Here is a 72,089-nt window from a genome sequence, read left to right as displayed (position 1 = left end):
AAGACTGTGTGAACACAAAGGGAGAAAGCAACTATCTAAAGCAAGGGAAAGAGACCTTGTGAAAAATCAACTTGCCTACAACTACAAGGAAATAAATGTATATTGTTTAATTTACTCAGTCTGTGGTATTTTGTTATGAAACTCTAGTAAACTAATTTAGTGGCACAGGTGATTATAGTGAAATACATTTTCTAAAGTTCAATTGCTCCTCAGACATGGTCCACTCATTGTTTTTGTTTCATTTTGATTTTTACCTAAAGTCTTTCTAGATATCCAGGCTGCTTGAACATGCTATGTAGTAAACCAGGCCTAAAGTACATGTTCCCCCTGCTTCAGCCCCTAATCTTTATAAGGCACTCCTTTTCCCCTAAAAGTGATTGACTTAGGGTTTCAAGAGGCATGGCAGTTACAAGCTTTCTTTTATTATTTTGGAAATTTAGAAACATATACTTCATTAAGAACAGAATAATGAGTCAAATACACTTGACACTCAGCATTGATAATCATCAAAGGATGTGGATAATCTACCTCTTAACCAACCCCATTCCCTGCTGCTGGAATAATTTGAAGCAAACCAAAACAGAATGTTACTTCATCTCTTAGTATTGCAATGTGAATTCTCAATAACTAAGCTAAAATATGAACTTAAAAACAATTATCGATCCTAAAAAGATTATATTCATCATTGATTAGAAATGTCCAGTTTTCATAGTTATATAATGGATTTATACTTTTAAAAATATTTTCCTTTTTCTTTTTCTTTTTTTTTTTTTGGTTCTTCAAGACAGGATTTCTTGGTGTAGTTTTGGAACTCACTCAGTAGACCAGGCTGGTCGTGAACTCACAGATATCCGCCTGCCTCTGCCTCCCAAGTGCTGGGATTAAAGGCGTGCGCCACCACTGCCCAGCTAAAAATATTTTCTTTAAATTACTATTCAAATACATTCTATACACCGTAAGTATAGAATAAGCTTAAGCATACATAACTACTAGTAATAAATATGCTTATTCCATGAATATAAAAGAATCTATCACTAGAAATGAGTCAATATGATTAACTACATGGAAAAGTCAAATACTGTCTAAAAAATATATATAAACTGTGGTAAATATTTGACATGACAAAATTCAGTAAAGGAAATTAGCCATGCAAGTGATGGAGAAGCCAAATGGAGAGATTTGGGAGACTCAACACTTGTCAACCTAAGGGACTCACTCCCACCTCCAGACTAGAAACACAAAGAAAAGAAATCTTGTTACCGGAGCCTAGGTGTTACGTTGCACAAGATGAGAAGCCACAGAATATATTACTTATTTTTCTCCTGTAACAACAAAATACCTGACAACATCAACTTAAGATGATTTTGGCTTACAAATCCATCATGACAGGGAAGGTGTAGCAACAAACTCCCATAACAACTGGTCACACTGTATCCAGTGTCACAAAGGAAGAGTAATGAGTGCTTATGCACCCTTCTCCATGCTTCCACACACCTCCTGTGCTCTCCCTCTTAACATACTATTCATTTCTGAGCTGGGATGGGCATCGAAGACACTCCACATGGAGTTTATCTTCGCCTTGGCAAAAATAGACATTTGGGCAAGAAACTGTTCTTGCCTGGACTGCTTGATCGACTGGACATGCAGGACCCATAAGAAGGTGATCATTGAACTTTGCTTGGCAAAATGGTCCTTTAGGTTCCTGCTTCACAGAGAAAACTGCCAGATATTCTACAGGACACAGAGAAAAGTGATTGAGAGCCTCTAGCCCTGTGGGCTGAAGATAGATGCCCCAACTTTATAAAGGAACATGAGGTGACTGTCCAGGCTGTCAGCTGTCTGTCTACCCTGCAAGACTCCCAAAAGTTGCTTGCATCCTCCTGTTTCTCAGGTAATATTATATCCTTCTGAGGTCTTTGATGTAGTTGAAGCTAGATAGTTACAATTTTCCTTAGTTATGATAAAAGATAAGTTAGATATAAAACCTTAAATTCACAAATATAAGATAGATAGGATATCTTCTTTAATATTGTAACTGTAGTTCTTGCTCGATAATTGTTTTGTTATATGTAATTTTACTATGTTAAAGTTAAAGCCTTCGTTTTTGAAAAAGAAGAAAAGAGGAAGTGCTGTGGATATCGTTCTATATAAATAAAACACTGATTGGCCAGTCGTCAGACAGGAAATATAGGCGGGACTAACAGAGAGGAGAACTGAGGGAACAGGAAGGCAGAAGGAGAGACTGCCTGGAGCCACCGCCAGGACAAGGAAGATGTGAGGTACCAGTAAGCCACAAGCCACGTGGCAAAGTATAGATTAATAAAAATGGGCTAAATATAAGAGTAAGAGCTAGACAATGATAAGCCTGAGCTAATGGCCAAGCAGTTTAAATAATATAAGCATCTGTATGTTTATTTTATAAGTGGGCTAAGGAACTGCCAGGGCTTGGTGGGACCCAGAGAGAAAATTCCAGCTACAGTCTGCAAATAGTTGACATGTCATCCTCAACCCTTTTGTTTACTTCCATTAAAATTTACAAGAAAGTTAACTCCAAATACCAAAATGTTATGCCAATGCAACTATCAAAAGAAAACTCCACACTTTTGACTGGGGAGATAGTTCAGTGGGTAAGAATACTTGTGCCCAAGCAAGAGAAACTAAGTTCAACACCCAGCACTCATATAAAAAGCCAGACACAACCACACACATGTCTCTAACCCCAGAACTGGAGGAAAGGTTGGGAGCCAATACAAAAGGCTCACTGTGGCTTACTAGTTGCTGTACAGTTTAGCTCCAGTTTCAGAGAGAGATTCTTTCTCCTATCTCAAGTGATAACCCAGAGAGTGATAGACTATGATACCCAATTTCTTTCACTGGCCACTATGCACCATGCACACACAGGCATACAAATATACCATATACAAATATACATTTTTTTCAATAAAACACATTCAGAAAACCCACACATATTTTTGTTTGTCAGGCATTTCACTAGATAGTCAATACTGGATTGGAATGAATGATTCTCCTGCCTCCCACATGCTAGGATTACAGGCACATGTCAATATGCTCTGCTTTCTGAATATATTATATTATTTTTTCTGAACCCATAGGATCCAAGTAAATGAGAAAAAAATACATTTTAATATAATATATATTATATAATAATTTAGATATCTGTTTTTGGTCTTAGAGGTCTGTTTTGTGTATCAGAGAGCCTTCTCTTCTAGACTATATGCTCCAGAATTAAATGCACAGTCTCAAGGGTATAATATATAGTACTCAAGGGTAGAAATGAAGATGAGGGTGAAAGGGAAAAATCAGTAGCCCTCTTGAGAGATGCTCCCTCTCCTCCTCCTCTAAAGGTATTTGCTAATTAGCAGTTTTAGAACTGACCACAAGTTGAACTCATGGGAAGATAAGGCTGGAACAATAAATATATATATCCTGGACTTGGTAAAAACAGGATAAGGAAAGTAATGGACTCAGCTGACCAAAGTTGAACTCATGGGAAAATAAGACTGGAAAAATAAATCTGAATGTATATATCTTGGGTTCAGCAAAAGCAGGACATAGGGAGTAAAAAAATTTATGTCTCTGTAGATACCCTGCATCCTGTTAGCCATTAGTAACCTCATGCTTATAGTTCAGCCAGTAGCTTCAAAGAACTACCTCATCCCTAGCCCCCTCATCCAATCCCAAGATATGTAACCCTCTACACATAAGCCTTGCCTATATAAATCCCTTAAAGTGAGTGCTCAGGGCCGTCCTCCTCCACCCACTATGTTGAGTGTTGGAAACTGACAAAGCCCAGGCTTGTTATTAATAAACCCCTGTGTGCTTGCATCAGATATTGGCTCTATGGTGGTCTTGCTCAGGGGTCTTGCATTGCAGGCACAACAAGGGTATCCAAACTACTTTAGTATCAGAACACCACATTTTTCTCCTTAGCACACATATCATTGTGTGAGGGGATTGCATGGTAGTGACTGAAAGAAACCAACTAGAATGAGAGGAATTAGGACAAGACAACTAGGTTACAACCACGTTCCAGTTCCACTTGGGCATTAATTGGTTTATTTTTGAGAAACAGGTATATTATAAGTTGCAACGTTGGTTATTATAGTTTTTAAATACTTCATTTCCATCTGTACTAAAATGTGACATTTCATATTTCCCTTAAAGCATGTTATGTTTTTTCAAAAAAATCTCTTTTCTCTCCCAAGTTACACTTCTACACTATATTTAAATAATTATATTGAATATATTTCACTTGAATGTTCTTCCTTCTCTTCGTATTTATTTCTGATATTTTATGGAAAATTGCTTAAGTGATGAAACACTATTGCCAAGCATATCTGCAGGCAAAAGAGGAAAGGGTGGATTTACAGTGTATAAACACAACATTATGAATATCTCCCAAGAACTGATGTTTATAACAAGCAGGCAATTTTTGCCATCCTCAGAAGGAGTCATAAAATTCTCTATAATCTATAACATAACACATGGACAACAGAATGGAACTCCAGGCAGCTATTTCCTCATGGCAAAGGGACAAAACAACAAACCCAAACCATGCTGGGATAGGAAAGTATTTACAGCGGGACAGGATACTAATTTCAGTTATAGTTTCAATGTTCTAACTGTCAGAAGAGTAGAAAAACTCTCGAGGTAAAGAATTACCCTGTAGTCCAAACTACTTTTCCTCTTCCATGTTATATCAAATGTTGCTAAATAACCTTTTTAAATGTGTTGTTATAGAAAACATGAAAAATATGCAAAGAAAACTGCAATGAACCACTGGTGGGAGATACAGAAAAAAAAACAGAGCTAAAGTGCATTTTTTCCTACATTCACGTACTCCCTCAGCATATTAATCTGTTCATCAGAATGTGTGGGGCTCTCTCCCTACCAGCCTCATTTTTTTCAGTGGACACCAGCTAAGTGTCCTTTACTTCGATTCAGTCCTAACACTATTAAATTGGAGAGAGCCTCAGATCTCACAGGTTGAGGGCTCCACTCCCACAAGACAGCCGGATACTTCAGATGCCACTCACCAGCCCCTAGCTATGGCCTGTGCTTCTAACCAACAAGTTATAAACTCGAGTTCAGTCAAATGTCATCTTGCTTTATTTTGACCTAGGTAGAGAATAGTACAAAGGATAAAGATAATGAAATCAAAGAGCAAAGTTAACAGGAATGGGCATGAATGAGTAAAGAAAAGATGGTCAATGCCTCTTGGGTGCTTCATCCGGCAGGAACACCCAAGAATTCTGATATACACAAGCCAGCTAGCACCCAGTCATTTTGTGTTTAAAAAAACTCATTATACAGGAATAACTGATTTTATCTTCAGCCTGTTAGTGATTGGCTCAACCTTCAGCACCCTCTCTCCTAGGAGGCTGGACAGTGAAGGTGAGAACCCCAAACTTTTAATCATGCATGGATCTTTCTGATAACTGCCACCCCGCCCTGCCCTGTCGCATTTAAAACTATCTAGAGGCCCACATACACCAGTCATCTCATTGCCACACAGAAGTCACAAGACCAGCATAAAGTCAAGCCAATGAACATTTAGCACAGAGGAGAGTGAGGTTCAGAAGTCCTCAGCCCTAACTGAGGAGCTGCTGACAGGCAGTTGATAGCTTCTAGTGGAGAAAGAGTCAGGTTTTTTTTTAATAATGTGGCCCCTGATGAGTGAACCAAGCTCCTTTGGATGGCCCCATTGTTAGAATTCTGCCCTTACTCCAGCTACACATGTGCAGTTCAGGGTATTGCATCTTACGTCATCAGTTTGTGCTGGCGACTACATGCGCACAGCGTGGTCACCCAATCAGCATGTGTGGTGTAGCTCCATACCGGGAGCCCTTAAAAGCTAGACGCAGACCCCACCCCTTCTCTCTATTCTGCTCTGTTCCTTCTTCCCCCCACCCCTCATCTTTCCTTCTGCTCTCCACATGTGCTCCTTCCCAGGCCTGGTTCTCTTGTACCCCATCCCCTTCTTCCTCCTAATAAAGCTCTCTGTAACTAGGTAGTCATGGCCGTGGCTTGTGACCTTTCCACACACGGTAACCAGCACCGCCACCAGCGCTGCTTATCATTCATTTCACCCACACCCATGAGTAAATAGGCAGCACAAATTGGGTTATTAAATAAAAAGATGATATGATGTTAGGTGTATGGAAAGGTAGAGAGTGGATCTTGGAGAAGTTAGGAGAAGGAGTGGGGAGTGAATATTACCAGAATACATTGCATGAAATTTTCTTTTCTTTTTTTTCCCAGTTTAATTCATTTTTATTTAACCTTTTTCCATTTATTATAAAACAAGTCATTTCCACACTAGCAGCTCTCTCCCCCTATAGTGAGGGAGGGGTGGAGGAGGTTGGGCACCTCCAGAGAAAATGGGTGGGGGAGAAGTGCCCAGGGTTACCTCCTCAGGTTCTTCTGTTTCAACAATGTATCAAAGTCAAGAAAATCAAATTTGCTCTTCACAGGGGCAGGATCAAAGTCTTCCCGATTGGAGTCTACAGAGCAGAGAGGAACAAACATTATAGTGTCTGACCCCACTTCTCAATCACAGGGTTTTCAAATGGCCCAACTGGGTAGCAGACAGAGCAAAACTTGCAATTTTATTTTCAGAGAGAGAGAGAGAGAGAGAGAGAGAGAGACAGAGAGACAGAGAGACAGAGAGACAGAGAGAGAAATGACAGTCTGGTTACAAAGATTTTAAAAGCGTTTTGCCAGGAAGTGGAATGAGGATCAAATATGTGTTTCACATATTGCCACAATCCATGAATAAGAGTCTTTAAAATATTGGTATATTTCCTTTTAACCTTTTTTTCTATTGTTGATGCAAAATCCAGCTCTCATCTTAAAGGGAATAAGAGATAGTTTATTCTGGAACCATTTTAAGCAACCATGGCCCAGGAACACAGAGTTAGGTTTCAACATGGAAGCAGTTTTATAGTTCTATAGAAGAGAAAAAGTCATAAATCAAGGCAAATTTAAAATACATTGGTGGGTACATCAGAGAGGCAGGCACAGTGAAATGGGTGGAGCTAGTCTATAAGCTCAAGATGCTATCTGATGACATTCTCAGCTTTTGGATTGTTGAAAACTAGTTGCCTGCTAAATCAATAGATTCTAAAAGAGTTTTTTCATCTGTTGTACAATATGTTAGTGACATATGGAGGACAAGGAATAGCTATTCTGAGGGCCAGAACTTAGCCCAAGATAAATTAGCCTCTGGACCTACAACATTCCAATCTCTCTGCAGTACTGAAATTCTAACAGTCAATCAGTCTCTGCAGACACAGGTTCCTTTAAGAAGTTTTTGTTCACAGCCAGATGCAGATTCCTTTCAGAGGTTCATACAATGCAAATATAGAATATCGCTTACTTACTAGTCAATGCAAACCAGGCCTGCTCAAATCCCTTTAATCTCAGCACTCAGAAGCAGAGGCAGGTAGCTCTCTGCATATTCAAGGCTAGTGTGGTCTACATAGAGAGTTCCAGAGCAGCCACACAGGCAGCCAGGGGTACATAGAGAGACTCTGTTAAAAAAAGTACAAAAGTGAGTTAAAATGGGAATCAAAAATTATATTACATAATTTATTATTCCTAGAGCAAAATGTGTGGACATTTCTCCATACCAGCAACCAGGTATACAACAGATACCACTAAGTGTCTTGCAATTCAACTCAAGTCTAACACTATCAATGTGAAGATAGCCATATACTAGTTCTTCTACACCTAACTAGCCTTTGCCTTTATGAGCTGCACAGCTGAGAAGAACTACAAAAAACAAAAAGCATCCAACCCAAAACTATCTGAGAAAGACTTCAAAATCCTGAGTTAAAACTGCTTTGAGGGGCTGGAGAGATTGCTCAGTGGTTAAGAACACTAGCTGTTCTTCCAGAGGACCTGAGTTCAATTGGACCCATATGGCAGCTGATAAATGTCTGTAACTCCAGTTCCAAGGGATCTGACACCCTCATACAGACATGAATGCAGACATAACACCAATGCACATAAAATAAGAATTAAAAAAACTGCTTTGAGATTCCATCTCACTCCAGTCAGAATAGCAAATATCAAGTAAACAAAGGACAGTAAATGCTGGCAAGAATATGAGAGAAAGAGAAACCTTTTCATGCTGCTGTGGCTATATAAACTTATGCTACCACTATGGAAGTCAATGTGGAGGTTCCTCAAAAAAAATCAAAGTAGAGCTGTACTGTAGCCCAGATACACCTCTCTGGTGTATGTAGCCCATCATACACCTGGGCTGTGAAAGTCAAGTCAACATACTACAGAATTTTGTTGTTGTTGCACTGCTCACAATAGCTATGAAGACCAGCCTAGATGAATAGATAAAGTGTGCAACATATACAAATTAAATTTTGTTTAGCCATAAAGAATGAAATCACAAAATATGAAGTTCCAAATGGATAGATATGAAAAGTATAATATTAAGCAGGATGACATAAACTCAGATAGACAAATACAGTATATTTTCTTTCATACATAAACATTATACTTAAATATCTACATATTTAAATATCTACGAGTTATGAAATAGAAAGGGAACCATGAAATGGGAGGAAAAGGTATTAAGGGACGTGAGAATGTAATGGAATCCATGTGACATGAAAACAGAAGGGTGGGGCTATTTGGGGAGAGCAAGACCTAGCAAGAGAGGGCAGAGGGAACTGGGACATGAGGAAGAAAGGTGGATGAATAAGAACAATGAATATGGACAGATGTGTATAAAAATGCAATAATGAAACCCATTGGTTTATATACAAGCATAAACAATTTAAAAAGAAGTATTCAAAGACTCCTGAGTGGGCTGGGGAGATAGCTCAGCAGGTAAAAGTACTTAGGCAGCTTGCTATAATTCCAGAGCTTGGGAAACAGAGACAGAGGACCCCAGGGACAAGCAAACTCTGATCAAGTGAGAGAATCTGCCTCAATGTACAAACTAGAGTGTGACTGAGGACGATATCCAATGTCAGTCTCTGACCTCAACACATATGTACACATATGCATCATACACATGCAAACACACACACACACACACATGCACATACACACAAAGAATGTTTATTTATTGATTTAAAGAGTCCTTTGTATATTTGGCATAAAAAATTCCTCATTAGGTATGTATTTTACAAGTATTTTCTCTTAGTCTGTGGTTTGCTTTTTATATTCTTTTGATGGTATCTCTCGTAAAGCAAAAGATCTTTCCATTTTAATGGAAAGTTTAGCTAGCTTCTCAGATTTTTCAAGAATCATGCCTTTGGTGTCATAGCCAAAAGAACAATTACCAAATTCACAGTCATCTAGATTTTCTTATCTTCTTGGGCTCTTGAACACAAGTCTGTGATCTGTTTCATGTCACATAGATGCCCCTCTGTCCCATACCAGTTTTTGAAATAGCAAACTATTCCTATCACATTGGCCTTACTCCAGCAAAGAGTTGTTCACTGAATTTATGAGTCTTGTACTGGGCTTCCTACTCTCTTCTCCTAGTTTCTACTTGTCCACAATACCATATTGCCTTAATGTCAGTGGTTTCATAGCATTATGTTGGACAGCATTATTCCTTCAAATATGGTTCCTTCAATATTGTACTAGATACATGTAACTGGAGTTTTCTCCAGTCCCACTTGGGCCTGCAGCCACTCAGACCCAAGTAAACATACAGAGACTTATATTACTTATAAACTGTTTGGCCATGGCAGGCTCCTTGCTATCCAGTTTTTATATCTTAAATTAACCCGGTACTTTCACATCATGCTTCCTCTTGTTTCTGGCTGGCGACTCCTTCCTCTCCCCAGACTTCTCCTCTCTCTTTTGCTGCCTATACTATACTTCCTGCCTGGCTACTGGCCAATCAGCACTTTATTTATCAATCAATTAGAGCAACACATTCACAGCATACAGAACTGTATCCAGAGCACTTCCCCTTTTCTTTTTTTTTTTCAAAAAGGAAGATTTTAGCTTTAACATAGTAAAATTACATAAAACAATTATCAAGCAAGAATTACAATTACAATATCTAGTCTATTTATAATATCTAGTCTATTTGTATTTGGCAAAATTAAAGAAGATATCCCATCTATCCTATATTTGTGATGTGAAAGTACTGGTAAGCCACAAGCTACATGGCAACTTATAGATTTATAGAAATGGGTTAATTTAAGATATAAGAACTGGATAGCAAGGAGCCTGCCATGGCCAAACAGTTTATAAGTACTGTAAGTCTCTGTATGTTTACTTGGGTCTGAGCGGCTGCAGGCCTAGGTGGGACTGGAGAAAACTCCAGCTGCAGATACATCCTTTGCCTTCTAATATAACCTATAGGAGAATGTTGTCAGTACACACAAAGTGACACATGAGGATTTTGATTAGGATTGCATTAAATCTATAGATAATTTAGGAAGAGCTAAACTTTGACAGTAATGAGCCTTTCTATCCATATATTGATTTAAGTCTACTTTGATATTTTTCATCAGACTTTTGAAGTTCCTCTGTAGTTTTAACAAAATATATCAAAGGATACATTCATTTACTCTTTGATATAAATCTATAATCTTTTCTTCCAGACACGTCCAGTAATGAGAGTACTGCTGATCTTTCTTATGAAATACACTCATAGAAAATAAATATATTACCCCCCACCACCACGTCCAGTTTGCTCATGTAGATCTCATCCATTTCTCTGTTGTTGGGTGATTCCTGTGTCTTTCTTAGGGTCCTCTTCACTAGGTAGCCTCCCTGGAGTTGTGAGTAGCAGTCTAGTCATCCTGGTTAGAAAAAGCACAGGGACAAATAGCCAAACTAGTGGAAACACATGAACTATGAACCAATAGCTGAGAAGCCTCCAACTGGATAAGGCCCTCTGGATAGGTGAGACAGTGGATTAGCTTGAACTGTTTGGGAGGCCCCTAGGCAGTGGGACCGGAACCTGTCCTTGGTGCATGAGCTTGCTGTTTGGAGCCTGGGGCCTATGCAGGGACACTTTGCTCAGCCTGGGTGAAGGGAGGAGGGGACTGGACCTGCCTGGACTGAATCTACCAGGCTGGGCTGAATCCCCAAAGGAGTCCTTGCCCTGGAGGAGATAGGAATGGGGGGTGGGTTGGGGGGATGGTGGGGGGGTGGCGGGAGGAGGGAGGACAGGGGAATCTGTGGCTGATATGTAAAATTAGATTAAATTATAAAATAAAATAAATAAAATAAATATAATTTCAACTATCATCTTATCTGAATTACAATAACAACATTAAAAATTAAAAATCTTTTAAATTTTCATAATTGCTTTTCTATCCTTTAATTTTCTGGCTGTCACACAATTAATAGTATTTTTTCAAGTAAGTACTATTTGTCTTTTACTTGTCTTTTCAATGACTTTAATTCTTTTTATTAATTATTTTTACATTTATTTATTTATTCATGGGGACAAGACACTGTCATATTGCAGAGGTCAGAGTCCATCTTATAGGATGAATTCTCTTCTTCCACCATGTGAGTCTTGTGATTGAACTCAGGCCATCAGGTAGCAAGCACCATTACATACTGGGTATCTCACCAGCTCAGATTGTTTCTTTCTATAGTTATATTTCTATGATTCCATGTTTAATTAAATAAATTTTTTATCAAATTTAACATTCAATCCAACTAGAGAGGAAATTTGCACAGGCACACAGACATACTTAACTGCTACAGTTTAATATAAGTAGTGCCCTACAAAGCTCCATGTGCCAAAGACCTGGTCCTTACGGTGATATTCAGTCTTCTTAAAGGTCCCTAGCACCTTTAGGATCTAGATCCTTATGTGATATCCTCATATCTTTGGTGACATGCTCTTGAAGTGATTTAGGGGACCTGGCTCTCCTCTTATTTTGTGCTTCCTGGTTCATAATATAAGTGTTGTTGTTATTTTTTCCCTCCCATGAGTTTCCACCATAATGTGTAGTGGGTAGCCATTCCAGCTTTGATCTGGAAGTTCCAACCCCCATTGAGACTTCGGCAACTGTCACGCCTACAAGGCAGGGCCAAGGGAGGCGCCTGGAGACCTGAGATCTGGATCGGCTCGGTTCCGGGACCCTGGATGGTGGAGGTGGGCCAAGCAGAGCTCCAGAGAACACCACTGGACTGCAATACACCTTCCCCAGACCCCGCGACCTACCTATCCCTTAATTTGTAAGTTATGCCATTAAATAAATCTCCTTTTAACTACGTGGAGTGGCCTTAATAATTTCACCAATAATAATGCACCCTCATACTAGTATGAGTCAATTTTTGGGCATGAGCTTCAAAAATTATGAATCAAAATTATGAATCAATTGCCTCAGGTATTTGGTTGTGGTTATCAAAATATTATTGATACACCACTAGCCCCAAGCTTTATTGCATGTTTCACAGAAGACCAAAAGCCATCTCAATGCCAATCATCAGAATTGTTACTGAACATTGTAATTTTGAAATTGATTGAATCCAGTTTGTTTTAGTAAGCAATGTCATCAAATGACATTTTAAATAGAAAGAGTATGTTGACTCCTCAGCCATTTTGTCATTGTGGTTATTAGTCTCACTTGATAGTTCAGGCAGGCTTGGAACTTATAGCAGTCTTCCTGCCTCAGCTTCCTCAGTGCTGAGTTTGTAGGTGTGAGTTGATACAAGTGACTTGACTCCTACTAAATTCAGAATAATCACAAAACTAAAAGGAACAAAAATCAACTTTAATCACCATACAACTGTCATTACAGTAAAGTTCTTTTAAGTGTCATTTTAAAAGTTTGTGGGAAAGGGGAAACAAAGTGTGGCTTTGCATTTAATCTCTAATCATTAAGTATATTTTTTATGAATAGAGACTTTTTTAATTGTTTTTGTGCCCAGAACCCAGCACATGAATGAACTGTAAATGTAAATGAAAGCTGCTAATTATCATTATCCATTGACCTCCCAACAAAAAACAACAATGATATACTCAGGACAGAAGTGACATACTTAGCACAGGACCATTCAAGGAGAGTCTGTTAAAGAAAGGATGCTGTGGAATAATCTTTTTGTACACTGTAAAGATTTGTCACTCAAATTGGTTTAATAAAACGCTGATTGGCCAGTAGCCAGACAGGAAGTGTAGGTGAGGTGACCAAACTAAAGATGATGGGAAGAGTAAGGTGGAGTCAGGAGTCACCAGCCAGTCACAGAGGAAACAAGATGAGAATGTCATACTGAGAAAAGGTACCAAGCCACATAGCTAAACATAGATAAGAATAATGGGTTAATTTAAGTGTAAGAGCTGGTTAGTAATAAGCTTGAGCTACCAGCAGAGCAATTATAGATAACATAAGCTTCTATGTGGTAATTTGGGAAGCAGCTGCTGGGTATTTGGGAGTTGCTGGTAGGACAAAAACTTCCACCTACAAAAGGATTATTTACAAAGATATAGATATCAAAAAAACACAATAGAAAATGCAGACAGTACAAACAAATAGCTAAGATGCTAGCTGGTAGACCCAAAGGCCTAAAACAGAGAGCTCCTTACAGGTCCTTTTCTCATACATTATGGTTTCTGGTGGTGTATTTGTATGGGATTCCTATGTGTGAAAATGTATTTGTGTCTGCATCTATATGTGTTTCATGTGCTTCTGCATTGGCTTTTTCTTTTTTTTTTTTCTTGTTCTGGTTTGTTTGTTTTTTTTTCTCATTATTTTAGATGCCTGTTTGTGTTCTAATGAAAGAAAGAAAGAGTGTGGTTTTGAGTGGCTGGGGAAATGGGGAGGATCTGCTAAGAGTTGAAGGGGATACAAAAATCAGAATATATTGTATGAAAAAAATCCAATTTCAATTAAAAAAAAGAGAAGAAAGGCATCTGAAATCCAAAGAAGAACCACTGAGAATTGGTTTAAGATAGCTTCATAAAAGTAACCAGGAGAATACTCCTTTCTCTCACTCCCTCTCTCCATCTCTCTAACCTCATTCTCTCTCTGCAGCATTCTTAGTGTTTTCCTGTTATCTTATCCCTGACTGGTACAGAAGAGCATGGTAATCTGTGGATAGAAAATATAAGATGCCAGCATCCCAAACCATAGTACAGATTGGGGCAGGGTAGGAAGTAAACTGAAGTGGGAGAGGAAGCATCTCTTCAGCATCCTCATCTCATTGACTTCCATACCCTTCCTCCCTGCAGAGAGATATTTAATACTTCCTATCTATATACTCTAGTATATATCTAGATATAGATATACTATATATATGTATATATATATACTCTAGTATATAGATACACTATATATACTCCAGTATGTAACGGTAACGCCCGCGTTACTGTCACCCGTTCACCATGTCCGAGCGAGGAGCTGCGGATAAAAAATAGAGACAAGAAACAGCGAGTCATTCACCACGGCTGTAAGCCGGGTGCCAGCCGAATGTCGTTTATTGAAAGAGGGAGGAAACCTTAAATACAGGCTTACAGCACAATGGGGGATCCCCGGAGGGCAGAAGTTTGCTACTGAATGTTCTACATTCTTGCATCTAAGCTGTTAACGCCCAATATGCAGGATACACAAACAAGGAACTTCCCTAAAGCATTCAGGAGGGTGGATACCGGCAGGGAATTAGAATAGGGAGGACATCTGGTCAAGGTCGGCAAGCAGGCAACGGCTTTACTCAATATGGGAGGAGACCAGGGCCCTACAGGTCCCCCCTTTTTACTAAAAAATGAGCTTCTGACTTAGGTTGCGTGGGACGTCAGCAGGTCACCTTACCCGTCATGGAGACACCTGCCCAGGCCCCGCAAGTGCTCTGTCTTAGGTTGGTGAGCGCCCCCCAAGCATTACCCGTCTCTGAATACTCATTATCATACAGGCTCAACCACGTGAGCTGTAGAGTAAACTGTTGCCAAAGATCTCAAAGTGGCGCTGGGCTTGCAATCTGTGCGACCCAGAAAAGACCAACAGTAGTCCTAACCCACCCATAGCCAGGAGGCTAAAGGCGATTGAGCCATTCCCTTCTTAAACGAGCCTTACTGCAAATAGGAGTCCTTGTAAAGTGGTATCCCAAAAACAAATGGAACTTGAGTTTAAATAATTTTTACAACTTTCAAAGCCAATTTAAATGTATAAATGTAGAATTAAATTTATCATGCCCAATAAAATAAAAGATTAACTAACTGTGGTAGCTACTTTTGCTGCCAGGGTCTCCATTGTGCTAGCTGTAGAACCCAATTATGAAATAGCCATCCCAGAAATAGTAGCAGCAGTGGCCACCACCGCTATAACAGCAACAACGGCAACAGTGATGTCAGTCTCTTCTGGAGCATGTTAGCATCATCTGTGTCTAACTGCCATGGTCCACTGGCATGGACGCAGCTCCAGGAACACGAACCACCAAGGCCCATTTTTCTTGATCCCAGCACTACTTAGGCTGGCAGGTCTGCAAAAGAACTAAGAACCATAAAGAAAACAAAAACAAAAACAGCAAACAAGGAGCAGAACTAATGGTCTCATTAATGGCTACACTCAGGCTCACAAATTTTAAGGTGTCTTCAAAAGAGGCTAGAAGAATTTCAGGAGGCCAATAGATGTTGCACAGAGCCATTCCTGAAAAGTAGGTACTACACCAGCTTGAAGAGGGTTGCAAAATGTGAAAAGGCTTAGCTGGCATGTTACTGTTAACAAATGAAGGTCATTGACCTTCGGGGTTATCCTTAATCTCCAAGGTGTGACACATTCTTAACATTTTTGAAAAAAGTTACCATACATTACCTTCTGAAGAATCCAACCACATGGCTACAGTCCCTAGGCTTACAATAATGTTTGCCAAGGCTGGCCGTATTGGGCTCTCAATCCCCATTGGCATCAGAAGGGGAGAGTTTTTTACGAAGGCCCAATAGGTCTCTGCCATGTTGGGCTTCAGCAGCAGCCACAGGGCGCACGCAGCGCTCAGGAACCCAAAGAGGAACTTCATTGTCCTGCGGAAAGACACAAACAGATCCCCGGGCCCACACCAACACCGGATCGGGTCCCCTCCAAGTGCCAGTAGAAAGGTCCTTCCATCGCACCAGAGGATGATTTGCAACAGGAGCCCTCCAGTGCTTATCTGCAGCGGATACTCCAGCAGAATCCACCGATAAAAAATTTAAAATATATAAAACAAGGGAAAGAATAGAATGTGGAGAGGAGAGATGAGCCCCTAGCTCCCCCCTTTTTACTTTAGAAATATATGTTTTTAAGGTACAATGGCAGCGTTCTACTATAGCCTGTCCTTGAGGATTATAAGGAATACCAGTCTTATTAACAATAGAAAAGTCTTGGCAGAATTTTGAAAATCCCGTACTGCTGTAGGCGGGACCATTATCAGTCTTTATGCATTTTGGCACTCCCATGTAAGCAAAAGCATTAAGGCAATGATTCTTTACATCCTTAATCTTTTCCCCTGAATGAGCAGAAGCAAAAATTAGAGAAGAATATGTATCAATAGACACATGGATATATTGTAATTTTCCAAAGGAAGGCACGTGCGTGACGTCCATCTGCCACACATGGTTAGGTAAAAGTCCTCGGGGATTAACTCCCAAATGAGGAACAGGTAAAAATTTAACACAAATAGGACATGATTTAACTATCTGGATGGCTTGTTCCCGGGTTATGCCTGTATGATGACGAAGAGATCCAGCATTAAGATGATAACGTTGATGCAACTGAGTAGCCTTATCAAAGGTGGAGCAAATTAATGTGACAGCCATACGAGTAATGGCGTCAGCCCTCTGATTACCTTCACTTAGAGGTCCAGGCAATTGAGTGTGAGCTCTAATATGGCCCACATAAAGGTTATGTGAGCGGGACCATATAAGTCCTTGCACTTGCAATAAATATTCATGAATGGGAGAAATGGATGGTATGTAGGCTGTTGTCTCCAAAGGCATAATGGCATGTGCCACATATTGACTATCAGTATAAATATTTACACTCTCATCAGAAAACATCTGTAAAGCAAGCAACAGTGCCTGTACCTCTGCCATTTGGGCAGAAGTGCCCTGGACTTTTATTCTCTTTACTATGTTACCAGAAACCACCACAGCAAAACCACGTGAAGTGCCATCAGTAAATACTACACAGGCCTGAGGAATAGGAGTCATCTGTACTATCTTGGGAAATATAACAGGATGCAATTTAAAAAAATGACACACATCATTGGAGGGGTAGTGAGTATCAAACCGACCCTGCATGGAGCATGTCAATATGGTCCAATCATTATCATTAGCTTGCAACCATGCTATTTGAGACTGGGTGTATGGGGTCACCACAATATCTGGCTCCTTACCGAAAGTTTGAACACTGATCTTGATTCCCTTAAATATAATCTGAGCAACAGCCTGTGGATAAGGAGTAATGGTTTTTGCTGGAGAAGCTGGGGAATGTACCCATAGAATAGGACTTGTTTGCCAAAACACTCCAGTAGGTGAATGAGTAAAACAAAATACCAAATACAATAAGGGAGAAGAAAGATCTATATACTGCACGTGAGCCTGTTCCAGGGCCTCTTGCACTCGTTGTAGGGCTACACGTCCTTCAGCTGTTAGTTTACGGGGAGATAAAGGGTCAGGGTCGCCCTTTAAGATGTCATACAAAGGGCGAAGCTGACCTGTTGGAATTTTTAAAGTGGACCGAAGCCATTGAATATCTCCCAGAAAGGTTTGGAAATCATTAAGCGTGCGTAGCTGATCCATACGCAGAGTAATCTTTTGTGGACGTATGCCCGTGCGTAGCAATTCATGACCTAAATAATGATAGGGATAAGATACCTGTACCTTTTCTGGGGCAATCTGTAAATTAGCCAGGCTAAGAACCTCTTGTAAATTAAAAAAGGCATCAAAAACAAGTTTTTTATCTCTAGCAGCCATTAATATATCATCCATGTAGTGAATTATATAAACATCTGGAAAAGCTTTACGAACTGGAGCTAGGGCCAAAGACACATAAATTTGACATATAGTAGGGCTATTGGCCATTCCTTGAGGCAATACCACCCACTGATATCTCTGATAAGGTTCTCTAAGATTTTCTGAAGGAACACTAAAAGCAAAGCGAGGACTGTCCTCGGAATGCAAAGGAATGGTAAAGAAACAATCCCTCAAGTCAACCACAATTAAATTCCAATGTTTAGGAATTGCCACAGGGGCAGGCAAGCCAGGTTGTGTTGCTCCCATGAGAAGCATGGTTTTATTTACAGCTCTAAGATCCTGTAATAGCCGCCATTTTCCTGACTTCTTCTTAATAACAAATATAGGTGAGTTCCAAGGTGAAGTGGAAGGAATGATATGCCCAGCATCTAACTGTTCCTTAACTAATGTGTTCGCAGCCTCCAGTTTTTCTTTAGTAAGGGGCCACTGCTCCACCCATACAGGGTCATCACTCTTCCAAGTGATTTTTATTGGTTGTATAATCGAAGGCTGCTGCGCAGTGACCCCTATGGAAAAGACCCTAATCCTCTTGTATCCCCAGGACCTCTAATGACACAGTTTTTGTCTGCTACAGGGAGCGGGTCTCCTTGCAACATTTTCCCTAAGCCTCTGCCTGGGCAGTAGCCTTGACTTTTCAGCATCTGTTGTACAGGCTGTGTAGTAAGCACAGCTCCCATACCATCTAACACATCCCGTCCCCACAAGTTCACTGGAATGTCAGGTAGCACAAAGGGTTGAAAAGTTCCTGCATGACCTTCCTCATCCTTCCAATTTAAAAGTAGCCTGCTCTGTAATGGTGTCTGAGCTGTGCCGATACCTTGTAGGTTAGAGGTAGAATTTTTAACGGGCCAAGCTTCGGGCCAAAGTTTTAAAGAAATAACTGAAGTGTCAGCACCAGTATCTAAAAGACCCTGAAAATTGTGATCATTAACTTTTAAATTTAGCATGGGTCTTTGTTCTAAAGTGGAAACCCAGCATGCTAGAGGGCCCGTAGAGCCGAATCCACCCTCACCTCTATGTGGTTTAAGAAAAGGATTATTAGTATGAAAGCGAGGCATCAAAAGCAGTTGTGCTATGCGAGCACCCTGGGGAATAATTGTCACCCCTTTACCAGCCTCAACCATGATTCTAATTTCTCCTTCAGAGTCTTCATCTATCACTCCTGGAATTACTCTAATACCTTGCATAAGAGCACTGCTCCTGCCCAAAATCAGGCCTAAGGACCCTGCAGGTAGTGGGCCCATAACTCCAGTACCGAGAACCTGGGGGCCCATCTGAGGCGTTAATACTGCTCTGGCGGAGGAGCAGAGGTCCAATCCTGCACTCCCGGGGGTGCCTCTGATAAGGTCTTGGACAGAAAGGGATTCCTTCGAGGAACGAACTGGATGGGATGGTGGGAAAGCAGGGTCGGGACAGGTGTATTCAGGGCTCCGTACACCTGGCTTCGGGGGGTCCGGAGCGGACCCCGCTGCCCGTTTCCCGACAGCAGTAACATTTTTCCCTGAGCATCAACCTTAGATCGGCACCCATTACTCCAGTGATGGCCCTTTTTACATCGTGGGCAAAGTCCCGGCGTTTTTGCCATAGCTTGTGCTCCAGTACAATTATTCTTAACATGACCTTGCTGGCCGCATCCAAAACAGATTTTTGGGCGGGTTCCTCCAGAATTATTCCCCCTTATGGCTGAAGCCATTACCTGTCCCATGATGTGATGGCCATCTATATCTCTACATAGTTTAAGATAATCATTTAAGCTCTTATTTTTATGAGATCTAATGGCCTCCTTGCAATACTTATTGGCATTTTCAAAGGCCAGTTGCTTTACTATGGGCATGGCTTGATCAACATCCCCAAATACTCTCCCTGCTAATTGAAGCAGGCGATCTACAAATTCTGCAAATGGTTCTGATGGCCCTTGAATGACTTTAGATAGTTGTTCACCAGCAGCTTTATAAGGCAGCCCTTTCCATGCTCTGGTAGCGGCTACACTAATCTGTGCATAAACTGCGGGATCATACAAAATCTGTGCTTGTAAAGTGGCATACTGCCCTGTACCCGTGAGCATCTCAAGATTTCGAGCCGGGAAACCTGCAGCAGCATTTCTATTAGCTGTAGTTTGACAATGCTCTTGGAACTCACTCCTCCAAATTAAATAATCCCCCCCAGAGAGAGCAGCGCGACACAACTGCATCCAATCACTAGGGGTACAATTTAAGGCAGAAAAAGATTCAAGTATAGCGGTGGTAAAAGGAGCATGAGGCCCATATGACATTACCGCTTCCTTAAGCTGTTTAATGCTTTTAAAATCTAAAGGATTATGTTCCCTTTGCCTCTGTCCTTGAGCATTTTGAGTCTCTATAACCGGGTAAGCAACTCCCCCCGTTAACCCCTCTATGGGTGAGGAAGGAAGGACCTCCGTGTTGCAAAAGTCAAGGTTATGGGTTGGAGGTCTATCCTTGCGAGAAATCTTCTGTGATTTCCCTCTTAGGCATCTAGCATCCTTTTCTGATCTGACTTCTACATCATTACCCTCTGAAGATGACTCTGCAGAATCAGAAGACGACTCTGACGAATCAGGAACATCAGAAGTTTCAAGGGATCTGAGAGACTCCTCTATCTGAGACTCCTCCAACACAGCTTTAGCTTCAGTTAAATGTTCTTGGACTTCAATATCATCACTAAGCAATGCATCTTTAACCAAGCGCCACAAAGAAAAAGTAGCTAAGGATACGGAATCAGGCCCTTCTTTATGCAAATATTTTTGTAAGTCAACCTTGACCTGTTCCCAATCTGGTATATTAAATCCTCCGGAGACCAGAAACCAAGGACTAACATTCCGGAGCATTTGAATAAAATCTTTAGCCGTCTTGCTCTTAATGATAGTGCCTTGCCGCCTCAACAGTCCAATTATTTGTTCCTCGAGGAGTGACTGTGAGCTAGCTGCACCCATTTCAATACAATTCACCCGTACCTTTTTTCTTTAAAATGCTGGCCAGCCTTGTGGGGTGTCCGTCAGCTCGTCCCTTCTTTCTCAGATCTCGGTAACGTCTTGGTAGAATCTCGGTGGAACCTCCATTTGTAACGGTAACGCCCGCGTTACTGTCACCCGTTCACCATGTCCGAGCGAGGGGCTGCGGATAAAAAATAGAGACAAGAAACAGCGAGTCATTCGCCACGGCTGTAAGCCGGGTGCCAGCCGAATGCCGTTTATTGAAAGAGGGAGGAAACCTTAAATACAGGCTTACAGCACAATGGGGGATCCCCGGAGGGCAGAAGTTTGCTACTGAATGTTCTACATTCTTGCATCTAAGCTGTTAACGCCCAATATGCAGGATACACAAACAAGGAACTTCCCTAAAGCATTCAGGAGGGTGGATACCGGCAGGGAATTAGAATAGGGAGGACATCTGGTCAAGGTCGGCAAGCAGGCAACGGCTTTACTCAATATAGGAGGAGACCAGGGCCCTACACCAGTATATAGATATACTATATATATATCACATATATATACTAGAGAATATATCCTAGAATATATATATGTATATATATTCATATATGTCATATTAAGTATTCTTTAGTCTGTCAGTTTCATTGAGTTGATTGTTAAATATTTAGGATGCCCACTCAAATTACACAGTAAAATTAAACACCTCAGTCCTTTTTTTTTTAAATTCATGTGTATGGGTATTTTGTCTCCATTGACATCTATGTACCATGTGTGTGAATTCCTGTGGAGGCAACATATGATCCTCTGGAACTGGAGTTACAGACAGTTGTAAGCTGCCATTTAGGTACCAGAATCTGAAACAGCATCTCTGCAAGAACAACGGGTGTTCATAACCACTGAGCTATTTCTCCAGGCCCTCCTTAGTCTCCTTCAAGTTTAGTGTGACTGTATAACTTACTTTGAACAATTAAAATATAAATTTATAGGGTAAAACACAAGTCACTGTACTTGTTTCTCATTGGTGAAGAAATCAATGAAACATGGAATAAGATGAAAAATTTTATCAGCTGAAGACACTGAATGACCCACAGAAGCTTCCAGATAATCTGTGTTGTACCTACAATAGCACTAAGCCACCAAAATTTAGAAGGTTTTGTTAAGGTATTATTACCCAGTTTATCTGAATTGATACATTCTGCATAGTTTAAAACTTTGAATAAAGCCGGGCGGTGGTGGCGCACGCCTTTAATCCCAGCACTTGGGAGGCAGAGCCAGGCGGATCTCTGTGAGTTCGAGGCCAGCCTGGACTACCAAGTGAGTTCCAGGAAAGGCGCAAAGCTACACAGAGAAACCCTGTCTCGAAAAACCAAAAAAAAAAAAAAAAAAAACTTTGAATAAATATTCTATTTGTCTGGAGGGTGAGGGATAGGGGATGAGAACATGAGGGAACAGGATGGTCAAGGTGGAGCAGGACGGAGTGGGGGAGCAATGAGGAAGACTCCATAATATGGGGAGACATCATGGGGATGGGGAGAGGCCAGGTGCTGGGGAGGTTCCCAGGAATCCACAAGGATGACCGCAGCTTAGACTACTAGCGATAGTGGAGAGGGTGCCTGAGCTGGCTTACCTCAGCAATCAGATAAGTGAATACTCTGTCATCCTAGATCCTTCATCCAGTAACTGATGGAAGCAGATACAGGGATCCACAGCCAAGCACCAGGCTGAGCTCCAGGAGTCCAGTCAAAGAGAGAGAGGAGGAATTCTATGAGCAAGGGGTATCAAGATCATGATGGGGAAACCTACAGAGACAACCAAACCAAACTAGTGGGAACTCATGAACTTTAGACCAACAGCTGTGGAGTCTCCGTGGAACTGGACTATGTCCTCTGCATAAGCGAGACAGTTGTGTAGCTTGGTCTGCTTAAGGGGCCTCCTGGCAGTAGGATCAGGATCCATCTCTGGTACATGAGCTGGCTTTTTGGAGCCCACTACCCATGGTGGGACACTTTGCATAGCCTTGAGGCAGGGGGAGGGGCCTGCCTCTACTGAACGGACCAGGCTCTGCTGACTCCCCATGCGAGACCTTGCCTTGTTGAGGAGGGAATGCGGGGTGAGTTGGGGGAGAAGGCAGGAGGGGAGGGAGGAGGGAGGAGAGAGGGATCTGTGATTAGTATGTAAAATGAATAAAACAATTCCTTAATAAAAAAGAAAAAATATTATTCTATTTGTCATTCAGTAATGCTTTACTAGGCAGCTTAGAGATTTTTACAATGCTTATTGATATACATGTAATTCAGGCAGTTTAGAGATTTTTACAATGCTTATCGATATACATGTAATTCATTTCATATATGAATAAGCCTAATTTATTTATCTATTGTTTCATTGATAGAGCACTTGGGACACTTTACAGCTTTTTGCTATTATTAATATGATGGAATGAACATTCTGGTACATGTCTTCTAATGCCATTCCTAGGGAATATACTCAGGGGAGGAACAATGAATGAGATTCTTAGCTTTTTCAAAGAAAGAAGCATATCAGGAGGAGACTTTGATCATTGGGAACTATAGTTTTCACCAGAAAGGTTTTCAGAACTCTTTGCCCCTCAGGAGTGTTAATTCTCCTTTTCTCAGAACACTAAGACATGATATTTAGAAAAATGTATTTTAAAACTGGTTTGACCTTGAAGAGACCAAAAATATCCTTAAAAATTAAAGAAACTCACCTTAGACAGCAATGGTTATACAAAAGTAATGCCAACTACCTCATTAAAATATCGCCTAAGGGGCCTTAGAGATAGCTCAGTGCTTAAAAGTACTTGTTGCTCTTGCAGAGGACCTGGGTTCAATTCCCAAGACAAACCTAGTGGCTCACAGCCACCCATAACTCCAGTTCTAAGGGATTCAATGCTCTCTTCTGAACTCCAAGGGTATTTATACATACACTCATGCAGGCAAAACACTTACAGTGATGGCTATTCTTGGTTGATTTTTTTTTCGTGACAGGGTTTCTCTGTATAGCTTTGTGCCTTTCCTGGATCTTGCTCTGTAGACCAGGCTGGCCTTGAACTCACAAAGATACACCTGCCTCTGCCTCCCAAATGCTGGGATTAAAGGCGTGCACCACCGCCACCACCACCCCGCTATTCTTGGTTGTTAACTTGAGTATATCTGGAATGAACTATAATCCAGAAATGGAGAGCACACCTGTGATCTAGCCCTTAAGGCAAGAAGACAACATGCCTTTGATCTGGATCTTGAGACTGGATGGCACACCTTAAATCTGGGCCACACATTCTGCTAGGAGGACAATGGAAGAAGGAAGGCCTGCTTGCCGTGTCAGCAAATCCATTCCTTTACTGGCATTGGAGCCTGTGTCTTTGGGATTCCAGAATACACAGGCAACAAGCTGAGACACCTAGTTTCATGGGATTGAGCAACTGGATTCTTGGACTTTTTACTCACTGCTAGCCATTGTTGAACTGCAGTCTATAAGTCATTTCAATACATATATGTGAATATATATATATATATATATATATATATATATATATATATATGGGAGAGAGTCATTCTATAAGTTCTGTGACTCTAGAGAATCCTGACTAATATACTTATAAAATTTTATAAAAATATAGAATGATATGTTTCTTCCCCTCAAAAAGTCTCCCAGGGAGGAGAACAAATTGAAATGAATAAAGTAATATAGTCTGGAATAGTTTCATGAACAATTTCCTTTTTTATTACATAATGATAAACAAGTTCACATAATCAGTCTCTAACTCACTAACTGATTCAAGTATAGGAACAATTGGTGAATAAATATTGAGATGCCAACCATAGGTCACAAGAAGAGAGCATAAAATTATTCTTCTACATTATATTTCCTCCGCATTTTCAGTATAGATTGCTAATACCAAACAATCATCATAGAAATGAGAAATAGAATGAGGATGAGTCCCCTCTCTCAAAGGTACTGAGAAAAAGAAGACATTTTAGAAATATTCACTAGGAAAGGAAAATCCATGCTGGGTGTGGTGTAGCATAGGCCTTTAATCCCAGCATGTGGGAGGAAGAAGCTGGTGGATTTCTAGTTCAAGGCCAGCCTTGTCTACATAGTGAATTCCAGGATGGTGAAGGCTATACAGTGAGATCCTGTCTCAAACAAAAAGAATGAAAGAAGGAAGGAAAATGCCTCAGGATATGTCAACATATATTTCTTTGGGATCTACCATAGGTACATGTTGTCACACAGGTAACAATTATTCATGATTAAAATATAAGGATTTAGGAAAAGCCCAAATCTTTATAGCACTCAAGATACTAAAATATTGTAGTAGGAAACATTGGAATCAAATGGAAGAGGAAGATGCAGATTACAAATTAGTATAATAGCATGGTAAGGTACTTTTTTTTCTGGATATTGAAAGAATTTGGAAGTTATATGATAAAACACTGAATTTTCTGTAAGCACTGTGATTGCAGGTGTGTTTAATTTTTGCCCTTTATAAAATGTATAATATCTTAAATATCCACTTCAAGACATAGTGAAATTGTTTGTTATAGGTCCATGCCCAAGACATCTCCATACTTTTCTGCCTAGCTTAAGATGATGCACAGCTCCCTATGCCTTTGCTGATTCCGTCTGACCCTTTCCCACCTTGCCATCTCTACATTGGGAAGACTTGCTCAGGACACAAAGACTGTGCATTGACTTTGCCTTGTGAGTATCCCTGACCCTCACCTACCATTGCATCATATCCACACTCTCAGTAAGGAGCTCATACACGCCAGCTGGGGTAGGGCGACTTTAACTGGGAAGGAAGAGAGGGAAATCCAGAGGCTGAGGGAGGAAGGCAGGATAAATAACACTGAAAATATCTGGAAAATCCACAAGGAATCATGTTAGTCTATGTTAACTTAAAATTACATATATCTAAATGCAAGTCTATACATTCACATGCAGTTTAAATGAATTTACACAACCTGGGATGACAATGCCCCACAAAGCCATAGGAAATTTCCATTTGAGTCATTGGTCAATAGAGCCCAAAACAATATAGACTATTACTATTGCCCTTGGTTGCCCCAGAAATCAGAGAGAAGACCGTATAGTTGATGATATCATATACTTTGAACACAGGAATCCAGCTGGACCTGACCTGGAATCCTCCTCCCTAGGGATTAGCTCTCATAGTGCTAGAAGGAGCTATGCAAACTGCAAAGGAGAAAAGTAATTAATAATGTTGCCTAGCTATAATGCCTACAAACCTCAACAATGACCAGAAGAACAAGATAATCCAAAAGGTGAAATAGTGGCACTTACATCCTGGGGATAGCTAACAGTCATCTAATTGGATTTAAGGACCACTCAATATGCAGCAATTCATTCCTGCTGCTGTAAGTCTAGACAACTATTCATGCCTAGAGAGGTTATAAATCCCAGAAGAGAACCTATTATTATGACTTTCTTAAGTCAATATAATTTCTAACTGTATTTTAAACATATGTAAGTATAGCTCTTTTCCCTAGTCAAAGAAGTTTTTTTTTTTTTTTTTGCAACAAATGGAGACCATTATAGAAATTAACAACTGGTAAAAATACAGAGAACAACTGACCATGGGGTAGGTGCTCAGGCCCAGCTGATATATCTATGACATAATCCCTGCAACTAAGCCTCAGGGAATGTTGCAGAAGATGGGCAGAAAGATTGTAAGAGCAAGAGGACCCAGGGCATCTATTGTTCAAATCTTAGATAGTCTTTTAATAAGAAAAAACCCAGAGCCAGATATCAGGGTGAAAGCTGAAAGATCAGAGAAGCAGAACAGCCAGCCACTAGTTCTTACCTCTACGAAATCCTTGGCCTGAAGAGAGTGAGTTCCTGTTTCCTTACGCCTTATATACCTTTCTCTGCCCAGACATCACTTCCTGGGATTAAAGGTGTGTGTGCTTCCCAGTACTGGGGTTAAAGGTGTGTGCCACCACTTCTTGGCTCTGTTTCCAGTGTGGCCTTGAACTCACAGAGATCCAGACAGATCTCTGCCTCCAGAGTGATAGGATTAAGGGTGTGTGCCACCACTGCCTGGCTCTGTTTCCAGTGTGGCCTTGAACTCACAGAGATCCAGACAGATCTCTGCTTCCCAAGTGATAGGATTAAGGGTGTGTGCCACCACTGCCTGACTTCTGTGTCTAATCTAGTGTCTGGCTCTGTCCTCTGATCCTCAGGCAACTTTATTAGGGTACACAATATATCACCACAGGCATCTGCTGCTAGATTGTGTTTTCTAGATATGACAGGGGAGCCGCACCCATGAATCTCAACAATATGGTTGTCCAAAGAAGATCTGAAAAATGATACCAGTTGCCATGCCAGTGTGGATGGAGGAAGTCTCACAGAGTTACATTCCCTAGGTGAAGACAGGTATTTAACTACTGTGAGAGGAGGAATCTGTCTACTCTAGGGATGCACCATGCTGGGTTTTCTAGTCCCAAGTGGTCAGCCCTAAAAACATAGATGGAATGAGCAGCACTAAAAGGATGAAGCTGGTTTAATTATATGTAAAACAGTAATTAAAGAATACAAGGCCATGGATTCAAGAGGGACTAGGGATGGGAACTCGACACAAGAGGAGTTACAGGGAAGGAGTAACCACTGAGCCATCTCTCCAGTCCCTTGGTTTTGTTTTAATTTCTGTTTTGAGACACTGTAGCCCAAGCTGGCCTGGAAATAACTGTATAGGCCAGGACAGGCTACCTTCAAACTCATCAACCCTCCTGCCTTGACCTAATGAATGCTAGAAATACATGTGTGGGCCACCACACCCACCTCCCATTGTGTCTTTCACAAGCAAGTATCTATAGTTTAAAGATGGAGAAATTTCCAAAGATGCAAACTATACTGTCTACGGAAATTTAAAAGCTGATTCCAGGCCCATATAAGACAAATGGTTAGAAAACCTGGCTCTGGAATAAAATAGAAACGGATTCAAATCCTACCATGCTGCCCACCAAGGCTTTGTTTAGTGAGCAGTAAATGAAACAATCTTAAAACACTGGGCTGAAAGTAGATGAAACAATACAAGTAAATGCTTTAGTGTACAATTCTGGCCATATGTTATGCCCAAAACAAATACAAGCTGTCTTACATTATTAAGACCACTGTGACATAATTTCATTGTTTCTTTACACCAGCTTTCTCCAGACTCTTATTTTAAGTAGCTCTTTTCTGAAATAAACTCACATTGTTAAGTTTTCTGGTCACTCTGACCATATGAAATACCATCCATTAACCGTAAGTGGCCTATGCAGGGCCTGTCACCTTCCAGTTGACACAGCGACACTTGTACTCCTACCAGCTGCGATACAGCCACTGCAGCTCTGCCCTCTCCTCTGTGGCCACCATGACACCCTGTGATTTTTCAAGGCAAGTAAATAATTGCTCAATTTCCTCTGAAGCTTTGAGGAAATGTCAAAATCATTACAGAAAATGATGTGAACTGTGCTCGGGCCTTGTCAGTGGCCGACTGCACCACCATTACCCTCATTCCTAATCAAACCGTGGGTGGGTTAAGGAGCATATTCTGACCATCATCACTCAGATTTTAATCATAACAGTTAGAGCATATTATTTTGCACCATTTGTTTACTTTTGTTTGGAGTTAATTTAGATCATCCAGTCAGTACTAATTAGGGCCACAGGAATATGGAAAGAAAAAATACCTATAATTAAGAAAAAATGTTTTATACAACCTCACCATTTTCTCTGAATCATTTTTGCAGAACAACTAAAAATATTACATTTTAGGATTAAAACCAATCAGCCGCTCTCACCTTTGACTAAGATTCTAGCTCATGAGCTGGAAGTGGAGGCCAATGGTAGAATTCATGCTTGGTTTGTGCAAGGCTATGGGTTCAATTCCTGGCATGCAAAAACAAAACAAAACAAATAAACGAACAAAAAAAACACTGGGTTCCAGTTCCCAGTGACATATGTAAAAAGTGAGTGACAGCAAGAACGAAATGAACAATCCAAAAGAGACTTGGACAATCTACAATCTGACAAATTAAAAAAGTAATTCCCAAGCCTCAGTCTGGGCATGTGCCATGTACTACTTACCCTTGCTGTTATAATGCAAGAGAAAACACAGTTTTCAAAGGCACAGGTGCAAGCAGCTGTTGAGAATCAATTATGCCGCTTTCAGAGAAATTCTGTGGTTTTATGTCAGGTTACTTCTGTAATGAGAACTGGATGAACTGCCTAGAAGGTACACACCTCTGGTAGTGCTCAAATTTTTAAAGAATTAAGCCATAGTAAAAAGAGCCTTGAGAGGAAGGGATCTGAGGACTCTTGTGATAAACCCAACTCCACTGACCAAGTCACCTTCGGAAAGTCACTGTAACTTTCAAAATCTCGGTCCTCCTGCAAATGTTTCTTTTTGAAAACTATGAATACAACACAAAAGTAAATAATAATGTAAAATAATAAATGATGTAAATGTTATATACACCACTTTAGGAAGATGAAGCAAAAGTTCTAAAGTTGATCTGTGTCCCTAAGATAGGGAGACAAGATTGTGAGTGGTCACAGACTTAAAAATTAAAAATAAAACCATCCCAAAAGTCTTTATGGAGGAGACACTCCTGAAACCTCAGATTTCAGTAGGCCGAAAGTTATGAAAAAATTACTTTCTAACTACCCCAGAGAGGGCTTCTCTTTAAGCACACACAGGAGACCCACTAGCCTTTAATGTGGTCCCACCTCCCTTCTCCCTTAGAATCACTGCACTTCCTAAGGTTCATAAGGGAGCTGTTTCTTTCCTGGGTATATCAAAGCAGGAAAACATCAAAGCACCTAATCACAGCCTAACTCCAGGTCTCTGTCTCCATCACACATTCACCCGTACCCACCAAACATATTTGGCTCCCTTTTTCCTATAAGCATGGACCTGTGCATTTTATAAGTAGTAAAAACAGCATTATTTCATTGACAAAAATATTAATATAAAAACAAATGAGTACTCATGATAGAACTTTTCTGAGAAATTATTCATACATTATTAAGCTAATAAAGCCAAATGACCAATTTTTTCACAAATAGCCTTCAATTCTGAAAATCCTGCAACATCTCTTTGCTGATTAATGATAAGCTAACTGGAAACTGAAGGGATATTAGCAGCACTGCAATAATACCAATGATCTCGAATTTCCCAACTAAATCATTATCACCAAAGGCTGTAGATTTGTTTCTAAGGGCTGTGCCAGAGGTATTTGGCTAAAGAGATTATGTATGCATCTCTTGAACTGCAGGGAAATTCCCACAATGCATCATTCCTAGGCTTCAACAGACAACAGTCACCAGCTCTACTACCACCCACCTAAGTTTGAAGAGGTTTGTAATAAAGCACCGTGTGATAAGATAGGGCCTTGATTTCAGAGATCTGCAGAACCCTTGGACTCTTCTAAGGGCAAAGTTGTTGGGGGTACATTTAATTTTAGAAAAGCATTTTAAACTATATTAAACTACAGTTTAAAAAAAATGCTCACTCAAATGTGTCATGTTTAACTACAACGGAAGCCAGAGCACTGTTTTTATATTTTCCCCCTATGGAGAACAGAACAGAATTGTGAGCAAACCTTAAAATAAAGCTGCTCATGCAGATATGCCATAGTTTGAGTTTCTTGGAAATAGGATCTTGATTGGAGAAATTACAATCTTTCAAATTTACTTCAGATCTGTGTAGATCCATTCAAATGCTATTGTGCAGGTGAAAAGAGGTTCCCAGAACACATCCCTAAGCACTAAAATACAAGGAAAGGCACAGCTGTATCCTGTGTCTTCCTCTCAAGTCTGCATGGAGTCAGTTAAGCAAGTGCAAAGCTGTGTGTAACACACTGCACTGTGAGAGCACCAACACAACAGAGCATATTGTAGCAGGCTCAGGAATGAACAGATGATGTTAAAGATTCAAACTGAAAATAAATGTGTGTTCTCCTAATCTGCTCAAAGGCTTCAATGCCAGTGGTTAATAATCTAAAGATTGCTGATAATCTATTCAAAACAAATGACTATTTGCTACTACTCCAGTTTTTAGAAGCCATCTGGATTCTTCTCAGAACCAGGCGTTCAAAATAAAGTAAATTAATAAATTGGACAGTGAGGAGCTGGAGAGATGGCTCACTGGTTAAGAGCCTCGACTGCTCTTACAGGGGACCCAAGTTGTCTCAGGATCCATATGGTGGCGCACAGTGGTCTGTAACTCCAGTTCCAGGGGATCCAGGTTGCCCTCTTCTGGCTTCAGTGGGCACTGCATACATACGGTGCATAGATATAAGTGCACTCATACACATAAAATAAAAATAAATCTTAAAAAATAGTTTTGAAACTTGGATAATGAATCTGTTGGATAGCTTCCACCTATATGCAGACAACTGGTATGGAGTTTCCATGTCCACCAAACTACTCTCATTGTTCTCACTGTTCAGCATCGTATTAGATCCTTTGACACTGCAAATACAGTATTATGATATTTTTACATGGAAAACTTCATGGATTTTCATGTTTGCTTTGTTTGCCATGTTATCTTCTCTGTACTAGCCTAATTTTAGTATATATGCTGTTAAAGCAAGCACTATTTATTATATTGTATGTTTTCTCTATCTAGGTGAATAAATTTTTGTTTGAAAACCAAGCGTTCTGTTATAGGAAGAACAGAAGCAAGGGATGGAGGAGACATAGGAAGAGGGGAAGAGAGGAGGGAGGACATAGAAAATGAGTGAGCACAGAGATTTTAAAAATGTGACCGAATTGTCAAAGTATAACACTGTTACAGTGACCTGGCGAGCAAAGGGTATGGCTTCTTTTGATGATATCAAGAACATGCTGTGGCCCTTGAGCATTATAACCCTTTTCCCTCAAAACCTTGAAGATCTAGCCCATAAAACTCATGCTTTTAGCAGAGCTTCACTATATACTCATCTGAACTCAGAGCTGAGTGGAAAGAGAAGGATATACATGGGGGGATAGAGAGGGGAGGGAAGGAGGGAGGGGGAGAGGAAGGGGAAGGAGAGAGGGAGAGAGAGAGAGAAAGAGGAGAGATACTAAGATTTACTATAATAATCAGGTTAAATTACCCTGTTACTAGTCCCAGCTCTCCCTCAAGACTACTGTGAGGGTAAAGGATAAAGTGAGGTGGTAATTACCAACTACACATGCTCCTATGTTCAAGTTCAGTCGTCGTATCACCAGTATCAGTCTTGTCTCCTCATTATGATTGGAAGCTAGAGACTGTCCCAGTTTCATTTCTGTTGCTAAGAGAAAATACTCTGACAAAAAGCAACTTAGGGAAGAAAGGGCTTACTCTAGCTCACAGTTCTTGGTTACAGTCCATCATGGTGGGGAGATCACAGTGGCAGGAGCTTAAAGTCGCTAGGCACATCACATCCACAATGAGGGGCAGAGAGAAAGAAAGGCTCATGCTTTAGTGCTCATGTAGCCTTATCTACTCTACTAAAGTCTGGAGCCCCAAACTCGGGGATGCTGCTGCTCACTTCCAGGCTGGGTCTTTCCACATCAATTAAGGCAATCAAGACAATTCCCTGCAGGCATGCCACAAGCCAACATGATCTAAACAATCCCTCATTGAAATTATTTTCCCAAGTGATTGGGGGCTGTGGAAAGTTGGCAGAACTGACCAACCAGAGATCAAGTTGATTAGTTCCACAACTAAGGCTTTTTCTTTATCTCTTTACAGTAGTGACATGCAATAAAAATTTAGAATATTTATTTAGAATATTGTTTTACTATAAATTGGCCCTTTCCTTCATTCATATATTCTGCAGTTGTCCTTCTTTCATTTCCTGGGAAATACCAGGCCCCTTTTGCTTTGGAGTCTCTGGTCAGAGTGTTACAAATGCTAGGTTTCTGTGTTTTTCTCTCACATGCCATCTGGCCTTCAGGCTCCTTCTCAACCTTTACATTTCTTCAGAAATGTTATCTCTTAATTAAGGACTTCCCTCCCCTCCAATTGACTCTGTACAAAGTCTCTCTCTCTCTCTCTCTCTCTCTCTCTCTCTCTCTCTCTCTCTCTCTCTCTCTCTCTCTCTCTCTTGCTACAATTTTTAAGTCCCATTTAATTTCTTTTCTTTCTTTCTTTGACCTTTAGCTGGGTTGCCTTGAGTTTGCTCTGCAGTGTCTGATTGAGTCATCAGCCAGAAATGCTGTGGCTGGAATCACCCCAGGCTGGGACTCTAAATTTCTTTAGTTTTGAGCCACAAATGTAGCCACATTTCATACTACTTTTAACTTGCATCTCCAGATTAAAACCTGGAAACAGGAATCTCAATTTATGCCATCATTTCTTCTATGTGTCAGCCCTACACATCTTCTGCACTCTGTATTTTGGGTTTTTTTTGTTTGTTTGTTTGTTTTTTTGTTTTAGGTATTAGTTGTGACAAGTATGGGATCTGGTAGTAATTACTGAACCATACTAGAAGTAGAACTCCTGGGACAATTGCTCATGTAGCGTTTCTCCCAGAAGCCTGGAAGAGTTTGCCAAATGAGCCTTTAAGAAAAACCAAGGAACTCTGGCTCTCTGTATGCTTCTGGTTCATCTTCTATTGCCACATACATATTCATTGTCGTTGGTTTGGTTTTTCCTTTGTGTTGTCAGGCATAGTCTCTTGTGTTTTCTTCCCTGCACACAGCAGATATCCAGGTGTTCAGATGTTTTACTCTCTTACTGCTTAAAATCTTGCTTCAAATGTCACCTTTGTGTTTATGGATGCATGTTTGTGTATGTTCATATGTCTCCCTGTGTGCCTGTGCGTGTAGAGGCCACAGGACAGCCTTGGGCATCAGTTCATCAGTTCTCAGGCACTGGTTTTTTTTTTGTTGTTGTTGTTTGTTTGTTTGTTTGTTTTGTTTTGTTTTGTTTTGTTTGCTGTTTCTTTTTTTTTTTGAGATAGTGCCTCTCAGTGGACTGGAACTTGAAACCTATGCTAGTATGGCTATCCATAATGCCCCAGAGATCTCCCTGTCTCCATTTCCATAGCACTGGAAATACAAGTATGTACCACCATCACCACACCCAGCTTTTTTTTGTTGGTTTTGTTGCTGTTTAGAGAAATCCTCATTATGTTGCTCTGGCTATCCTGGAACTCACTATGTAGACTAGGCTGGCCTTGAACTCATCGAGGTCTGTCTGCCTCCCAAGTGTAGTATTAAAGGCATGTACCACTACGCCCAGCTCCCCAGCTTTTTTTTTTCAAACACAGAAATTGAACTCAGATTCTTGTAGTACAAGACAAGTACTTTACTGAGTGAGCTATCTTTCCCAAGCCTAAATGGTGCCTTTTATTTATAATTTTTCATATCAATCTCTGTACCTCTGGTCCCCCTTCCCCTAGTTACCCTTGTTCTATCTGTACTACTTATCACCTTCTCACTTTCTATATATTACTTATTTGGTCTGTTTATTGCTCATTATCTCTCTTCCCTCACTGGGCTATATGGTCCATGGAAGCAGAAAGTTATCTGTTTTTATTTTTTCCTGCATCCCCATCATCCATATTATCATCTGGAACAGAGGAGATGCTTGGTTTGTGTTTGACAAGTAAATAAGTGGAGAAAGAAACAAAAAACATTATTGCTCATTCTCTACCTAAGGAAACATGTTCAAGGGAGCATCATTTCAGGAGGTCCTCATTAGGTTGTCCTCAGATGTTGGGAAGAATACTTGACCTTCCAGCAATTCCAACTGTTCTCACATTATAGATGAATTTGCCTTTTAGAAAATATCCAAAATCATGTTCTTGTGGGACTCCTAACAGTGGGAGCAGGGGCTGTCTCTGACTCTTTTGCGTGCTTTTGGGACCCTATTCCTCATATTGGGTTGCCTTGCCCAGTCTTACTATGAGAGGATGTGCCTAGTCTTATTGAAACCTGATATTCCATGTTTGGTTGATACCCCTGGAAAGCCTGCCCACTTTTGAAGGGAAACAGAGGAGGGATGGATCTGGGGGAGAGGAGAGATGGGGGGAGGGCCTGAGAGGAGAGGAGGGAGGAGAAACTGCTGTCAAGATGCAATATATGAGAGAAGCATAAATAAAAATAAAAAAGAAGCAAGTACCCAAAGTCTTCCAGCAGTAAACATAGACCAAAAGTAAGTTGTATATTATAATTATAGATTTAAAGACAAAATATAAAATAACATCTAGTTCTTTGGCTCATCAGTACATGAAAGCAGCATCTAAGGAGTACCAAAAACACTGTATGTGTCTGCTCTGGTTTGAAAGGTGAATGGTTTTCTAATGGAACCACTTTCAAGGGAAAGGTTCTGCTTTTAAAAGCACCATCATTTTATATTTATATTCATCCTCTGCAACACTGCTGAAAGAGAAGTCTCCACTGAATTCAGATAAGCTAGAAAAATTCTGCTCTTGATTCTTACCAGATGTGTGCAGTATAGATTTCTCCTCAGTGTACCTTTAGAATGTAGAAAGCTATTGACTCTAGTGGCGCCTGAAAAAAAAGCTGGGTCTGAAGAATTTTGAACTAACTAATAATGCTGGTTAATGGGAGGCTTGCCATATAGTTCAGTAACAGGAAAAAAAGCTTACTTGGCTTCAAGGAATCAATGGATTTGTCTGTTTGGGTATGTATTATTCTAAATACTGTTCTTTACTGAGTTTTGTGTTACATTATAATAATGTCATTAAAGTATTTTTTAGGCATAGAGAAGTATGGATTGATTTTTATCTACATTGTCTCTTGGTGATGATTTGCCATATAATTGCATTTCTTATTTCTTTATTGGTCATTCTCATCAAATGGAATAATAACATTGATTTAACACTATAGGTGCCCAGTAAGCCATTGAGTGAGTTACAAAAGTGTTAAATTCATGTAATTAATGGTTTACTTTGCTTTCTCCTCTGCTGGTACTTACTCATATTTTTTGTGTCCTGGCATTAGAGTAAATAGATAAAAATGTCTGCTCTTCTGTATTTGCTGGCAGTATATTAATAAACAGGCAATCAAGTAACAATATAGCCAATTGCAATTATTTTTCCTCATTATATACAGTCATTACATCAGACAAGCTTCAAGTTCTACCCCATAACAATCATGAATAGCTATGTGGAGCAGTGTGCTGAGAAGTATGTAGCCAGATCTAGGGCAATAGGGAACCATGTTATAATTGATTAGTATGTAATAAGAGATTAGAATACATGCTGAACTTGGATAGTGAATGGGCATTAAGGAGGAAGAAAAACTGTATTTCTTTAACTTGAGTGTTCTTTGTCATGAACTTTTAGCTAACTACATTCTTTCCCAAAAGCAGTACATGATTCCCAACACAGTGACAGAAGCTAGGGAACAAAAAGAAGACTGGGACTGGAGTTGATAGTCACTGTAGATGAAACTCTTTTTCTACTTAAAATCCATATTTTTTATACTTCTTGGGAAACAAAGGAACCATAACCCACCCATAACCAAGGCAAAATAGATTGGTATGTTACTATTTAAATACATTATGCTTAATATTACTTACATTAGTATACATAAACATTATTTCTAAAAGTTTATATAAGCAACATTTTCTTTTGTTATTTATCAACACTATTGGTATGCAGCAGTACCTGAATGGCAATTTTCAATGCTGAGAGGTCTGAGATCTTGGTTATCCCACCTGTTCAAGGTGCTTCAGTATCCAGCCATGAACAACCACAGCCTACTTTATGTCTCTCTCATTTTGTCTTCTTTCCTAGTGAGAACTAGGTGTCAAATTTCACTTCCAGCCACTGAAGACTTCAGTGAGTTGCATGAGCAGAATAACTGTCTTAATTTCCTCATGTCCTTAGATCACAAAGTGTGGTTTCCTTCAATTTTGCACTCATAACCTCAGAAAATTCCTTATGGCCAGCTGACTAAAGGGAACATTTTAAAAATAATGTAATATTTTAATAATTAAGAATTTCATAAAACCTATCTTGATCATATTCACACCCCACTTCTCCCCACAACTCCTCCCAGATCCACCCTCTCCTTCTTATCCCCCCACCAATTTGTGTTCTTTTTATTTAGAAGAAATTATCTCACAGCAGATGTCCCCTGGCTCTTACAATCTTTCTACACCCTTTTTCTTGATCTTCTCTGAGCCTTAGGTGTGAAGTTTTCAAGCCTAGCTATTTATTGATCATGATACCAGACAGAAGGGTCTGCTACAGTATCCCAAATTTACGTGGATCCTCCCTGTCTCTGGCACATTCTGATGTTATATGCATGTTATACCTTGCATCTTCTGAACTTCAGCTTCTGGATTGTTGTTCTCAAGGGTTACCTGATTCATTTTTCTTCTGCCTCTGCTTCTGAGTCTAATTCATTCTCATTTTATTCATTGCATATCATCAAAAGCCTATTGCCCCTGACCTGCTTTAGTCAACTAACATAAATGTAAAAGACTCCTTAGCCCATGTTGGTTCCCAAAACTGTACCAGTACTCATTAGATGGACACTTCAATAATACCATGGTTTACCTTTCACTTTTTGTTCACCACTAACACTTCAGGTGAGGTTTCAGGTTACCAAACACAGAATATCTATAAAGATCTATTGTCAGTGAGCAGTTTGTCCTCAAATGAACTTTGGAAGCTCAAAAGAACTTACGTGTATTAGAAGCTCAAAACTAAATGTATTCTTGTCCTTCTTCTCAAATATAAAAGTAAACATTCCTGATATTATGGACATACATTCTAATTAATCAGTCAGAATTGTATCATATTATATAGGAATAGCGGTACTTTCTACCCCAGAAAAGTAGGGGTGGTAGTTTATAAATAATAATTATATTCTCATTTTCAGTAATTAGAAAAATAGTTTGAATGGAACAGATGAATGGTTTCCCACAGCTGAATAGAAATCAAAATAATTAGCATAGTATAATAAAAGTTTGCTTTAGAGACAAGCTATTTTTAGGACTCTATCCTTGCAAATATCTTAAGGGATTCTAGACAAAATAAAAAATAAATAAATAAAAGATGAAAGAAAGCTGCCACAAACAGCTAGCTCTAAGTGCTTTTTCTGAATAACAATGAAAGATGTGGTGATACATTGTGTACCTTAATAAACTTTGGCTGAATATCAGAGAACAGAAAGAGCTGCTAGATTAAACAGAAAGGTCAGGCCCTAGTGGCACACACCTTTAATCTTAGCACTCAGGAGGCAGAGGTCCATCTGGATCTCTGTGAGTTCAAAGACACCCTGGACTACATGAGATTGACTCAGTCTAGGAGAGAAACAGAGTCAGGCAGTGGTGGCACACACCTTTAATTCCAGCACTTGAGATTTCATGCCTTTGCTTGGGAAGCACATGTGCCTTTAATCCCAGGAAGTGATGTCAGGGAGGAGAAAGGTAATAAGGCACGAGGAGACAGGAACTAGAGGCTTTTCAGGCTGAGGAGTCCAAGAGGTAAGACGTGGCTTGTCAAAGTCTCCCAGGAAGAATAAACGCCAGGAAATTATCAAAGTGAGAGCTGAAATCAATAAAATAGAAACAAAGAGAACAATACAAAAAAATAATGAAACGAAGAGTTGGTTCTTTGAGAAAATCAACAAGATAGACAAGCCCTTATCCAAACTAACCAAAAGACAGAGAGAGAGAGCATCCAAATTAACAAAATCAGAAACGAAAAGGGGGACATAACAACAGACATTGAGGAAATCCAGAGAATTATCAGGTCATACTTTAAAAACCTCTACTCCACAAAACTGGAAAATCTAAAAGAAATGGATAATTTTCTGGATAGGTACCACATACCTAAGTTAAATCAAGAGCAGATAAACTATTTAAATAGTCCAATATATCCTGAGGAAATAGAAACAGTCATTAAAAGTCTCCCAACCAAAAAATGCCCAGGACCAGATGGTTTCAGCGTAGAATTCTACCAGATCTTCAAAGAAGAGTTAATACCAATACTCTCTAAATTGTTCCACACAATAGAAACAGAAGGAACATTACCAAACTCCTTCTATGAGTTTACAATTACCCTGATTTCTAAACCAAACAAGGATACAACAAAGAAAGAGAACTAGAGACCGAGCTCCTTCATGAACATTGATGCAAAAATACTCAATAAAATACTGGCAAACAGACTCCAAGAACACATCAAAACAATTATCCACCATGATCAAGTAGGCTTCATCCCAGGAATGCAAGGGTGGTTCAACATACAAAAGTCCGTCAATGTAATACACCATATAAACAAACTCAAAGAAAAAACCACATGATCATCTCACTAGATGCTGAAAAGGCATTTGACAAAATCCAACACCCCTTCATGATAAAGGTCTTGGAGCAATCAGGAATACAGGGAACATACCTAAACATAAGAAAGGCAATTTACAGCAAGCCAACAGCCAACATCAAATTAAATGAAGAGAAACTCAAAGCAATTCTACTAAAATCAGGAACGAGGCAAGGCTGTCCGCTCTCCCCATACTTACTCAATATAGTACTTGAAGTTCTAGCCAGAGCAATAAGACAACATAAGAAGATTAAGGGGATACAAATTGGAAAGGAAGAAGTCAAGCTTTCCCTATTTGCAGATGACATGATAGTATACTTGAGCAACCCCAAAGATTCCACCAAGGAACTGATACAGCTTATAAACACCTTCAGCAACATAGCAGGATACAAGATCAACTCAAAAAAATCAGTATCCCTCCTATATACAATTGACAAATAGGCTGAGAAGGAAATCAGAGATACGTCACCCTTTACTATAGCCACAAATGACATAAAATACCTTGGGGTAACACTAACCAAGCAAGTGAAGGACCTATATGACAAGAACTTTAAGTCCCTGAAAAAAGAAATTGAAGAAGATGTCAGAAAATGGAAATATCTCCCATGCTCATGGATAGGCAGGACTAACATAGTAAAAATGGCAATCTTACCAAAAGCAATCTACAGATTCAATGCAATCCCCATCAAAATACCAACACAATTCTTCACAGACCTGGAAAGAATAATACTCAACTTCATATGGAAAAACAAAAAACCCAGGATAGCCAAAAGAATCCTGTACAATAAAACAACCTCTGGAGGCATCACGATCCCTGACTTCAAACTCTACTATAGAGCTACAGTAATAAAAACAGTTTGGTACTGGCATAAAAACCGACATATGGACCAATGGAATCGAATTGAAGACCCTGACATTAATCCGCACACCTATGAAAATATAATTTTTGACAAAGAAGCCAAAAGTGTACAATGGAAAAAAGAAAGCATCTTCAACAAATGGTGCTGGCGTAACTGGATATCAATGTGTAGAAGGCTGCAAATAGATCCATATCTATCACCGTGCACAAAACTTAAGTCCAAGTGGATCAAAGACCTCAACATAAATCCAGCTACTCTGAACTTGCTAGAAGAGAAAGTAGGAAGTAGTCTTGAACGCATTGGCATAGGAGATCACTTCCTAAATATAATACCAGTAGCTCAGACACTGAGAGAAGCAATCAATCAATGGGACCTCTTGAAACTGAGAAGCTTTTGTAGAGCAAAGGATACAGTCAACAAGGCAAAGCAACAGCCTACAGAATGGGAAAAGTTCTTTACCAACCCCACATCTGACAGAGGACTGATATCCAGAATATATAAGGAGCTCAAGAAATTAGACATCAAAATGCCCAACAGTCCAATTAAGAAATGGGCTATAGAACTAAACAGAGAATTCTCAACAGAGGAAACTCAAATGGCTGAAAGACATTTAAGGAATTGCTCAACATCCCTAATCATCAGGGAAATGCAAATCAAAACAACTCTGAGATACCACCTTACGCCTGTCAGAATGGTTAAGATCAAAAACACTGAAGACATCTTATGCTGGAGAGGATGTGGAGCTAGGGGAACTCTCCTCCACTGCTGGTGGGAATGCAAGCTTGTACAACCACTTTGGAAATCAATATGGTGCTTTCTTAGAAAATTGGGAATCAATCTCCCCCAAGATCCAGCTATATCACTCTTGGGCATATACCCAAGGAATGCTCAATCATACCACAAGAGCATATCAGCATTGCTTGTAATAGCCAGAACCTGGAAACAACCTAGATGCCCTTCAACTGAAGAATGGATAAATAAAATGTGGTACATATACACAATGGAATACTACTCAACAGAGAAAAACAATGACATCATGAGGTTTGCAGGCAAATGGATGGATCTCAAAAAAATCATCCTGAGTGAGGTAACCCAGACTCAGAAAGACAAACATGGTATGTACTCACTCATAGGAGGATACTAGATGTGGAACAAGGATGACTGGACTGCTACTCACATCACCAGGGAGGCTACCTGGAAAACAGGACCCCAAGAAAGACATGGGGATTGCTCAATGACAGAGAAATGGATGAGATCTACATGAACAGCCTGGACATGAGTGGAGGCGAGGGTCAAGGGAAAGAGAGATTGGGGGAGTGGGAGATCCCAGCTGGATCAAGAACAGAGAGGGAGAACAAGGAATAGGAGACCATGGTAAATGAAGACCATATGAGAATAGGAAGAAGCAAAGTGCTAGAGAGGCCCACAGAAATCCACAAAGATACCCCCACAATAGACTGCTGGCAATGGTCAAGAGACAGCCTGAACTGATCTACTCTGGTGATAGGATGGCCAAAGACCCTAATTGTCGTGCTAGAAACCCCATCCAATGACTGAGGGAACTGGATGCAGAGATCCACAGCTAGGCCCTGGGTAGAGCTCCGGGAGTCCAATTAGAGACAAAGAGGAGGGTTTATATGAGCGAGAATTGTTGAGACCAAGGTTTTATAAAGCACAGAGAAAAATAGCCAAACGAATGGAAATACATGAAGTATGAACCAATGGCTGAGGGGCCTCCAACTGGATCAGGCCCTCTGAATAGGTGAGACAGTTAATTGGCTTGATCTGTTTGGGAGGCATCCAGGCAGTGGGACTGGGTCCTGTGCTCAGTGCATGAGTTGGCTGTTTGAAACCTGGGGCCTATGCAGGATCGCTTGGCTCGGCCTGGGAGGAGGGGACTGGACCTGCCTGGACTGTGTCTACCAGGTTGATCTCAATCCTTGGGGGAGGCTTTGCCCTGGAGGAGATGGGAATGGGGGGTGGGCTGGGGGGAAGGGGAGGGGGCGGGAGGGGGGAAAACAAGGGAATCCATGGCTGATATGTAGAACTAAATTATATTGTAAAATAAAATAAAAAAAAGACGTGGCTTGTTCCTTTGTCTCTTGGATCTTTCAGCATTTACTCCAATATCTGGTTCCAGGTTTTTTTTTAATTAAAAGACCATTTAACATTCATGTTATAGGACTTGGAAAACAAAGTAAGAAATATACCAAAATGTCACTCAAGCAACTGTCTACACAAACACACACACACACACACACACACACACACACACACACACACACTTAGTAAATCCTATAAACTGCCAAGGCTGTGTGTTGAAGATCAAGGACTGCCAAAAGTAGGAACATCATTAGGAAGTCCTGGCTAATTGAAAACAATACAGGGATTTTTTTTTTACAACTTGAGAAGAAAAAGTAAAATCTCCTGTCACAGAAAAGATAGAGTTCATTAATTTTCCGTCTCCTGAAGGCAGGAGTCAATTGGCCAGAAATAGGACACCTAAGTTTAAAGACGTATTATTTACCTATTGCTTCTAAATAGCTTAACATCATTAAACAGAGTAACAAGGCACAAAATTCAGAACTAAATTAGTCATGTAAACAGTATTTTCTAGATATTAGCTCAAATAAATGTACATCACTCCCCAAACAAGGACACTATCCTAAAACAATCAATAAAGTGGAATTTTTTTTAAAAAATATCAGCAACCAATAAGAAGTCAGGATGACTAATATGAAAACAGCAACTCTAATGCTGGAAATTATTTTGAGCTCATTTCATAGTCCAAATTTCTTTTGTTAAATGCACCCACAGCAAGGAGCTTTGTAAATAAAAATTACATTACTGCTGTTGTGGGAAGTTCTGGATTATGTAGACACAGCTAAAATGGATGATCAAGAAGTTCATATCTAAATATCTCTACATGTGTGACTTATTTTCATTTTCATTTTCGTTTTACCCCATTTTTCTTTTTTCTTTTCTTTCTTTCTTTTTTTCTTTGTTTTGACACTAGAGGGTATATAGCCCTGGCCAGCCTTGAACTCATTTTGCAGACCAGACTGGCCTCAAATTTACGGAGATCTGATTGCTTCTGCTTCCCAAGTGCTAGGATTAAAAGTGTGTGCCACCATGCCCAGCTCCTCTGTGCATTTTCATTTGAGTATGAGCAAACTGGATTCATCCTCTTTACCATCCCTTTCCAAATCCAAAGGTATGTGCCACCATGGCTGCTGCCAAAATATTCCTGGATGTGTAGCCTTCACTGGAATATGGTGGCTTAACAGTGGTTACACTCTTAAAGAAATTGTCTCTCCTCCCAATAGTAACAATTATCAAAAGCTCCTTAGTTAAAGTTTGAAATTCAAATTCGAACTACTGACCTTGCATTTTCATTAGGTAGATCTGGTAACCCCAAAAGCCAATAAAGAGTAGAAATTAGTATATAAACACCAAAGAAAAATACATTCATAATGATATTTTGTTTTAAGGATACATTTTCTCATTATAATCCTTTGTGTGTGTGTGTGTGTGTGTGTGTGTGTGTATTTATAGTATAAGATACTTGGAACACTTAGTACAAATTAGAGATTCTGAAATTATAATTTGCATGTAGTTTGAAGTGTTTATCAGTAAACTACCAAAAGCAGTAAGAATATTTTTTTTTTTTTTTTGGTTTTTCGAGACAGGGTTTCTCTGTGCAGCTTTGCGCCTTTCCTGGAACTCACTTGGTAGCCCAGGCTGGCCTCGAACTCACAGAGATCCGCCTGGCTCTGCCTCCCGAGTGCTGGGATTAAAGGCGTGCGCCACCACCGCCCGGCAAGAATATTTTGTTTTTTGACCCGTCCAGCAGGTCAGGTTATTCGAGGGTCTCGAGGAGGGAACCACCTGAAAGCCAATGGGGGCGAGAGAAGAAGGAGACCAGGCGCATAAAGAAAGACAGAGTCAGTCTGAGTCGCGTCAAGGTCTCGTTTATTGGCAGGATGTTGCAGCTTATAAACAGGATTTCAGGCAGGGAGGGGGAGCAGGGAGAGTGGAAAAATTTTCTTGAGAAGTCAGGTTGGTCCGAGGGTAGGGTGTTTCTTTGGTCCCAGGCTTCTGCAGCTGGCCGATTACAGTTTATGCCAAGTGATTTATCTAAACGTAAATTTGGTGGTTAGGCCAAGGACGCCCTGTTTTTGCAAGACTCCACTAAGCAGAAAAACTTAAGACATAACAGTCCTGGGTCAAACAGTCCTGGGTCAGTCTCCAACAAATTCCCCCTCTTTTCTTTAAAAATGGACCATGTTTGTGGTTGAGCTTTAAGAGGTCTGGGGGTCTGAAGGAATGGCTTCTGGAGGATCACAGGGGCCCCGTCCCTCTATGCTATGAGAAAGAGATCCGGGAGACAGCATCTCCCCAGATTCAAACACTACAGGCGTCCCCATAGTGCGGGAATCAGCGGACCGTGCGGTTTTTCGGAGGGAATGGAAATTGATAAGTGCTGAGCGTTAGGCTGCTACCGCACAACCATTATGTAATGGGGCATGTAATCCAGGCTCTCGGGATATTAGGGCACCCATGTCCCCAGCCTGTGCAGTCACAGCTGCACTCCAGTCATGCCTGGAGCTTCCCCTCACACAGGGGCAGCCTCACCCGAGTCGAGGGGTCTGTGTGGGGCATCTTCATCGTGGTCCAAGGGATGTTAGGACCTGAGGACATTGAACCTGAGTCTTTGGGGGGGCTCCTGGCCGCTCTCCTCTGTGTCTAGTCTGTGATAGTGAATTGAAATATGCTGTGGTAAAGCCAAATCAATCTGATTTTTGATAAATCGAGTCAACTGCTGAAAAGCCCAGGGGCCAAAGGTGATGAGGAGGAGAAGAATAATCAAAGGAGTTAAAATGGTGGGTAACAGGGTGGAGAGCCAGGGGGATCCTTGCAACCAATTTTCAAACCATCCACGCTGATTTTCAAACTCCCTTTTTCTCTGAGCTAACCTTTCCCTTAATTTTTCCATGGATTCTCTGACAATACCAGTATGGTCTGCATAAAAGCAACATTCTTCCTTTAGGGCGGCACATGAACCTCCCTCCTTTAGGAACAGCAGATCTAGACCCCTTCTGTTTTGTAGTACTACCTCTGAAAGTGAAGTGAGGGACCTTTCAAGGGCTGATATGGATCTTTCTATAGCCTCTAGATCGGTGGTCATGGCCATCTGTAACTGCATCAAGTGATTATTTTGTACAAGGGTGGTGGTCCCTGTACCAATTCTCGCAGCAATGCCTCCAACACCCAACAAGAGGGCTGTAGTCAATGACACAGATTCTCGAGTGTATCTACTCCTTTGCTCGAAGAATTCCATAATCAAACTTTCTTCATGATAGGTGACACGAGGCCACAACTGAACCAGTACACAGAATTCATGGGAATCATCAAATATCTGAGCAGATATGCAAGGGGTCAATCCTGTGTTACAGGCCCAGTAGGACCCGTTGGGTGCTTCGAGATAATAGCTCCCTTTATAGGGTGTCAACGTTTGTTTACAGAAGTGGCTATGGGTCGATGGAATTTTGCCCAAACAAGAACCTCGTCCGGAGACTTCAGGGAGTGTTAGTTTATGTGGCTTAGTCTGACACCTATTGCTTGGGGAAGTGAGGTTATTGGCAGTGGACTGAAAGGCGATTCCTTCATAATAAGGGGGACTGGAGGTAAGGCAGAGCCAGCAACCCAAGGTTTTGTTTGGATTTGTGGCATTTAGGGCCAGATAAGCTCCCTGGACCAATTTAAACAATCTATCTCCTGTTCCCCGAAAGGGAGTAAGGAGAGTTCCATTAGTGGAGTCTACGATGGTAGTCACGGTGCTTGTATGGTAGGGAAAGGGACGAGGATGAGGTGAGGGGGGAGGAGGAGGAGGTGATGGCACCTTTTCATGATTGGAGGGAACCTTTTGGTCAGAGAAAACTAAGTTGGGTACAGGTTTTCTATTGTTAGCAAGATCTTGAAAATGACTCCTTTATCTGTGCCATCAAGATACTAGTGGAGTCCCCATGTTTTTCCTGAGGGCCATTCTCAATTCGCCCTACCCTGAGGGGTGAAGGTTATGTTTAAAGGTAATGATAGCCCGTGATTATAGGCTGTCCAAGTATAAGAGCTAAAGCAAAAACGTCTATTCCTGCTAGGCTTACTGTATCCTCTTGTAACTGAAATAAGGTCCCAAGATGAAGCTGGTTTCCAGTAAGCTGTCCCTGTAGTTTCACAACCCCATCGAGCACAAAAGAAGGTCTCGAATCCCCCACATCTGGCAGCCATGGCTCGGCTTCTACCATCCTTAGGGCAGACATAAAAGTCAGATTGTGCTAACCTACAATGAGCTGTAGGACTAACACAGCCTGGGGCAGTCATCACGGCAGGGTTATTATCATGGAATGTCCCACAAAGGCTTGTCCAAGTGGTTTTAGGACTGAGGAAATTGAGGGCAGTTTGGAATCGTTTGACCTCCAGTACCATTTAACTGGTGTTGGCCAATAGTAGGTATATCCCAAGAATCTAATCCTGCAGCCAGCTGACAGAAGTCAGGAGTGAGTGATGGCCACCAGGAATAGGGAGCATGGTTTGCAGTAACGCTCCAGACCTCCTCCCCCGTTACTGTGAAAATTCGCCAGGTAAGCTTTTTAATAGCATGGGGGCTTTCCTCGGAGATGCAGGAGAAGGGAAGGGGGAAGAGTAGTAAGCAAACAATGAAGCAGGGGTTGGTTTTCCAAGGCCCGCGACGAACAGGTCCTGCCATTGAGATGTCCGTGGCTCCCTTTATTTTTTTAAGCCAGAGGCATTTCTGAAAGAAAAAGAGAGAATTTTTGTCTCAGGATTGTGTCCTGGACATAACAGTTATTTTTTCCTTAATCTAGGGAGGCAATCTGTGTAGAGTAAGGCTTAATCAGTCTTTTTGGTAGCCAACGAGCCCCGTTTTCCTTGGAGTCATAAATACATGCAGACCCCTTTCCCCAGATTATAACTGGATCAGGACTGCCCCATTTTTTGGCTATTGGATCTTTCCAAAGGGCCTGCGCATATCCTTGTTTGGTTTCTGGGTGCCAGTGTCGCTCAGCCGCAGATTTTCCGAAAACATCCAATGTCAGAAAATTTAATACAAATAGGGCATGAGAAAGCAAAGCTTTGTGGTTTCCCTTAAGGGGAAATAGTGTCTCTTGTGAGCTGAGTTTATTAAGAGTATTTTTTAAAGTTTGGTGAGCTCTCTCCACGATACCCTGGCCTTGAGGGTTATAGAATATTCCAGTGATGTGTTTAATTCCTAATTGTAAACAAAATTGTCTGAATTTGTTACTAGTATATCCCGGACCATTATCAGTTTTTATACATTTCGGCTGACCCAGCACTGTGAAGACATGTAACATATGATTGATAACATCTTTGGTGGCTTCTCCACTATGAGCGGAGGCACAAATAAATCCACTGAAGGTATCTACAGTAACATGTATAAACTTTAATTTGCCAAAAGAAGGAACATGGGTGACATCCATCTGCCATAGTTGTCCAGGTATAAGCCCTCTGGGGTTCACTCCATAACGAGGTTCAGGTAAGAGCATCAGGTAATTTTTGCAGCTTTTTACAATTTCCCTAGCCTGTTCTCTAGTGATTGAGAACCTTAGTCTCAAAGTTTGAGCATTGAGGTGATGAAGGCGGTGTGCCTCATGAGCGGCTGCTACCTGATCATGTTCCAAGTGAGAAATCAAGATAGAACATGTAGCAGAATCTGCAAGTTCATTTCCCTGAGCTAGGGGTCCAGGTAGGCCTGTGTGGGCACGAATATGGCCAACATAAAAGGGTAGCAACCTCTGTCGGATTAATTTTTGTAATTCAGAAAACATTTGGAAGGTGGGAGTAATGGGTTGGATTATTGGGACCATTTCTAAAGCCTGTAAAGCCCCTACCACATATCTACTGTCTGAATACAAATTAAAGGAGCAATCTTCAAAATTTTTAAAGACAGCAAGGGCAGCATACAGCTCCACCAGCTGAGCTGACTTGAAAGGGGTTGTCATAACGTTCTTTTGGCCATTGAGGACATAAGCAGCTTTACCATTACTTGACCCATCTATGAAAAGCACAGGAGAGTCCAGGTGTAACTCGAACCCTAAAAACAGGAAGGGGTATTGGGTTTGTATCTTCTCTGGAGCTATATGAAATCCTCGGTCCTGAAGTGTGGTAATTATCTTTTGAGCTACATTTTGTGTTTTTTCTTCAGATTTCCCTGCTATTAACAAATCATCCACATAATGTATAATATAGACTTCGGGGTATTGGACCCTCACTGGATCGATAGACTGAGCTACATACTTTTGACATAGCGTAGGGGAATTGGCCATTCCTTGGGAGTCATTGCTAGGAGCTGGGGAGCTTGGAGTCTCTGTTTGCTATAGTAAGCTTTTTATCAAATAATGTAAATGCCATATTTACCAGATCTTTGACAGGTTTGAGGACCATTATCTATTAAATGTATCTGAGCCAAACAAATTTAGGCCCAGTCTTAAAAATATCTCTAAGTTTGGTAACAATAACCAGGCCAATTTGTTCTCCTATAAATATATTAGTCAAATATACCTCTCAGTTTTTTTTATTTAAATAGAACAGTTTATGTTTTAAACTAGTATCTGAATAGCCAGATAACTAGTATTAACTTGTATTCCTTAACACAAAAGACATGCAAACTCAGACATTCAAAACCAAACATACATGTGGCCACATTTTTCATTCATACCTGTAGAGTAGACAGACATTTTTACAACTATGACCCTTTGGAGTCTCAATGTAACAGTAGAATAGCAAGACAAAGAAATCTGAAACATATTTCATTTATATATATATATATATATATATATATATATATATATATATATATATATATATATATCAAGTCATTTTTTATAAAAACATTATTTTTTATCTTAACCAGCAATAATTTGAAACCAAATCTCTTAAATGATGGCAAGTATTTGTGACCCACTGAACTCAAATGACCAAAACCCATGTCAATTTTTATTTTTCCTGTGGAAACAAAAGCATAATTTTCCCAGTATCTTGAACTGGTAATTTAACATTTCTTTTTAAGCAATACCAGGACAGAGAAGGGTTAACAAGAGAAGTGGCTGGCCGGCAGAAGAGACCTTGAAGTTATCACAGTAAAGGAAGGGAGGGGGAGCAGTGGGCATAGAGCGTGTCCTTGGCTGCCAGTGTTCCTGAAAAAAAAAGTTTTTGTTAACTCCTCTGACTAAAGTCTAGTGGAGAAGAAGGGAACTGTCCCATAGCGTCCGTCACAGTCAAGTCAACAATGAGAACAGTTAACACATTACAAACAAGACCAAGGGTACACGAAAAAACTTTGCCCCAACGAGACAACCAACAAAGCTCCAAGAACAATGACAGCCTGATGTGCTCTGGGGGAGGGGGAGGTAACCCTCCAGGCTCAATCACACCAAAAACAATCCAGACTCGAGGATCTCTGTCCTTGATCAAACAGACATCAGGGGCTTCCACATCCCTGTCAGTCAGACATGCACCCTTTTTTTTTTTTTTTTGGAAGAGAAGGAGAGAGTAAAGTAACAATGATCACAACAAAACATACAAAAAAAAACCCCACAAAATGGCTCTGACAAATTCCCAGGACAAAATACAAAGTGGCACTTCCTCCCACCGTGGGGGAAGATACCCAAAGATGCTCCTAAACCAAATGGTCACCTCTGAGGTGGCCTTAGGGCTCTGGGACGTCTCCCTTCACCGCCAGGTTCACTGTCCGGACACGTCTGTCCCAGTGAGAGCCTGCAAAGTACAAATCGATCGACCGGTACAAAACAAAAGTAACATGACAGAGAGACACAGACAAGACAGAGAGCGCTCTTACCGGTAGATGTCAATAAACCTCTGGACCTTTGGGTGTCAGGCAGGGGGAGTCTGAGAGAAAATCCTCTGTAAGGGCTAGTAAATGTGATACACGCCCGTCTCCCTCTGCTTCCTTTAGAACATCTCTAATCACACCATAAAAACTAAAAAAGGCATCAGGGACGTTTTCCCCATCTTTGAGCATCTTATTAATATCTTTTCCTACTTTATTCCAAGTCAGAGGGTGAATGCCCGGGCTGTTGATAACCAGCCAGGGACATTTCTCCTCCACAAAACAAAAAAAAATTTATTAAATCTTTCTTTTTTACTCTTAATCCCCTCTCCCTGAGACTATCCTGCATCTCTTTCATGAAGAGAGCTTCTTTAGTCAAAACTTTACCCATGGCTTATAGGACGACAAGTCTTACCTCAAGGTAGCCCGCGTCGCACGAGTGATGCTGTCCGGGCGCCTCTACCAAAATATGTATGTCCGGCCGGACCTTCTTTTGTCTGTCGTCCGATGGGTCGCCGTGCCTCGAGCCCCACATTGGGCGCCACTTGACCCGTCCAGCAGGTCAGGTTATTCGAGGGTCTCGAGGAGGGAACCACCTGAAAGCCAATGGGGGCGAGAGAAGAAGGAGACCAGGCGCATAAAGAAAGACAGAGTCAGTCTGAGTCGCGTCAAGGTCTCGTTTATTGGCAGGATGTTGCAGCTTATAAGCAGGATTTCAGGCAGGGAGGGGGAGCAGGGAGAGTGGAAAAATTTTCTTGAGAAGTCAGGTTGGTCCGAGGGTAGGGTGTTTCTTTGGTCCCAGGCTTCTGCAGCTGGCCGATTACAGTTTATGCCAAGTGATTTATCTAAACGTAAATTTGGTGGTTAGGCCAAGGACGCCCTGTTTTTGCAAGACTCCACTAAGCAGAAAAACTTAAGACATAACAGTCCTGGGTCAAACAGTCCTGGGTCAGTCTCCAACAGTTTTTATACACATATCATGTGACTTATGACCATTACAATTTTGATTAATTAGATTTATATGCATTATTATAGGTCTTAAAAATATTTCATTTATTAAGTTTGCAAGATTGGCCCATGAAGCATTTGAAGTGTTTTTGAGAATGAAATTTATTCCATTTCTAAATATATTCAACATGAAACTAACAGGAAATATATTACGTTAATCAAAGAAGTGAAAGAGTTTTTAAATCAAATAAAATAATTTTAAGTTGAACGTAAAGATTTAAAGAAAAATGGAAAGGACTGGAAAGATGTCTCTGTGTGTAACGTGCTTGCTACACAAACACACTGACCTGAGATTAGATCCCCAACACCCAGTTAAAGTCCAAGCACAGCAACACATGTCTATAACCCTGGTAACAGAGGAGAGGTCAGAGACAGGCAGATTCACAGCAAATACCAAGTGGATAGCAGAGCAGTCAGTCTAGTTGAAATAGTAAGCCCCAGGTTCAGTGACAAATTCTGTCTCTAAAGAATCTTTTTAAGGTTGAGAGCAAGAGAGGAAGACACTCAACATCATTCTCTGGCCCTTGCATAGGCACAGGAAAAGATACCCACATACTTAACTGTATACACCACACATATACATATGTACACACACACATACATACACACACAGAGAGTACATTATCAAGTGTGGTTTTAACTTGTAAATATTAATGTGATTGTAGAGCTGAAGATGTAGTTCAGTTGGTAGAATATTTGCCTAGCATGCTTAAAGATCTGAGTTCCACTCTGCACTATATAAACTGTTGTGGTAATGCACACCTCTAATCTTATCACTCAGGAGGTGGAACCAAGAGAAGTTCAAGCTTATCTTTGATTACACAGTGGGTTTCAGGCCAGTCTGGAATGCATTAGACTCTGCCTGTATACATGCATGACACACAGAAATCAAGCTAAAACTCAACTAAAAGTATGCTTCCTGTAACTTAGCTTTCATATTATTGGAAGGTTCTGTACAAGATGCTCAGAGAGAAATGCCATCAAGATCTTACTAAGCTGCAATCCCTGTGAGCTAGAATATAATCTGTCAGGCAAGATGTATCTACCAGCACAATAGTGGCATGCCCGTTTGGTGAGTAATCAACTGCTATCTGATTGAATTTGAGGTCTGTTCCATGGGAAGAAACGTATGCCTGGAATTGTAAACCCATTCAAAGACCTATGGCTGGGGAAGTCACAAGCCCAAGTGGGGAACTTAATGCTGATGTTTTGGTAAAACTGCTTCCTATATTTAGGTTTCTATCCATAAACTAGTGCTGTTTTCAGCCCTGGTCAAAGGAGCCCCTTTATGCTACGGGCAGCAATCCATTCAGAGGCTCATAACCAGCCAAAGTTCTGACAGTAACTGACTGCTGTGTGCAGTCACTGGGATATCTACATCAAGCCCCTCAATGCTAGAACACATCTTGGAAGCAGGGGTAGAAAGACTGAAAGTGCCAGTGTATGAGGAGAGTGCTCTGAAATGCTGTAATCATGAACACACAGCAGTTGTGGTTACCTGCACAAGACCTGCACACACACACACACACACACACACACACACACACACACACACACACTACAAGAAAATAAGGGTGACTAGTTGGGAAGAAGGGGGTCATCAGGAGTGGAACAGACATAAGGATGACAGTGGTGAATACTCACAACATATGTGCATGAAATGGTCAAAACTAAAAAAGGGAAATTAAATGTGGTTGCAAACATCTCTACACAGCTGTATTCTGACTCCACTCACCTTCATTCTCAATTGGCCTTCTTTCAGGCCTCATTAGATTGTTCCTACCACCCAGGTATTTGTAGCAAGTTGTTCTTTTTTGCTTTGAGAATACATGCTCCTCTCTGTCCCACATTATCATTAAATTATTTTCTTCTTTCAAAGCTACATTTTTAGAACTTCCTAATTGGGTCAGAACTCTTGGTATATAGACCCACAATAGAGGAACAAGAAACTATTGGTTAATGCTATTATTATTGCTACTATTGTTTGTAGGGTGGGGAAATCTTTTTCTGCTTCCATTTTGATTAACAAATATTTGGTCAACTTTTTATTGCATTTTGTCAGAGAAGACAAAATGCACCTTCAGCACTTTTCTAGAAAACAGCTTTAGCCAACTATCCAATTTTATTGACTGCAAGTTCAATCTTCCATAAAACACCAGAACATAAGCATGATCAGTTAAATCCTTTATCTGCCATAAATGAGAATATTCTTTCATCCAGTTTCCGATATCATTTCTTACTTGTGCTACCTCATCAGAATTAACTTACCCATATTTCCATAAAGATACTGCTCATTGGATAGCTTCCTCCCTGCCGGCTAACTTTCACAGTGCCAGAAGCTTCTATGCAGGCTACTCAGGCGAAAATTCAACACTCCTACCCAGCTGTAGAAACTGTGTACTACAATATTAACCTGTGAAGGAAGATGTACCTACTGGTGCAACAGTGTCATGGCTATTTGGGGTAATCAACTATTTTCTGATTGGATTTGATGCACTCCACGGGAGGTAATACATGTCTGGTAGGGTAAACCCAGCCAAAAGCATTGTGACTGCAAAAATTAAAGACCAACAGGGATGGAGTAAACCCACTATTGTTTTCTGACTAAATGAATAGATGGTAAAACTGAATATTTATGTCTATACTCACAGAGTAGTGCTACTCTCAGTCATGGTCAAAGAAGCTTATTTTTTATAACCTTTGTTTATTGGGGTGGACATGTGTGTACCATAGCAAACAAATGGATGTCAGAGAACAATTGTAGGAGTCATTAGGTCCTGGGGAGAGAACTCAGGTCCTTGGGCTTGGTGACAAGCACCTTTACCCACTGAACTGTCTCAAAAGCCCTATAAAATGTTCTAGCAGTGGGCAGTGGTCAATGCAGAGATTTGTAACTCAAAGTACTGTGAATATGTGATAACAGTGCTTACTGCTTTTGCAGAAGATGTGGGTTCAGTTCCCGGCACTCACGTGGCAGGTCACAACCATCTGTAACTGTAACTGCAGTTCCAGGTGATCCAATGCCCTCTTCTGGCCTCCACAGGCATGAGGCACATATGCAGTGCATAAATATATATGCAGGCAAACCACTCATACACAGAAAATATAAATAAATAGATCTAAAATACAAAAAGGGCTGACAATAAGTGACTCTGAATGCTCAACCCTCAACAAGACATCTATATCATGCCCTACAAGATGTAGGGAACAAAACAAAAGAAGGTATAGGAAGAATAAAGGAGCCAGAGGAGTAGTGCTATTAAACATTGTGTTCTGAATAGGACATGACTATTGCAATCATGAACTCACAGCAGCAGATTGGACCCTTCAAGACAAGGTAGAGGCTCATGAGTCCCTAACAATTCATGAGGAGCTTTTGACAGCTAATGGTTTCAAGAAGAGAGAATGCCATTTTTCAGTGTTGTAGTCATTGGTTAAGTGTCCCAGGATCCAGTGGTGGAGGAGGGGAGAGAAGGAGGGAGCGAGGGAAGGAGAGAGGGGTGAGGGAGGGAGGGAGGTAGAGGAAGGAGAAGAAGGAGGAGGAAGAAGAAGAGAAAGAAGAGGAGGAGGAAGAGGAGAATGAGTGAATTCCATACAATAAAATAGAATTAAACTCAGTCAGTTTCAAAGAAAAAGATGTGAAAATTGGAGAAGGCTAGTTGGGAAGGAGGTGAGTGAGAGTTTGAGGAGAGGAGAGCATGAACTTGGTGACAATATATTGTATTCATAAATGAAATTTTCAAAAAATAAAAACCTATTTTAAGAAAGAATTTTGCTCCTCTTTACCTGTGTGTACTCTAAGAACATCAAGGCTTTTCTACAGATCGTTTATTTTCTTTCTGAGCCCTCAACAGAATTACTCTTCATAATTCATGGAAATTTCAGATTTCCCCACTCTGCTCCTCTAAATTCTTTAAAGTTCTAAAGTCACCTTCATCTCATCAAGTATACATGGATCAGTCTAATCCATTCCCTGTTGCCCATACCGAATCATACTTCTTTATATAGATTTCTCTGGACTCTGGTAGTTGCATCTTTCACTTAATACCTTTCCAGTCTTCCTACGCCCATTTAGCTCTATAATTCCACATTTACACATAACTATATAAATACAGTTCTTTAGACATTATCTGCTATTCTCTCCTGGTCAGTGGATCTCTAGAATAGTTATCAGATGTTGTAGCAATTCAGACTCGACTATGGAATTAGAAGTTCTGTGGATGAGTACTGAAAAATCTGCATTTTTACATCCTTATAGCTGATTATTTGGTTTCATAACATCCCAGAATATTTTCCCTAAACTGAAACAGACTCCAAAAGACTGACACCTCATTCTTCTGTGAATTATTTCCCTTTCTCCATTCCTGTTGCTTCGGTTGCAATAAACACTCAATAAAAGTGTTAAATTTTAATTTAATGTGGCCACAGGGGGACTGTAGAACAGAAGACGTAGCTGAAAATCCCAGGATTTTTTTTAACAATTTCTACAACTTAGTTTTCAGTTGGTTTTATTATAAAGATAAAGAAATGTACTCAGTGGTCTGAAATCTATCAAAATCTGACATTCTTTCTTCTCTCACACTTATGATCCACTACTGAGATTTCAAAATATACATAATAAAAATGTACAGCTTCCATTGACATCTACTGCACTAGAAAAAGTCTCTAGCAATTCTTAATCATCATGAGAATAATGTTCTTGCTTTTCATCCCTGCAGCTTTTAATATCTGTACACTGTATTTAATCATCTGGACCCTCTAATTTACTGACATTTAAATGATCTCAAATTATATTTCCTGGAGCACTGTTCCAAATAAGGAACTTTTAAAAGATAACACAGGGTCTTATTAGTTACAAATTATGTTGTTGGCTGCCATGTGCAGCTTCTACACTTTCCTGAAAAAGAATTATCCTATTTAAAGAATTTTATTTTAATTTTTTACCAGTGTCTGTATAATTATGTAACCATCAGAATTTTTATATTTCATCAGTAAAATATATCATAACAAATAAGAAGCTCCTTTCTCATTTCAGTAGTGAACAGATTCAATACTGTAACATGTATAATACTTTTATATTTCCATTGTATTTCTATCACATGTTTCACTATGTTTTATTCTTAACACATCCCAGTAAGACTAACAGAGCTACAGTTATTCAAAATATCTCCAGTGAAACTAGTAGAGCTACTATTGCATAGTTTTATAAATGACTCAAATAACTTGCAAGTAAGTCTAAGTCATGTGCTTTGTGAACACCACTAAATACTGTAATGCCATATAGTGTTGTTATACTATTATATCAAAGGTTTGCCAAAGTTTTAGCTGGCTACAATTCTGACACATACTCCTATGATCTAACTACTCACATTTCCCCCACCAACATATGATATTACTGACCATATGCTTACTGACTGTGGTAGTGTCAATGTAATTGGCCCCCGTAAGCTCATGGAGAGTGGCACTATTAAGAGGTCTGGCTTTGTTGGAGTAGATATGGCCTTGTTGGAGAAAGTATGTCACTGTGTGGTTGGGCTTTGAGGTCTCATATATGCTCAAGCCACACCCAGTGTCTCAGACCACCTCCCATTGCCTGCAGGTCAAGATATAGGACTCTGAGCTCCTTCTCCAGCACCATGTCTTCTGGCATGCCACCATGTTGCACTAAGATGATAATAAACTAAGCCTCTGAAACTAAATGTTGTCCTTTATAAGAGTTGCTGTGGTCATGGTGTCTCTTTACAGTAAAAGAAACTCTAAGATACCGACCATATGCTGACAAACTGATTGTTCCAATTTTATATAAGTACTTTTCTGAGACAGTGAACTGCCATTGTCCATGTAGCAACTATTTTACACACATACAAAGCTAGGCCAGTCTAGTTTTCTTACTGGAAAAGGATGGTAGAGTATAATTTTTTCTGTCAACCAAATACAAAATCTATTGTTTACCCATATTTCTACAAAGGCAGCATGCACAAGCCCTGACCTACATAGAAGAGTGTCTCTAAATGGGTATTTCCTGGTTATTTAAGAAGTTCAATAAGGATATCTGGTTGGGGACAGGACATGAAAGTAAAAGGGGACTATTAGGCATGTGGAAGAGAAAGTGGGGAAATAATGGGACTAAGAACGAGTAATAGACAGAGTGAATATGATCAAAGTACAATATATGCATGTATAGAAATGCCATAATGAAAGCCATTACTTCATACAATTATCATAAGCTAATAAAAATTTACTTCAGATTACATGTCCCTCAAAACTTGGGGATTTGAGAGTTCATTAAGATTCTATATATTGCTTATGAAAAACAACCACTATTCTACTCTTTATTATTCTAAGTATTACTGATTCATATCAAAAAGGTGGTGTCAAAGCTCAGTCATGGAGTTTTTTAGTAACTTGGCTTTTATGGAGGTCAGATAACAGAATCAATAAAGAGCCAGCCAATGCAATACTAACCCTGTACCAATAATGTAAGGTACTACCTATGTCTTTCCATTCATTACATAGGAAGGATTACAGCCATACCAGAAATATCATTAATAGGTGCAACAGCAGGAAGCCAAGAGCTGACAAGAATACAGAGAAGATAGAATCTGCCCCTCTGATGAACTTCTTGATTTGTTGCACACCTCCCCATTCTTCATTCAGGAATGGAAAACTTACTGTCTTATCCTCTAAGTGTTCTTAGTTGATAACCTTCAGCTTCCATCTACTACTAGCTTATTTTCCATTGTTATACTGAATTACCTATGACAATTAGCTTATAAACAGAGGTTGATTTTGGCTTCTAGTTCTAAAGATTTCAATTTATGTTTGAGTGGCCCCATTGCTGTAGACTTGTCATGAGATAGTACATCCTGGCAGGAATGTGAGGTGGAGTAAGACCATTAATTGCATAAGCTGAGAGCAAAAAGGAAAGAGGTTATATTCTCACAATTCCCTTCAAGGACATTATTTCAATGACTTTCCACAGGCTCCTTCTCCTACCCATTGCACAAACTCCCAAGAGCCCAGCCTTGGGTAGCAAGTCTTTAGTAAATGGACCTTAGAGAGACAAGGAAGATCCAAACTACAGGATAGTCTATTATAGGTGAAAAAAAGCCACCTGGCCCAACAACATATCCTCTTTCAAACCTTTATCCAATAGCTCACAAATGCAGAATATGAAGTCCTGGCTCCTGAATTCAACTGTAAATTTCTCCAAAGAGCCATCACCACTTCAGAGCTCTCCAAGTATTGGTCAAGACTTGTAACTCCCAGATCAATTCTGCTTCCTCTTTTCTTCCTATACGTATAAACCATGTTTGCTAATCCTCATCTCGAATTATTCTTCTTGTTTTCACCTACTTTGCTAGATACATCTATTTGGGAGGTTAGTTCCATAGCTGAAAGGGGAGAGAAAAGCTTTATTTTAAAATAAACCTAAATTTTGATTTTTATATAACTAGGAATTTTAATACACTAGTTACAGACTGTTCATTTAACACTGCAAGCAACTGAAAAAGATAAGGAGTCTGCTTGAGATTCTGTCCATGAGCAGAAAGGGAGCTCTTATGGAATGAGCTGGAAAGTCACTACTGTGAAAAATTAAAGTGCTTTCCTGATTTCACCTCACTGTGTCCAGTCTGGTCAATAAACTAGTTACACAGGTCACACAACAGTTTTCCTGGCTTCTGAAGTTCATTCTTCTCTGACATTCAATTTTGAACATGATTGCTGTTGCCTTCAATTCATCTTCGTAGGAAATCATGCAGTGATTTCTGTGATGCTGCCAGAACTGAAGACATGTTTGTCATTCATTTGTATGAACCTTCAGAGGAGATCCTTCATTGGTTCAGTTGTTTCTCCTCAATGGTGGCAGCAACGTTTTTCATTTCTGAAATATTTTGAAGTGACTCAACCATATCTGCTGAATTGCCTAATGAGTCTCAGTCGAATATGAATTTGAAAGTAAATAATAATGTGCTCTGTTCAATGTGCATTTTAAAGTGGAGTTTTAAAAAATCCTCATTTGGTTAGATAACTGTCTGTACAAGCAAGAAGGATTTAGATCATATTTTAAGTAATGGCAAGGTACTTAGGATGAGATGGATATTCTCATTTGAATATACAAGTATGCATTTGAAAGTAAATAATAATGTATGTTTTCTAGGCACTATCTATCTTGAATTGTAAATTGCACTAGTATTCAATAGATAACTCAAGGAAGCTATCAAGATGAAAGGTGATCCCCTGGTGCAGCATACTGACAATCATGCCAAAGAACTGCAAAGACATTTTGTAGAAAAACAGTCTCATGCTGGCTCTATATCTATCAGCCTCTGTTCATTATCAAGTTGCCAAAAATAGGCATTTTTAAATTTGTCTATTTGTGCTATTAGAACCCACAAAATATTACTCTTGTCTCCACATCCAGCATGTGTCCCTGTATCACAAAACATGGAGAAGCCTTTGTAAGGTATGATGGATGTTTATTTCAGAATGCCACAAATGAAATTTGGATATAAAAATATTTTTTTCATATATAGCCAAAAGTAGAACTCAAGTCTCCCCACCCCTCACACACAACAAACAAGAAGGCTTGGGAATTGTGAACCAGAAGGAGTTTGGAAAACAAAATGACTTGAAACTGATTGCTTTCGTTCTTATCTCCCATGAAGGACCTGGAATACCTAAGCACCATCCATCTTACTACTGTTCTTTAATATCAGCACAATACACAGAGAAGTGAACAGATAAGATATATACAATCATGCATCTATTCTCTGGGCACAGAGAGTTTTCAATAGGATAGAACTGATAGCTGAAGCCAAGGTTGTGTGGCCACTAGGAAAATATAAGCATGGGAAAAAATGTTAAATTCTTCAATCTTAATATGGATCTTGGGATTTAACAAATCTAACATTGAAATCTTGAGGTTCTGTACAAGCTGTCTAGAGAGAAAAGCAATCAATAGTCCTCTTCAGCTGTAAGGCCTCCAAACCACAACAATGACCAGCACAGCAGGATATCTCCTATGGTGCAATAGTGACATTTATATCTTGGGGGTAATGAACAGCCGTCTAATTGGACCCAAGGCCTGCTCAATAGGAGGGAATTTATGCCTGGTACTATAAATCTAGTCAATTACCTGTGGCTGGTGAGGTTGTGGTTCCTAGAGGAGAACCTACCGTTGCTATTTTCTTAAACCAGTAGAATTTCTAACTGCCTTCTAAGTACTTATCCTTATACCCACAGAGTAGTGCAGCTTTCATCTCTCTTAAAAGAAGCTTCTTTTTTGCATCAGATAAAGTACATTACAGAAAAACACACCTCGTCAAAGTGCTGAGAAAAACTGATCATTGAGTACCTAACCCAGTTGGTACAGTTATAGCACAACTCCTACATCTAAGGCTCAGGGGACATTGCAGAAGAGGGCAGAAAGATGATAAGAACAAGAGTGTCAGGATATCTGCCAAAAGACTGTGTATTTTATATATAACATTGAAGCTACCTCAACAATATGGTTGCCTAAACAAATCCTGAACAATCATTGTACCAATTGACATATCCATATGTCATCTGACAATGCCTCACTCCTAGGTGAAGAGCTCTAGGCAATTAATGACTGTGAAAGAGGGAGAATCAAGACTTCCTAAGGGATGAGCCCCCAGTTCGTTATCCAATACCATGGTCAGCCCTAAATACATATACATAAGCAATATTAAATAGACTCAGTAGGAGAAAATGGGGAGGGGGTACATTGAAGGAGTTGGAGGAGGGAGGGTGGAGATGATGTAAATACAATATTCAAGTGTTCTTGAATTCTGAAATTCTCAATTTCTCAAAAAATTAAATTAAAAATTATTAATCCAATTATATTTATCTTTACCTAGAAAACAAGGCTTTTTAAACCAACTGCATTAGGCTCAGCACAGGAAACAGAGAAATGAATGAGACATGGACTGTGTTAGTTAGGGTTTCTATTGCTGTGAAGAGACACCATGATCATGGCAATTCTTATAAAGGAAAACATTTAATTGTTTCTGGTTTACAGTTTCAGAGGTTTAGTCAATTGTCATCATAGTGGGAAGCATGGCAGCAGACAGGCAGACATAGTGCTAGAGAAGTAGTTGAGAGTTCTACATCTGGAGGTGCAGACAGCAGGAAGGGAGAGCCACTGGGCCCACCTTGGGCTTTTGAAACTCTTCAAGGTCCACTCTCAGTGACACACTTCCTCCAACAAGGCCACATCTACTTCAACAAGGCCACATCTTCTAATACGTCTCAAGTAGTGTCACTCTCTGATGACAAAGCATCCAATATACGAGCCTATGGGGGCTAATCTTACTCAAACCATTACATGGACTGTGCCTTCAAAACATTTACACTTTACAGAGGAAAGTAGACATCAGTACAAAACACTGTGGCATATGCTCTAATACCCCTATAATAGTATTATTCACAAGCATAATTACTAAAAAAATTGATATGGCAAATGCTGGAGATACAGCATTGACATCATCACTTAATAGCCACAAATACTTTATCTTATATCTCACAATTCTTATTCTACAACACTCCTGTAGATGAACCGTTCTTGGCTTCCTTAAGTGTTTCTGCTTCATCGGAAGACTATTATTTTTCAAAGCAAAGTATGATGTGTTTTAAATCTCCATTTTGTGTGTAAAAAGAACTCAGAGATGATCTCATATTAACTAGATATAGAAACATGAAACAGAAACCAAAATGGAAACAAATAGTTTTCAAGAGGGAAATAATGGGAAAGACATATTTGTTTCTAAGAAAAATGTGACACTTTACTTCAACCCAGCTAGTGTCCTTGGGATTCTGAAAAGCAAGCAAGGTGTCAGAATATACTATTACCTCTTACTATTTCTGTCTCAAAGAAATGAATTCAGTATTTCAATTATATTCTTCCCTGTAGGGAAGCATGGCTGATATATTATTTTTTAAAAGGAATTAAAATTAAAATGTTATAAATTTTCTTAATTTTGTCTTATTTTGTTTTTTTTGTTTTTGTTTTTTTGGTTTTTTTTTTGTTTTTTTGTTTTTCGAGACAGGGTTTCTCTGTGTAGCTTTGCGCCTTTTCCTGGAACTTACTTGGTAGCCCAGGCCGGCCTCAAACTCACAAAGATCCGCCTGGCTCTGCCTCCCGAGTGCTGGGATTAAAGGCGTGCGCCACCACCGCCCGGCCAATTTTGTCTTATTTTGTATCAATGAATTTATTTTAAATTGCAGAAAGTGAAACACATATAGTTCTCAACCACTTACCTTTTTCAGCATTAACTTTTGAACAAGATGACCTTTGGGAAGATGTTCTAAATAATAATTTCAGTTTATTGCACCATTCTGAAAAAAAATTACACTTTCAATCACAGAGTCATTTCTGACATTCTGAATAGTAATTATGATGGGATATTTCAACAGGAAAATATGGGAGGATATTCCAAACAGTCCTATAGATAGCATTACACTAAACTCGAGTGAATGGTTTTGTGTGTGTGTGTGTGTGTGTGTGTGTGTGTGTGTGCGTGTGTTGTGTGCCTTTATTGGTTAATGTGGCAGAAGTAGTTGGGAACATTTTATCATATGCTGTAGGAGGAGAATGGCTACTTGCATATGCTATATTCCCATCCAGAGATGACCTGTAGCTTTCCTGGATGCTGGCCAATAGAGCCTATGACACTTTAGTTCTTGACTCTCAAAGGGAAGAAAGAGCATGCTAACATTGAGAAGAGGGTCCATTTGCTGCCTTTAGGGCCCACCTGTGGTTTGAAGCATGTGTCTGCACTGAATTCTTGTTTATGTCTTTAAGCAGCAAGACAGAAGGTAAAGACAGCTAGGTTACGTCTGCCCAGGTGTGAGACCAAAATGCTTTCACCCTAAAACTAAGGCCTAAGATTTTTCCTGTTAGGTACAGGCCATGAGTTATTGAAACCAGTCAGTCCAGATTCCAGAAACCAGGAAATGTAAAAGTACAGAGTCACAAGGTAGTCACAAGGTAATGACTGCTGGACTATGGAATGTCCTCTCCCTGGTTCCCTAGGTAACTGACCATAGAAATGTCCCCACCTGAGGGCAGCCAATGAGAAATGGTGGCGGGCAATCACCCCCTTAGAAATAAGATTAAGCCATGATTTCTAGAAAGTCCCTAGAAGCGAGCCAATCAGAATTGTACCCATACTAGCACCCTTAAATGATGTAACCTTGTGGTTTTTTGCCTTTAAAAACTGAGCTTGCAGAGAGGTGGGCACTTCCTCCACCTTCTACTGCGTTGGATATATTGGACAAAGTCCCTTCCTAGGCTTGTATTGCTTTTGGATATCCAGAATTAAACCTTGCTTTTGCATTCTAGCATGCTCGTCTTCAGTGGTCTCTCTGGGGGTCGCGATCTGGGCACAACACAGGCACCACTGCTTGGCTTCATGAACAAGAAAAGACTTGGTATCTCAAACTCATTTTAAACTGGCTCCAGAGAGGTATGTCTTTAGTCCTGATTCCAACTGGGCTACTCTTTCTTCTTCCACACAAGTGGCCTTCCCCTCCTTAGTGTCTGAATTGAGTCATTGCTAAGTAAGTGCACTGTTCCTTTCCAATCAGGAACAATGAAGAATCAGCTGATGTGGGTGAGGAACTGGATGGGCTATGAGTGAGTGACATTAACAGAAGTACTGTAAAGTATAAGTGAAGGGTACTCTGTAGTGGTAATGCCCCGCTACCACCACCATTCACTATGTCCTAGCGAGGGGCTGTGAATCAAAACACAGATACAAGAGACAACGGGTCATTCGCCTCAGCAGAATGCTGTTTATTGAAAGAGGGAGGAAACCTTAAATACAGGCTTATAGCACAATGGGAGAACCCTGGAGGGCAGAAGTTCACTACAGATGTTTTGCATACTTGCATCTAAGCTGTTTGCACCCAATATGCAGGATACACAGACAAGGAACTTCCCTTAAGCATTCAGGAGGGTGGAAACTGGCAGGGAATCAGCATAGAAAGGACATCTGGTCAAGGTCAGCAAGCAAGGCAACAGCTACCCAAAATGGGGGCCAGGACCCTACAGTACTCCTTGCAAACTGAACTTAATGAATCTTTTATGTGATATGAAATTGCTACACAATTTACAAACTTTAGTTTTTGAGCTTCTGTATGGGCAGAAATGTAAAATAGGAACCTTCTCACACAACTCTAAATCCCAGCCTTGGAAAGATGCCAACTTAGAAGCCTCCTAGGCAGCAAAGCTGGCTAACTGCTTCCAACTATCTTGAAAGCCACTTAGAAGCTTGTTTCTAAGCAGTATCATGTTTAAGCAATTAATAGTCTACTCAACTCTAAGGAAGTTTGGCTTAACCAGAAATGATAAAGGAGTGTCATTCCTTCCAGGATTTCATAGACCATCTGTTGAACATAGCTGCTATTAAGCTGTGCACAGCTCCTTCATGAAATCTTTTCACAGCACCATCAGACCGTCCTCATCCTCATAATATCAGAACATACTAACATTAATTTTCAGTCTCTGAATAGCCCTGTATTGGTAGACTATCACAGCTTTGGACGTTATGACTTAGGATGATATTTACAATACCACCTCATATAAAGGTTGATAGTATTTTGGGGATTATATTATAATTACATACTTCTCCCTTCCTTTTTCTCCATCTAAAGCCTCTACATCTTGGCTCTCTTAACTGTACTATACCTAGACTTGAGAAGCTCTGAGTAACAAATTTTATCTTGGTAGCAAGCATTACTTGTAGGGACTCTACTATTAGCAACATGCAAACACATTTGTGTCATTCATGGATCCATTTTGTGTTAAAGTATGGCTTTATGTAACAAGGAAGCTTTTTGAGAAAGCAATTCTACGTCATTAGGCTGAACAAAAGCAGGTCTACCTACTTCATTGAGTCTTACCTTCTAATGGAAAAATAACTCAATAGTAATGTAATAAGATTTGTTGTAAGAGAAGTAACTTATGTAATTGATAAATACAAAATGAAACTCAGATCTGACCTCCTTCTCCTGGCTTCCACTTTTTCTCTGCTCCTGCAGTGTAGGGAAGCTATCCTGGCCTAGCACTGATGTGGCTGAGTGGGTAAATCTGGCTTCTTTAGAGATTCTGTATTAGTAAAGATCAGTTCATGAAACAGAACCAAGGATACACACATCTTCCAAAGCAGCATCCTAAGGTAACAAAGATGAATTTGTTTCTTCTTACTTCATATGCCATATATTTGTTCTCTCCATTTTTCCTGAAATAAATAGAGAAGAAGGATGTTCTTTTAGCAATCTGAGTAAACTGCTTTGAATGTGGTCAGAAAAGACCAAGGGTTTTGCTGGGCTTCATTTTTTTATGTGTCCAGTTAATTAACAGAGTTATTGGCCACTGAAAAGTGAGGGGAAGGCTACTTAGAAGCTTCTGGAAAAGAATTCTTCATCCTTAAAGACAGAATGTTCTCAAGCTTTGTGTGGTGCCTTGTGAAACTATTATTCTTACAGCCAAGATGAGGGAATAGCATGAGCCTGAAGATGGCCAAATGGCTAGATGGAAAGTAATGAAATATTAGCCAGTACTACTAAAACAGTACCATAACCAATTCCTCAGCCACTAATCCCCTGGATTTTCTGAAGTATGTACTAATAAATGTCTTTAAGTTTTAAGTCAGTTTGAATTGGACCTTCTATTACTTCAACTGTAAATCTTCAAAAATCAGTGAATACACAGGTACTGTTTCTACTTTCATGAGAAATCATAGTAAACATGCATACACATAGATTATATCATTTTAGGCATCAGTGCACACATACCCTAAAAAGGGCAAAAAGAGGGATGGAAAGGTTGCTTCGACTCTAGTCATTGGGGAAGAATTCACTGAGAAAGAAGTGCTGCTTGACTTGAAACCCATATAATAAGGAACTATCCATGTGAAAAAACAAAGAACAAATTATCCACATAGGGATAACAACAAGTAAAAAGACTCAATGGGAGAATTGTATCCACATGTTCAAAAAGAGAAACCAGTGTGGCTAGAGCAGAGTGAAGGTTGAGGACAGTAGAATGGAATGTCAGCAAAGTAGGCAGAGACCAGATGACAGAAAGTCTTACCAGACATAAGTAAAAGAATGGATGCTCTCCTTTCTTACAATGGGAATGGTTCCAAAGGCTTTAGAGTGGTGTGTCTGATTGAGAATATTCTAATGTATTTTAATGGCAAACTTTATATGCATCCATGATCTAGCAAAAGGCTGCTCAAATCTTTGTTGACAGGTTATCTCTGGGTGTCTCTTTCAGGGTAATTCCTAAACAGAATGGTGTTTGAATTGAAGACTGTGTAAATAATATGGAGGGTCATCATTCAATTCTTTGAGAGTCAGAATATAATAAAAAGGTGAAAGAAGTATGAATTTCCTTTCTTCTTGAACTGGAAGATTTGTCCTCCTTTGTCCTTGAACATTAGAGCTCTCATTTCTCAAATCTGTGGAGTTGGATTCAAAGTTACTGTGAGCTCATCAACTTGCTTTGTTCTGAAGCATTTTAGCTACTGGCTTTCCCAGTTCTCTGATTTGTAAAATGACAGCTTATGGGACTTGTTGGCTTCTATAATCATGTAAGCCAATTTTCATAGTAAATCTGTAGATTGACTCTCTCTCTGTGTGTGTGTGTGTGTGTGTGCGTGTGTGTGTGTGTGTGTGTGTCTGTGTCCTACTAGTTAGTTCTGTTTCTCTGGAGAACCCCATGAATGAATACTCTACTGTAGCATTTGCCATATCTCTAGTCAAGACTACTGTGAACAACTCACTATTTAGTTCACAGGTTATGTCCTCACTGAAGCCATTCTCAAGTACCTCATCTTCAGCAACTATTCAGTCCTCTGATCTCCTCTGTAAGTTGTGTATCACTGTTTGACATCTGGTATTTATGTTTCTCGATTTATAAACATTTTCTAACTCCAAAAGAATGATATGGCCGGGCAGTGGTGGCGCACGTCTTTAATCCCAGCACTTGGGAGGCAGAGCCAGGTGGATCTCTGTGAGTTCGAGGCCAGCCTGGTCTCCAAAGCGAGTTCCAGGAAAGGCGCAAAGTTACACAGAGAAACCCTGTCTCGAAAAACCAAAAAAAAAAAAGTCCTTAATATTTAAATACCTATATTGCATACCTCATATATACCTACCCATATGAAGGAAAAATCTGTATTTGTTTCTGATTATGTCAATGGACATACTATAAGGAAAATAATGTATGTATATTTGTTAATGATAAGACCAATGATCTAATTTCTTCTGGTTTTCTTCATAGTCCAGTAATAACCTCATTTTGATATATTTAAAAATATCTGCATGTGATACCGGAATTAACACATAGCTGTTTCACATACAAATGAATATACTAGAAGTAAAACAACAGAATGTAGATTCTGTGTATGAACTGTGAAAATGTTTTATTAAAGAAAACTGTACAAGTTGTCATGGAAATTGTTCTAATTCAAGACTTTCTGGGTACACCAATATTTTATTTTTGAACTCATCACATCTGAAATCCAAGACATGCAGCCTCATAGCAACTACCAATTTTGTTACACAAGGTAATAGATTTGTTCTGGATCATCCTAATGATTAGAAAAGGAGAAAGCATAAACAGTACTATAGCTCTATTTCTTTACAGTTAGAATATAAATGTACAAATAGTACTGTGTCCAAGAAGTGAAAATGTAGTATATGGTTTAAAAAAAAAACCTTCCATCTTCTGTGCCCTTTTATTGTACATGGCATTCTTTAAATAGCATATAAGGAACTGCAGGAATATATTGAAGCTCACAGGATAAACATGGAACTCCACCCCTTTATCTGCCCATGTAATGAATAAAAGGAAAATACTAAGTACCCAAAAGAAGAAAATAAAAGCCTTTATGATCTTTTATAGCTACAAGAGAGATCATTGTGAGCAATAGGCCTCTTTCTTACTGTTGAGGAGTCTAAATTGGAAAGATACTAAAGTTGAGAAAAAAGAAAAACACGTTGTTGGCATACTTATCAAGACACATGAAAATTATTTAAAAATGAAAACAGAAGAAATTAGCCATGCTAAGCCATGATCTAATCTGAGCAACTGTGAAGCTGTGAAAATCTCCTTCCTGTAAACTAGCTGCTGACTGTGTGTGAATATGGACCGTGGGAATCTTACAATCTTGAATTTTAGTCTCTAGTAAACCTAAGCAATGTACCAATTTTCTTTATAAATGTCAAATTTCAGAAACCTTTAATCACCAGCTTGGTAAGTAAATAGCATAGGATAATGGTTAAATCAAGGACTCTGGGGCCAGATTCCTGCTAAAGAATTCAAATTCTTTCACTTCCTAGTTATTTATCCTTAGGCAAATTACCTGGTATCCCTACATCTAAGTGTTGTGTCTTTAAAATGGGGATGCTGGAGGCTGAGGTGATGACTCAGAGGGTAAATCACTTACCCCCAAATTGTGATGACTAGAATTAAGTTCCCAAACCCATGTAAAAGTCAAACATGAATAATAGCTGCCTATAATCCCATTACTCAAGAGGCAGCGATAGGGAATCTCTGGAACAAGCTGGCTAGACAAGCCAGGTTAGATGAGAAGGCCTTTCTCTCAATAAATAAAGTGGAGAAGTATTGAGGAAAATATCTGATGCCAATTTGGAACACACACACATACACATACACACACACACACACACACACACACACACGCCCCAAACTGGGGGCATTAGAAATATAATTCAATGGGCTAGAGTGTGGTTCAGTGGTATAGGGCTTGACTTATATATACCAAGGCTGAGTTTCAATACCCAACACTGAGAAAAACAAATTCATATATATTGGAATATAGCTCATAGGCAATGTTGTTGCCTTGTAAATCACACACACACACACACACACACACACACACACACACACACACACACTCACACATACATACATGCATACACATACACACACCACTGGACACACATGCTCCAAACTAGGGGCATTAAAAAACATGACCCAATGGGTTAAAGTATGGTGCAATGATACAGTGCTTGCCTTATATACACAAAGCCTGAGTTTTAATACCCAACACTGTGAAAAACAAATTCATATATACTGAGCTATAGCTCATAGGTAGTGTTCTTGTCTCATAAGTGCCACACACATACATATATTACAGTATATGCACATATATTGATGTGTATATATGTATATATAGAGATATACACGTATACAATTAATGTCTTTGTTTTTTGCATCAGTGTGACAAAATATCTGAACCTTTAGGAGAGCATTTTAGACTTAAATCATAACAATTATTTGCATACAAGATCTTTCTCTCTCTCTTTCTCTCTCTCTCTCTCTCTGTCTCTCTGTCTCTCTCTGTCTCTCTGTCTCTCTCTGTCTCTGTCTCTGTCTCTCTGTGTGTGTGTGTGTGTGTGTGTGTGTGTGTGTGTGTGTGTGGTATTTATAAATTTTTTTAGAGTATTGCCCAGCATATAGCATTCATATGACTACAAGAAATATAGGCTTTCTAGGTGTTTAAAAAATGGCAGTCTCTGACTCAGACTTTTAAATTCCATTATAACCCATGAGGTAAAACAGTTTGCCTAGCAGTAGACCTGGGATCATATATGAGAAAACCTTAAAAGCCTGTAATCTAATCTACAAATGTTACAAATGAGGAGACAGAGGATCATGGTAGATAAGGGATTCTCTCTCTCTCTCTCTCTCTCTCTCTCTCTCTCTCTCTCTCTCTCTCTCTCTCTCTCTCTCATTTGCTTACTCACTCTCATTGTCACAAGATTAATATTGATTATGCATTCAAATGTCCTGTCTTTAGTTGTCAAATAAGCTACAAGTATTGAAAGAACAACCCTAAAGCAATTTCTTGCACTAACACTTTAAAAGATCTTTCTCTAATGACTGACTCAAATGATAGTTTAATTGTAATTGTGAATTCCCATATCAGAAAGTCTGCCTCTTTTTAGCTTTATGCTTTAAAATTATTATGAATTTATCCATCACACGAATTAACAAGAAAACCAGTTTTGAGGCAATGAAGTGTAAAACTAGAAATTGCTTCTTAATTCATTTGTCAATTAAAGAAAAATAAAAATAAGTGAAGATCATGCTCTTGCCGTTTTTAAACATATTTCTGAAAATGAGAGTTGTACATCAATATGCTATTTTCTATACATTCAGGGAGTCCATAGACCATTCATCTACTGAAACAAAAGGCAGAAAGTGTAGATATTTCTTTAAAAACTACCACTTTGTCAATTCACATTTAATTTTTATACTTATCATAGATGAGAAAAGGTGAGCTAACTTTTTTTTTTTTATTTTTCGAGACAGGGTTTTTCTGTGTAGTTTTTGTGCCTGTTCTAGATCTCACTCTGTAGACTAGGTTGGCCTCGAACTCACAGAGATCCACCTGGCTCTGCCTCCCGAGTGCTGGGATTAAAGGCATGCACCACCACCGCCCAGCATGAGTTAACATTTTTAAAATGAAACATTTGAGAGCAAATTCATCAGTTCTAGCCTATTTTGGAATTCCATCTAATAATATGATTATCTGCTTGTAGTAAAGCAGCCATCAGTGCTTCCCAGAAAACCACAACTGAGCAAATAATAATTTCTTCCTATGACTTTAGTTAATCTCAATACTTGACACTAGAGTGATGAATAACTTTAATTCAACAGATAACAATGGGGCAGCATTAATAAGTATCAGCATTCTGAAGAATGAACCAGAAAAATCAGTTAATGCATCACAACACATTACGTAAACCTTAGGTTCAGTATATTAGAACTAAAATACCCTCAGGCTATGGAGTCAAAGACCCATAGCTCAAAAACAAAGAAATAGTAGCTCAGAAGCCTGAGTTGAGTCTTCTGGATCCCTTGCAGCTGCTTGCTTGCATTTGAGCTTCATTAAAAATATTTCCACAAAAATTTGGTTAATTCCAAAGTTTTCTCTGAAGCAAATCATAATCTAGAGTAGGTTTTGCTGAGAAAATGCTCCATCCATGAATATTAACTTTTGTGGTTATTAATTCATACTAGCTCTTCAACCAGGAAGAAATGTAATCTGGGGAAGTTCCATGTTAAAGGAATATTCAACTATTTATAAATACATTTTTAATATATCTTCTTAAATTTCTCTTGAACTATAGCTATACAGTCATTCCCATGGTCTTCTAAAGGTAATTATGCCAAGTAAATTATTCTGGGAAAACTACAGCACTAATTAGGCAAATCAAGAAAATGTCTTTAACAATGTAACTGCATAGCAATGAAAAGGACATTGATCTTTTCAGTGACTCCAGTGATTACCACAATATAGCTTTCTAAACTTTTCAGAGTAGATAATACAATCATACCATTATCATTCAAACAGTTATTCTCCTGGATTTTGCAGCAATCCTTGCACAACGAATTCCTTGAAGGCCACCTCAGGCTTCTGTAATTCTGCATTAAGGTATTGCATGGTGCTCAGTAAACTGAGACCAAGCACTTCACCTACATCATCAGGACCTAGAAGTAAACCTGCAACTTACTGCTATTTCTCTGCTTCACTTGCCCATTTGCTCAAATAGGCTGACTCATTTGTCTATTCAGTAGATTATATCTAGGTGGAATGGTGTAGAGGATTGTTCTATGCTGATTCCATTAAGGGAAAACTGTAAGGTTGCTTGGCCGTGATGTATGGCTTCTCAACAATACAGGGCCCCACCACTCATATGGCCTATCATCCTGCCCTGCTTGTTTGGGTATCCTGAGGGATAAGCAAACTGGAGAGCTCATACTATATTGATCTTGCTTTGGCTACTCATGCAATACATTTCATTATGATAAAAGTATGTCTTACATTCTAAGAGACTGGACCTCACAGCCAGCCAGAGTTAATAATACACTCTGAGGTTACTTAAAACTTAAGATTGTTATCCTACTTTGTACTCAGCCTGTTTGCTTAACCTGGCTTTAAGAGAACAATGAAACAACCAAACTTACTTGCTTTCAATTTCCCACGAGATTGATTTTTTACAACCTAAGCTAATGTATAGCGATAATCCTCTGCCACTCTCAACC

This window comes from Peromyscus eremicus, chromosome X (assembly GCF_949786415.1).
Source record: "Peromyscus eremicus chromosome X, PerEre_H2_v1, whole genome shotgun sequence".
In the NCBI taxonomy this organism is placed as follows: Eukaryota; Metazoa; Chordata; class Mammalia; order Rodentia; family Cricetidae; genus Peromyscus; species Peromyscus eremicus.
This window is presented reverse-complemented; position numbering follows the sequence as displayed.